The 72,089-nt window shown below is 37.2% G+C and overlaps 3 protein-coding genes across 4 annotated transcripts; all 3 read right to left on the bottom strand.

The window, feature by feature from the left end:
* On the bottom strand, positions 30,615-37,431 carry LOC109216975 (retinoblastoma-related protein 1). Of its 2 annotated transcripts, none has more exons than XM_019381222.1 (18): positions 37,122-37,431; positions 36,520-36,624; positions 36,269-36,411; positions 36,072-36,168; positions 35,868-35,914; positions 35,328-35,526; positions 34,812-34,878; positions 34,522-34,698; positions 34,251-34,444; positions 33,299-34,163; positions 33,012-33,174; positions 32,843-32,915; positions 32,553-32,729; positions 32,350-32,469; positions 32,143-32,266; positions 31,902-32,014; positions 31,226-31,341; positions 30,615-31,128 (listed from the first exon to the last, which is right to left on the bottom strand). In XM_019381222.1, exons 1-18 carry the CDS (start codon positions 37,203-37,205, stop codon positions 30,984-30,986), a joined length of 3,009 nt encoding a protein of 1,002 aa, XP_019236767.1. In that variant the 5' UTR covers positions 37,206-37,431; the 3' UTR covers positions 30,615-30,983. The 2 variants fall into 2 exon arrangements, with proteins under 2 accessions (XP_019236767.1, XP_019236826.1); XM_019381281.1 differs by having other exon boundaries at positions 36,269-36,408; positions 37,122-37,430.
* Positions 60,900-62,174, bottom strand: LOC109233898 (uncharacterized mitochondrial protein AtMg00810-like). Its single transcript, XM_019399752.1, has one exon. It carries the CDS (start codon positions 62,172-62,174, stop codon positions 60,900-60,902), a length of 1,275 nt encoding a protein of 424 aa, XP_019255297.1.
* Positions 63,818-66,679, bottom strand: LOC109233879. The gene is made up of 4 exons (XM_019399734.1): positions 66,594-66,679; positions 65,742-65,855; positions 65,066-65,648; positions 63,818-65,011 (listed from the first exon to the last, which is right to left on the bottom strand). The coding sequence occupies exons 1-4, from the start codon at positions 66,677-66,679 to the stop codon at positions 63,818-63,820; spliced, it is 1,977 nt and encodes a 658-aa protein (XP_019255279.1).

Genomic DNA, 72,089 nt, shown 5'->3' with positions numbered 1-72,089 from the left:
AATCTCCCGGGAATCTAACCTGTAGTCCCAAAGTAAATATGCCGGGGGATCTCCCGGGAATCTAACCCGCAGTCCCAAAGTAAATATGCAGGGGGATCTCCCGGGAATCTAACCCGTAGTCCCAAAAGTAAACAAACAAGGGGGAGCTACCGGAATCCCACATCCGTAGTCCCAAAGTAAATACACAACGCAACCAACAGAATCAACAGTTACAGCACAACAGAAGGATCGGATATCACCGCAATACATATAACATCAACAAATGATAATAATACCAGGTAATATAAGTAAATCAACTCAGGGCTGTAAATCACGAGAAAAATGGTAGAATCGGCTCAAAGGAATAACCATAGAAAAGAGTACTGGCATAAAGGAAACAGTTCAATAACGGGAAAACTAACACGTAACAACGATCCCACAATATACAAGTCAATAATAAGGAAATCAACAGGAGTTAAGTAGTTATGAAAATATAACATAACAATAGGAGAGGCAAAACTCTTCAGTTAAGTCAAATAGGAGTCATATTAATCAAAGTATAAGACTCACGGGCATGCTTGACACCAACGTATAGATACTCGTCACCATGCCTATACGTCGTACTCGACAAATAACACATAACAATTATGACACAACTCCTAATCCCTCAAGCTAAGGTTGGACCAAACACTTACCTCGCTTTGCTATCAATTCAAAATTCCAACAAGCCTTTGCCTCGCAAATCCGTCCGAAGCTTCAAATCTAGTCATAATAATTCAATATACTCAATATAAATCGTACGAATTAATTCCATATGAATTTACATATTTTCCAAATTAAATCCGAAATTTAGCTCAAAATTGTCCGTGGGGCGCACGTCTCGGAATCCGACGAAACACATAAAATCCGATAACCCATTTCGATCCGAGTTCAACCATACAAAAATTATCGAATTCCGATATCAAATGGACCTTCAAATCCTAAATTTTCATTTTTGGAAAGTTGTACAAAAACTTCAATTTCTTTCATCCAAATCTGAAATAAACGATGAAAATAACCATGGATTTATGTAATATAAACACTTTCGGATATAGAACACTTACCCCAAATGTTTCCCTTGAAAAATCTGTTGAAAATCGCTTTTCCCGAGCTCTACAATCGTCACAAATGAATAAAAATGGCTAATGCCCGAATATAAACTGTTTTCCAGGCAAGTCGCATCTATGAAATGCGACTTGCACTTATTTCCAGCCAAAAAAAGGCAGTCCCTCCCTTCACTAAATCTGTCATAACTTTCGGTACAAATATCGGAATGACGAATTGTTTAACTTTCTGGAAACTAGAATGCAAGGGCTACAACTTTCATGTTTTGCACATTTTCAGATTCCTTATGGATTTAGAGGTATAATCTTCCAAGTTAGCCTCCTCGCATCAAACGTAGAGCGTTGGCTCAAGGTGAGAATTGAATTGTTGAACATTATAGAGCATTGGCTCGAGTTGAGAATTGAATTGTTGAACATTGTTGAGCATTGGCTCAAGTTGTGATTGAGTTACCTAATTGCATAATTTACCTCTATTTGCTCCACACAATGTTGTTAGCCTTCATCTCCTTCTTACCTGCTACTTGGCCTTAGTTGCTTTAATTGAAGCGATTTTTCTTCTTATCGTTTTGTTATCTCTAAATTGTGAATTCCTCTATAACCCCGTGTATATATGCTAGGTGTCCAAATTGTTGTGGTTGTCGGTGTAGTTATCACGTGCCTGTTATGTCTTGGTGTTTTGTTAAGGTTATTGTGCTTCTTGGTTTTTCCTGTGATTCTCTTGTTGCCATGCATTGATACTCTTGGTGGTAGAATTTTCTTGTGATTGGGTTGTTGGATTGTTTTGAATATTCTTCGTGTTGTTGTTGTTTGTTTATTTGGGACTACGGATGTGGGATTCCAGTAGATACCCCTTGTCTGTTTATTTGGGACTACGAATGTGAGATTCCGGTAGATCCCCCTTGTCTGTTTATTTGGGACTACGGGTTAGATTCCCGGTAGATCTCCCTGCATATTTATTTGGGACTACGGGTTAGATTCCTAGTAGATCCCCCTGCACAGTTATATGGAACTAAGGAAATGCACCCGGTAGATTCCCCCAGTACTGGGTGTTTTTGGGACTACGGATCGGGATTTCGGTAGATCCCCGCGCATTTATGAGTTGGACTACGGGACTGCACCCGGGAGATCCACTGGATATTTATATTTGGGGACTACAGGACGGTATCCTGGGAGATCCCCGGTTGTTATCTCTGTGCTGAGCTGTACTCCTTCCGTGATTATTTTGTCTCCGTTGTAATTGTTGTTATCAATTCAAGTGTTTTAACGGTTTAGATTCCTTTACGGCTGTGATCCCTTGTGTTGGAATCCATAGTGTTTACAATACCTCGCCTTATTTATATATATATTTCAATGCTTCAATTTCAACAATTGTTACATTTTTAACTCAAATAATTTCTAAAATAACTTCATCTTTTCTTGTTGATTTCCTAATTGGTTTGGAAGTTGTACCCTACTTTATGTTAAGTGAATGAGGCTCCTTGAATATTCTTAATTGTATTGGGTGTGGAACCTATGAACTGAGTAACATAAAAATATTGTTGTGCAATGTGAGACAGAGATATATGGGCACAAGGTGCCTGGGAAAATATTATGGTTTTATTTAATGGCACGTGAGTTGTCCGTGCGATTGTGATATAAATATGGGCACGAGGTGCCGTGAAAATGTGAAAGTGGGTTGAGACCTATATTATTTATGATTTTGAAATGAGGCGTCACAAGGTGACATTTACTCGAAAGGAAATATATTCGAAATATATTTATTGAAAAGCATATTATCTTAGCGATTATTACTTGAAGGATTTAAGGGCGAAAGATTTATATGTGAAGGACTTGATTAATTGATTGCACTTGTATTTATTATTTGCTGAGAAACATTTATGTTGTTCTTGTTGCCTGCTATTCATATCACTGGTTGATCATTGTTGCCACCATTGTTATCTGTTTCCTATTATTTTGTACTATATTGCACAGGTATATTTGGTAGCCTGGTCCTAGCCTCGTCACTACCTCACCGAGGTTAGGCTAGGCACTTACCAGCACATGGGGTCGGTTGTGCTGATACTACACTCTGCACTCTTTTGTGCAGATCTAGGTATTGTTCGCTAGTAGCTGTGCGGATTCTTGCCGAGGAGACTCAAGGTAGCCCTGTTGCTGCGTTCGCAGGCTTCGGAGTCACCTTCTTATTTTATATTCTCACTACTGTACTTATTTCCTTACGGTTGTGTTTAGAAATGGTAGCGAAAAACTCTATAAAGCGTATGACTTGTACTACCGGGTTTTGGGAAGCTGTTCATTGTATAAGAATTCTATTTCAGAAGAATTTTAGATGTTATTATTCATAGTTGTTATTCTGCAATTATTAGGCTTACCTAGTCCTTAAAACTAGGTGCCATCACGAAACCCAACGGAGGAAAAGTTGGGTCGTGACAAGTTGGTTACTTCTCTTATGTCAAAGGGTATTGAAAAATACTTATATCTATACCAAAAAAATTATCGTTTTTATTTAAATAATATAATTTTCTGACAAAAAGAATTTAATTGAACCCCATCATTACATATCGCTCCACCGCTAGCTGGCTTGAGCTTGTTTAGTTTTTACAGTAAATTTGGCGCTTCTATGTTGAATTAGTGCAATTAAAGCAATTTTCGACTTGATTTTTCTTATGAGTGGTAAGGATCACTGCACATATAAAATTGTTATATTTCACAAAATATATTATATTTTATTTTCTTGGTAATGAAAGTTGCAGCTACAATTTACAAATTATTTATTTCATCGAAGTGCTTTATCACAACAGCTACAAATTACTCTATCTGTTTTCCCATGCACAAACACTACTAGAATTCCTGCAAAAAACAACCAAAGTTTAGCGACCAACATTGGTCTGTCAAGGAAAGCGATCAAAGTTGGTCGCTAAACTGGTAAAAATAATAAAATAATGATTTTAAATAAATTAGCGACCAACGTTGGTCGCAACTTGGTCGAAAATTTTGTCAAACTGTTGATCGGACTGGTCAGACTTGCTTGGTCAAAGAATTACTCACATTAGCGACCAACGTTGGTCGCTTCCTGGGACCCACCTATGAAATTTTAATAATTATAATATTATTTTTAAAAAATAATAAAATATAAATAAATAAAATTTAAAATTTGCGACCAAACTTGGTCGCTATATAAAGAGTAAACAGATGGAGACCAACTTTGGTCCCTAATTTGGGACCCAGTTATAAAATGTTAATAATTATAATTTTGTTTAAAAAAATTATAAAATATAAATAAATATAATTCAACTTTAGCGACCAATGTTGGTCGCTAAGTACAATATAGACCAACTTTGGTCGCCAAACTGGGACCCAGTTAATATTTTAAAAATTATATGAAAGATAAATAAATCTGATTTAAATTTAGCGTCCAACTTGGGTCGCTAATTTAAAATTATGTATGTTTAGCGACCAAAGTTGGTCGCTATTTAGGTCACCATTGGTCAAAATTAAAAATTACTTTTGTATTTACTAAATAAATAATATAAATGTTAGCCGTTAACACTTTTGTAATACAAGGGATGAATAGTACTACGAAGCGTGCGTGTGTGTCTATATATATAAGTGTCTATGCACTAAGTATAAGTGTATTACGTAATATTATATCGAATATAGCTTATATATATATAATATATATACTTACGCTATACTATGCACTAAGTATAAGTATATTAGGTAATGTTATATCGAATATAGCTTATATATATATATATATATATATATATATATATATATATATATATATATATATATATATATATAATATACTTACGCTATACTATGCACTAAGTATAAGTGTATTAGGTAATATTATATCGAATATAGCTTTTATATATATATATATATATACATATATATATATATATATATATTTATATTGACTTAAAATTAATTTAATTTTTTTTAGATATAGCGACCAATGTTGGTTGCTATTTTGGTCAAACGGTCAGAAACTAGCAACCAACTTTGGTCGCTATTTTGGTCAAAATAGTCAATACTTATTTTGCTACCAAAAATAGCGACCAAAGTTGGACGCTATTAGTAAATCCAGAATCAAAATCGGGTTTGCCCTCCCAATCTCTTATTTTCTTACCAAATATTTCTCAAACTCTCTCTCAACATATTCTCCTTCCCTTCTCTATTTCCCTTACATAAATCAATCCCCCCACCCCTTGCCACCACTGTGACCGCGCGCCACCACGCCGGAGCCGCTGCTACCACTGTCCGCCGCTACCACTGTCGCCGGAGCCGCCGCTACCACTGTCGCCGGAGCCGATGTCCCCCACTCCTTTCCACCATTGCGTTTTAATCCTCCTTTAATCTACCAAGGTTAGTAATCTACCTTCTTAGCTTTTTAATTTTTAATTTTTGCTATATAATTTTATGTAATTTTTCAGAATTTTTGTCTATTTAGTATTAGGATTTTTGGTTTGAACTACATCAGATTTATGAAATTAAGTTAGAAATTATGATCTTTTAGTTCTTGTATTAATTTATATTGAGTTAAATTGTGAAAAGAAACAATTCATACATTAGCAGTACCTAAATAAGAGTACTTGTAAATACATTGTCCTAAATAAGAATACATTATAAATACTTGAAATAACAAAATTAATTTGTTCTTGCTTTATTTATATAGATGGAACATCGTACTTGGATTTACAATAGAAATTATCCTAATCGGCGGGGATTGCGGGAGGATTTTGTAGAAGGGGTTGATGAATTTATTAGACATGCAATGTCACTTGCGCCATATATAAATGAAGGAGTAATTAGGTGCCCTTGTGTTAGGTGCGACTGTATGAAGTTTGGAAAATCGGAGGAAGTTAAGGTTCACCTTTATAGTAAGGGGTTTATAGCGAATTGCTTTGTGTGGACTAGTCATGGAGAGATCGATGGTAGCCATGGGATATTTCATAACATGGTTGTGGGTGAAAGTAGTAGGTCGGTGGAGAATACAAATCGTGATTCTAGAATTCATGATATGGTTGCGGATGCTTTTGGGATGCACTTTGGGGGTGAGCCCAATGAAAATGTTGAACAAACTCCTAATGATGACGCAAAATATTTTTATGAAGCTTTAGAGGAAGCTAGTCGTCCACTACGTAACAGAAGTCCGCACTCTGAGTTGTCTGTTGCAGTTAGATTACTAAGTATGAAATCTGATTGGAATATTTCTGAAGGAGCCATGGACTTTTTCATTGACCTTATGCGTGAACTAGTTGACCCTGATATCGAATTACCTGGTGATTTCTACAAGGCAAAGAGATTAGTTTCTAAGTTAGGACTTTCGTCAGTGAGAATTGATTGTTGTGAAGATGGTTGCATGTTATATTATAAAGATGATGCAGGTTTGGACAGTTGTAAATTTTGCGAAAAGCCTCGTTTCAAGAGGCTTTCCAATGGGAATATGGTCGCTATCAAGTCGATGCATTATTTACCTCTTATACCTAGGTTAAAGAGGTTATATGCATCGATGAGTTCTGCTCCTCATATGAGATGTCACTTTGAAAATAGAAGACCACCTGGTGTTATGTGTCATCCTTCAGATGGAGAAGCTTGGAAGCACTTTGATAGGACATATCCAGATTTTGCTAGTGAACCAAGGAATGTTTGATTAGGTCTGTGTGCGGATGGCTTCACGCCTTTTTCTGTATCTGCCATACCGTATTCATGTTGGCCTGTCTTTCTTATACCTTATGATCTACCACCCGAGTTGTGCATGACTAGTCCATATATATTCTTAAATTGTATTATCCCCGGTCCACGTAATCCGAAAAGTTTGATTGATGTATATTTGCAACCTTTGATTGATGAGCTAAAACAATTGTGGTACGATGGTGTTGAAACATATGACATATCAACCAAGCAGAATTTCATTTTGCGTGCTAATTTAATGTGGACAATTAACGATTTTCCTGCGTATGGAATGTTGTCTGGGTGGATGACTGCTGGGAAGCTAGCTTGTCCTTACTGCATGGAAAATAGTAAAGCGTTCACTTTGAAATATGGCCGAAAGCAATCATGGTTTGATTGTCATCGTCAATTCTTGCCTCCTGATCATGAGTTTAGAAGGATGAAAAATGCATTCAAAAAGAACAAAATGGAATATGATTTCCCACCTCCGATACTTTCAGGTGAGGAAATTTGGGAGAGGGTCCAAAACTTCAGTAAAGTTTCTGAAGTTCCACCTTATAGATTCCCCGGATACGGTGTTACTCATAATTGGACGAAACAGAGTATATTTTGGGAGTTGCCGTATTGGAAGGATAATCTTCTCCGTCACAACCTTGATGTCATGCATATTGAGAAGAACTATTTTGACAATTTGTTCAACACAGTGATGGATGTTAAAGGTAAGACAAAGGATAATGCGAAGGCTAGAATGGACTTACAAGAATATTGCAGGCGGCCTGAATTATACTTGCAGACAGCAAACAATGGTAAGGTGCTCAAGTCCAAAGCAAGTTACACATTCACTTTGGAGGAAAGACGGCAGATTTGTGATTGGGTAACGAAGTTGAAGATGCCTGAGGGTTATGCGTCGAATTTTGGAAAAAGGTTGATATGGAGTGGGGAAGTTGAGNAATAGCGACCAACGTTGGTCGCTATTCTGGTCAAACGGTCAGAAGCTAGGGACCAACTTTGGTCACTATTTTGGTCAAAATAGTCAATACTTATTTTGCTACCAAAAATAGTGACCAAAGTTGGTTGCTATTAGTAAATCCAGAATCAAAATCGGGTTTGCCCTCCCAATCTCTTATTTTCTTACCAAAAATTTCTCAAACTCTCTTTCAACATATTCTCCTCCCATTCTCTATTTCCCTTATATAAATCAATCCCCCCACCCCTTGCCACCACTGTGACCGCGCACCACCACGCCGGAGCCGCTGCTTCCACTGTCCGCCGCTACCACTGTCGCCGGAGCCGCTGTCCCCTACCCCTTTCCACCACTGCTTTTTAATCCTCCTTTAATCTACCAAGGTTAGTAATCTACCTTCTTAGCTTTTTAATTTTTAATTTTTGCTATATAATTTTATGTAATTTTTCAGAATTTTTGTCTATTTAGTATTAGGGTTTTTGGTTTGAACTACATTAGATTTATGAAATTAAGGTAGAAATTATGATCTATTAGTTCTTGTATTAATTTATATTGAGTTAAATTGTGAAAGAAACAATTCATACATTAGCAATACCTAAATAAGAGTACTTGTAAATACATTGTCCTAAATAAGAATACATTATAAATAATTGAATTAACTAAATTAATTTGTTCTTGATTTATTTATATAGATGGAACATCGTACTTGGATGTACAATAGAAATTATCCTAATCGGCAGGGATTGCGGGAGGATTTTGTAGAAGGGGTTGATGAATTTATTAGACATGCAATGTCACTTCCGCCATACATAAATGAAGGAGTAATTAGGTGCCCTTGTGTTAGGTGCGACTGTATGAAGTTTGGAAAACCGGAGGAAGTTAAGGTTCATCTTTATAGTAAGGGGTTTATAGCGAATTACTTTGTGTGGACTACGTAACGGAAGTCCGCACTCTGAGTTGTTTGTTGCAGTTAGATTACTAAGTATGAAATCTGATTGGAATATTTCTCAAGGAGCCATGGACTCTTTCATTGACCTTATGCATGAACTAGTTGACCCTTATATCGAATTACCTGGTGATTTCTACAAGGCAAAGAGATTAGTTTCTAAGTTAGGACTTTCGTCAATGAGAATTGATTGTTGTGAAGATGGTTGCATGTTATATTGTAAAGATGATGCAGGTTTGGACAGTTGTAAATTTTACGAAAAGCCTCGTTTCAAGAGGCTTTCTAGTGGGAATATGGTTGCTATCAAGTCGATGCATTATTTACCTCTTATACCTAGGTTAAAGAGGTTATATGCGTCGATGAGTTCTGCTCCTCATATGAGATGGCACTTTGAAAATAGAAGACCACCTGGTGTTATGTGTCATCCTTCAGATGGAGAAGCTTGGAAGCACTTTGATAGGACATATCCAGATTTTGCTAGTGAACCAAGGAATGTTCGATTAGGTCTGTGTGCGGATGGCTTCACGCCTTTTTCTATATCTGCCACACCATATTCATGTTGGCCTGTCTTTCTTACACCTTATAATCTACCACCCCAGTTGTGCATGACTAGTCCATATATATTTTTAAATTGTATTATCCCCGGTCCACGTAATCCGAAAAGTTTGATTGATGTATATTTGCAACCTTTGATTGATGAGCTAAAATAATTGTGGTACGATGGTGTTGAAATATATGACATATCAACCAAGCAGAATTTCATTTTGCGTGCTAATTTAATGTGGACAATTAATGATTTTCCTGCGTATGGAATGTTGTCTGGGTGGATGACTGCTGGGAAGCTAGCTTGTCCTTACTGCATGGAAAATAGTAAGGCGTTCACTTTGAAATATGGCCGAAAGCAATCATGGTTTGATTGTCATCGTCAATTCTCGCCTCCTGATCATGAGTTTAGAAGGATGAAAAATGCATTCAAAACGAATAAAATGGAATATGATTTCCCACCTCCGATACTTTCAGGTGAGGAAATTTGGGAGAGGGTCCAGAACTTCAGTAAAGTTACTGAAGCTCCACCTTATAAGTTCCCCGGATACGGTGTTACTCATAATTGGACGAAACAGAGTATGTTTTGGGAGTTGCCTTATTGGAAGGATAATCTTCTCCGTCACAACCTTGATGTCATGCATATTAAGAAGAACTATTTTGACAATTTGTTCAACACAGTGATGGATGTTAAAGGTAAGACAAAGGATAACCGGAAGGCTAGAATGGACTTACAAGAATATTGCAGGCGGCCTGAATTATACTTGTAGACAGCAAACAATGGTAAGGTGTTCAAGCCCAAAGCAAGTTACACATTCACTTTGGAGGAAAGACGGCAAATTTTTGATTGGGTAACGAAATTGAAGATGCCTGAGGGTTATGCGTCGAATTTTGGGGAAAAAGTTTATATGGAGGTAGGGAAGTTGAGCCATTTGAAAAGTCATGACTGTTATGTTTTCATGGAGACCTTAGTGCCTATTGCATTTTGTGTTTTTCTTGAACGAATCTGGAAACCCATCACAGAGATTAGTTTGTTTTTTAAAGACTTGTGTTCTTCCACATTAAGGGAAGAAAACCTACTCCGGATGGATCAGAACATTCGTGTAACTTCTACTAAAATGGAAAAGATATTTCCATGTGGGTTTTTTGATGTGATGGAACACCTTCCAATCCACTTTGTACACGAGGCACGACTTGGAGAGCCTGTTCAATGCAGATGGATGTATCCCTTTGAGAGGTAATATTTTAAGTTTGATGTAATTTTCTGTTTTAATTTAAACAAATGTTCTTGGCTAACCTAAAATTATGTAGGACAATTGGCAAATGCAAACAATTTGTTAAGCAGAGGAATAGAATTGAAGGATCTATATGCGAAGCTTATCTTGCGAAGGAAACTGCTCATTTTTGTTCTTATTATTTTGAGAGTAATGTGCCATGTGCTAGGAATATGCCCAACAGGCACACGGTCGACCTTAGGAATGATCTATTATATCCGCCTATGTTCATATTCTATCAACCAGGCCGATGTTCTAAGGATGGTAGAAAGAGAAGTTTGAGTGATATGGAGTTCAAGTCAGCTACACTTCACGTGTTGCTAAATTGTCCCGAAGTTGTACCATATCTCAAGTAAGTATTGATTTAGTAGTTATCAAAATATAAAAATTAATGTGATTACATCTCAATGCAACTACTAAAAATATTTGATGTGTCACAGTCACTTTGTGGGTCAATTTGGCCATGATGCTGTATATACGAGATTTGATACGTGGTTCAAACAATTTGTAAGTTTCTCGTTAAAATATTCTAACACTATGTAGGTAAACAATGTTTGGAAGTTATGCTAACTTATGAATTTTTGTAACGATATGTAGGTAAATGATCCAAATAATGGTGTAAATCAATTTTTGAAAGATGTATCTTGGGGACCTGGGGTTGAGGTCACAACAATGTCTAAGTACGTTGTGAATGGTTATAAGTTTCATACAGAGGATTGCTCTAAAAATAAAAATAGCAACAACAGTGGGGTGTGGGTTCAAGGTGGTGATGGCAACCAAGATGGAGATATTGATTATTATGGTGTGCTCAAAGAAATAATAGAACTAGAATATACAGGTTGGCCATTTAAGAAATTGATACTCTTTAGATGCAAGTGGTTTGACCCACATCCAACAAGAGGTACAAGAGTACACAATCAATACAACATAATTGAGGTTAAACTTACGGGGAGTATGATCGCTATGATCCTTTCATAATTGCACATAATGTTAGGCAAGTGTATTATGCTCCTTATCCATTGCGGCGGAATAAGTCTGATTGGTGGGTTGTAATAAAAACTAAGCCTGTGGGTAGGGTAGAAGTCGAGAATGTGTTAGATGTTGCATATCAAAACGATATCTCCAGTGTTCACCAAATAGTGGACGAAGTTTTAGAAAATGATTTGGAACATCCTGAACACATATTGGAAGAAGTTGATATAGATGAAGTAAGAATTATAGAAAACGAGGAAGAAGAATCAACTGATGAAGCTCAAACTAGTGAGGAAGAAGAATTCTCGGACGAGGAACTATACGTCGATGAGCTTTAAAAAGTTGGTTTCTTTAATAACTCTCATTTATAGCTAGTTTCTTTATATGTTTCAATCTAACTATGTATTATACTATGCAGATGACAGGAAAGGGTCGAGGTAACAGTGATCCTACTGGTTCTCAGGGTCGAGAAAAGGCTAGGAAACCAAAGAGGAGGGTACAAGATACTACTCAATCCCTTCCTGCCTCTTCACAGATGCCTGTGCCTATGCCTATGTCTGGGCCTCCACCCCAGGGCTATTCTGAGCTGCCAGCGCATCACCAGCCCTACACCTTCGTGCAGACACTAGGTCTTTCGTCATAGGGCCATAGGACTGTACGACCTACATACAGTCCACCTGTCTCACTACCACATAGATCGCATCCATCAGCAGCTCATGGATCGCATCGATCCATGTCACATCCACATGGATCACAGCCATCCGTGTCACAGCCACTCGGGTCACAGCTATCTGTGTCTCATCCACTTGCGGCCCATACAGCTATGTCGCACTCACAGGGCTCGCAGTCCCAGGGCTCGCAGCCATCTTCATCTGGGACTCCATCTATTGCAGGCCTTCGCCTGCGAGATACTAGCTCTGACCCCCCTACACCTTCCACACATGCCTCCGATATACATGCTTCGGACAATGATGCTGATGATGACGAGGAGGTGCATTATGATGAATATGGCAGGATCATCATAGTCCCTGAGGGTGACGGGTAAGAGTTATTTGTTATTTTTACTTTTTTTGTTTTGTACAATTTTACTAAGATATTAATGTGTTTTTTTTAGTTAAATTGCAGGTTCATCTGTAGTAATATTACTACAAGGATCATCACCAAAGCCACTAGAAAGCTTTAGGATGGTCCTTATGCGACTTGGAGTGAATTCCCATTCTCGTTGAAGGAGGCAATCTTCAATCAATTTAAGGCATAAATGTTCTTTTAAGCAGTATAATTATTTATATTTATGATATAAATAATCTAAATATGTATTATAGAATATAACTTAACTTATATATATCGAATTATGTCGAATTTAGCTAATATTAAATCGAATTTAGCTTATATATAACGAATATAGCTTTTATATATATTCGATAAAAGCTTAGTGCGTTAATACATAATTAATCAAAAGTTAAGCGCATTAATACTTAGCTTTTATTAGCTAATGCACTAAAACTTATTGCATAGTATATACACTAATATACTATATTATAAGCAGTTAATGCACTTAACTTTTGAATAGTTATTAGCTAATAAAAGCTAAGTATAATATATCGAATATAGCTTTTATGATATTTTCATCTAAATATGATATTTTCATATAATACTTGACTTTTGAAATATAGAGCAAGTGTGTATGGGAACACCGCTATAGCGCGGAAGTGGCTGCAAATTTCCATCTAAAAGCTCGAAAGCGGTTGTCCCATTGTTTCTCCAAAGCTAGGCGGTTGAACCAGAAGCCTGGCTGGTTGCTTCAGAATTTATGGGATGATTTGCAAAGGCAATGGATTACCGCTGAGTTCTTACAGAAGAGAGAAAAAGGAGAGAAAGCCCGGGCATCTGAGAAGGGAGGATCCTTGCACACTGGAGGTGCGATCAGCCTAGGGACGATAAAATGAAGAATGGTACGTAATTGCTTAATTTATTTTAATTTTCAAAGTATATGTATTCTGTTTATTAACTAAAATTTATGAGTTTTCAGGAAAAAAAGTTGGGGCATCCGATGAACCAAGATGAGCTCTTCAAGGAGACTCATATTGTAAAGAAGAAGAAAGAGACGGACCAAGAAAGGTGAGTCGAGGGCCGAGCCTCGACTGTACATGTAAGTTTTCACTTTTCATTAAAACTTTTGATTTACTTTTATATAAATTTTGAAATAGTAATTCAATGTAATTTTTCTTATAGGGTCGCTTCACAGCTGAAGTGGAGCAACTCATACGCAGTCAGCCACCTAATGAGTCGGGCATGCCAATCCAACTATCATACGAGGATGCTGAGAGAATGTGGACACAGGCTGCTGGCGGTCCAAAATGAGGGAAGGTATACGGGCTTCCTAATAAGAAATTCCATCGCTATAAGTGTTGAATGCAAGGAATAGGGACTTCCTCCCAAGCAGAGCAACTTGATGGGGAGAGCCTCTCCTCTATGCGGGAGAATGTACAAAAGCTCACATCCGAGCTAGAAGCCGCCAAGGAGAGAGAAAGGCTTAGAGATATGCAGTACTCTGGCATGCAAGCTCAGTACAAGGGCATGCAAGAGCAGATCAAATCTCTCCTAGCTTCTGAGTCATCGCCAGAGGCTCGCATTCCCCGTGCTCGTTCCTCCCGTCCTCCCCGTGATCGTTCTTCCCATCCTCCACAAATAGCCCATTTTGGATACCGTCATGGTGAAGAAAGTTCATCAGACGGTGATGATAATGATGTACAGAACAATCTTTGAACTTATTAGTTTATACTAGACAAATACAATCGGTTTTTGAATGGTTTTGTAATAACAGTTAACTTATGAGTTTGGCTAGCTTAAAGTATAAAGTTCTATTGAACTTTATACTTTGTTCGTTATAATGTTGTTATTGTGTTGTTGTTGTTGTTGTTGTTGTTGTTGTTGCTTTTTAGTTGTTGTTGGCATAAAATGCCTATTTAGGAATTTTGGTAAGCTGGCAGGTGGTGTAGCTGCCAAAACAGGCAGTTCCTTCCAGCAATATACCAAAAAAGCGACCAACTTTGGTCGCTATTTGGTCGCTTCTCTATTAAAAAAATAATTTTCTGGGAAATAGCGACCAAGGTTGGTCGCTATATAACCCAGAATTCACAAAAAGCGACCAACTTTGGTCGCTATATTTCCAGAAATTGTTAATTTTCTGGGAAATAGCGACCAAAGTTGGTCACTTAATACTAAAAAAAAAATTAATTCATGAAGTTAGCGACCAACCTTGGTCGATAATTTCAAAAAAAAATTAAAAATATTTATAGTATAGCGACCAACTTTGGTCTCTATTTTCCAGATTTTAAAATATAATATTTTTCTTTGCAGACCAAAGTTGGTCGCTATTTTATGATTAATAATAAATAAAAAAAACGTAATTTACATAAAGAGACCAACTTTGGTCACCAAAATTATATTATTAAAATAATAGAGCGACCAAAGTTGGTCGCTATAGTCAATACCCGGAATATTTGGTCCTTTTACCTTGGAGACCAAAGTTGGTCGCTATTTAGCGACCAACTTTGGTCCCTAAAGTAAAGGGACAAGCAATATAGCGACCAGGCATGTTTGGTCGCTTTTTGGTCGCTTTTAGGCCTATAAGCGACCAACTTTGGTCGCTTTTTGTGGTCGCTTTTTACCGGATTTCTAGTAGGGGTAACTACTGAAAACGATTTGGTATTGTATACACGATCTCTCTATGGTCTAATTCATGTGAATATGTCTTATCTTTGTCATGAATGAGTTTGGGTAGAAAGTTTCTAACAAGCTTGTTCGACCGAGTTCACTTGATTGAGCGCTGGTCGTGCTCCCCGAATTTACTTTATCTAGTATAAACAGAATAGGTGAACACGCACGTGCTCCTTTACATCTCATTCATGACGTCAATCAATTTCGTTTTTACGTAATCAAGGGATAATCATAAAACACACGGCAAAATGCTAAGTCGAACAAATAACGCTTTGATCATGAACAAGTCATTTCTAGTGCAAGGCTAATTGCTTCAATAAGATCAACTGCAGATTCACCAACATCACTTTATCAAGTTCTTGGCTTTCAGGTTTTCCTTCTGGGCAGTTAGGAAAAGAAACGGCACAAAACAAGCAAAAGCGAATCCAGGATTTTAATTTTATGGATTCCTAAAAACAATCTCAATCTAATGACTAGGTTAATAGCCAAATATTTATAGATACTTAATAAAGTTTTTAATACATATACAAGATCTGAACAAAAGCTACTCCGTTCCCGGGAAACCTCATCTTAGCCTTTAAATCCGCCACCAAGAACATGCATTGTTATCATCACCAGAATTTAATGAACTTAACTATAAGGAAGTTTGTCGATATCACGTACGTAAAACCGATTTTGCTGTTGAAACGTCAGTTGGAGTTATCAACAATAATAAGAAGAAGATGTTAATCAAGGAGAAAGTCAGTTTGAAAAAAAAAAAGGATTTTTTCGAGGTGAATTTGGGTTGTGGAATTTTATAAAATATATAGAAAAATTGAGTTTAGTCAACTCTAACATCTTGAATTGGATTATAACAATTTGTACCTTTCTAAAAGCATTCAAACGTTATTAAATGACCCTAATCTTTTTCTTCTCTTTATATTACTGTAGTTATGTGAAGATTTTTTCTTTGGTTGAAAAGAGAAATATTTATATAGCTAATATGCATCATTAAAAGTAGATGTTGTTAATAGCCTTTGTGTTCATCATTTATTTCTTTTAATACTTTTTGGATAAATTATCTGAGCAAGTTTTGGAGAAAAAAAATCTTGATTTCCTAAAGGAAAACTTATTTTGGACCAAATTGATTTGGCTAAAAGGACACTTATATCGGACCGATGAAAGTATATAAGTTTTCTGGCGCACCGTGTATTAATCCAGGCGCTAGACTTATGATACTTGTACTCAATTGAAATTTCAACGTACGTATCGAGGTAAGTACCAAACGGAATTCTACAACGAGAAATGAGTAGCATCATATCCTATGGGGGAAAAATGAAGTTAAGAATAACAAAAAAGAAAGAAATCCATTATAGATTATAAAACTCAGTGTATTTCCTTCTTTATCACTTTACTTAAACAAGAAGACAAACATCTTATTCCTTAAGACCAGCCAGTATAGCGATCCATATAATATGATGGGTGAGTAGCATTAAACTGCTCCAAATAAAAACCATCTGGCCTTACCTCCCATTTACAGTAATTTAGAACATTTATATTTGCTCCATCGTACTTGACACAATAATATGCGTTGTCAAACACATTAAAAGCCTTATTTTGTGAACCCCACCAAAAGTGACAAAAGAATAAAGTTCTATCAAACCATGTCTCGCAAAATGACCAATTAAAGTCTTCATCTATGGCAACATTATTGTATCCAAGGTCATCATCCTTTGAGGCACAATGAATTTGCAATTGTGGAGAACCAGAAGGAAGTTTGTTTATAACATGTATCTCATACTTTGTAGAAAAGATACATTTTTTTGCTATTGAAAGGTCAAGGGGTATAATCAATAATAACAAGAAGATATTGATCAAGGAAAGAGTCATTCTGAGAAGATAAGTATTGAAAATGTAAGGGGGATTGTGGAGTTTTATACGGCAAAAAAAGAATTGAGATTAGGATTGCAACAATTTGTACTTTTTGGAATTATTAGATTACTATTATAAGCACTTGATTTTTTTTTATATATTTAAGATAATAAATAATTACTCTCATTATCTTGTCCCAAAGTTTACACTACATATTTAAACTTTGCGGGTGGAGTTCTCTCTCTTTTTTATTTTTGCTTTAATAGGAATATGTTCTAATTTTCAAATCAAGGTTTCTGATGGATAACAGGATTTTAAACCCGCAAAATTTAAGTGTGTAACTAAAACATCATGATAAGTTAAAGAAGTCGCTTATTAGGAGTATGTATTATTGATTCTCCACATATCCCTACACTTATGGGAAGATAATTAAACTTTGAATATACTCCAAATTTGGTCAAAATATTGCAAGACTTGTTACATGTTATATTATATATGCCTCTTTAAATAAGAATAAAATTTATGCATTGAATCACGTTCTCTTTCTATTATTCTACTTGTGGTAAGATAATTAAACCTTGTAAAGCAGTTAGTAGGGAATGATTCTGCTGTTGATTACAATAGGAATTTATAGAGGGAAAAAAAGAATCAATAAGATCAAGGAAAAGATGGATATAAAATCATTTAGTGATTGAAAGGCAATATATTCCTATAATAGAAGCACTAACAAAGGAAACTAAATCAGATAATAATTTCAAAAGCCAGCTGGAGGAAGTTCAATACTAGTATATTACACGACCATGCACTACTAGAAAAAAAGGGACAAGTTATACATTTGGAAAATCGGCAAAAGAAAGAAAAAAAATTAAATCCGCATGGCAAATGTCACGATACAATTCTCGCTATAGGTCGTGATGGCGCCCAACGTCGCCGTTAGGCAAGCCAACGGTGAACCATCTAAATAATTATTCATTTTATTACTTTGAAATCAGAAGTTTTATTAAATAAAGAATTTAATGCATTTTAAAATCATGAATACATACAATATTAGTAAGATATAAAAATAAAAGGTGACAATATCAAGCTGAATCATAAACAACCACTAAAGTATTCTAAAACCCGATAACACAAGTGCATGAGCATTTACTAACGAGTACAATAATTATACAACATCTGTCTAGAATGTAAATTAGACAGGACAAAGTAAATAGATATTTTGAAGACTCTATGGGTTGCGATACGTAGCATGGAATGCAGCTCACCATAAAGTCCCCAACAGTTGCGCCTACGCGCTAAGATGACCACCAAATGATCCTGTCAGATCCTGCACATTTAGTGCAGAAGTGTAGTATGAGCACGTGAAACAACGCGTACCCGTAAGTATCTAGCCTAACCCCGTAAAAATAGTGACGAGTGGTCGACATCGACACTTACTAGTGGTCCAGTTAAACAATACAATAAATTATAGACAGATATGAAATACAACAGCAATAACTGGGTAAGAAATTGTAACTAACATAATCTTCTGACATAATGACAGAATGAATTCCTTGAATATCAGGTGTTATCTCAAACAAATAAGGAATATCGTATAAATACCAAGTCTCAACTCAAGAGAAAATCTCATGAGTATTCGGACTCCTAGCGAAATTATACACGCGTTATGCCGAGGTCGTACGACCCGATCCACAAAGTCGTGTACATACATTGCCGAGGTCGTACGGCTCGATCCGTGGATGCATCTCATATTGCTATTTCATAGCACTGCCGAGGCGTTCGACTCGATCCCCGGGAAGAGAAGAAACTTATTGAATTACGGACCACATTTTTGCAACATAGGACAGGAACGTAAAGTAAGCATGACCGTTACCAATAGTCTAATGCGCCGCAAAACAACTCAAAGTAATGAGGTTCAACTTAACATGATCTCCAATCAATTCCACTTCAAGTTCTGGGTAATCAAACTAACAAGTTGAGTTCAAGTAATACAATTATTGCATGGTAAAGTCCTAAGTCTACCCGTACATAAGCCTGATCTACCTACGTACGGACTCTCGTCACACCCCGTGCGCACGTAGCATCCAGAACTAGTAGCAAATAACAATTATGATACCTACGGGGTAGTTTTCCCTTCACATGGTTAGACAGGAGACTTACCTTGCTCCGAAGTTCCATAATCGGCTCAATCGCCTCTCTAACACCTCAATTGATTCCCATCGATCCGAAACTAGTTAAATAACATGCAAACCAATCAAAAAGTGCTCCAATACTCTTAATTAATCAATTTATAACAATTTCAACTTCTCTAGAAAAGTCAACAAAGTCAACCCCCAGGCCCACGTGCCCGGATTGCGAATATTTTTGAAGATAAACTTTATCCATAATACCACGAACTCAAATATATTATTTACTCCTAATTTCATGTCCAATTTTGTGGTCAAAGTACAAAAATACGATTTCTAGATTTTTCTTCAAAAATACCACAAATTTTCACAAATTTCCATATTAAATCCTTATAGAATTCGTGTAATCAACTTACAATATGTTGGAATTACTTACCTTGGAATAGATGATGAAAATCTCCACTTGAAGAGCTCCAAAAATCGCTCAAACCATGTGAGAATTGGAAGAAATGAGCCAAAACCCGAAATAAATTGAAGTCTGCCCAGGCCCTCCCTCTTCGCGATCGCGGGAATGACTTCGCGATCGTGAAGACCAAAACAACTTGCCCCAAAAATCCTTCTACGCGAACGTGAGCTCCACCATGCGATCGCACTTCACAATTATCCAATCCTTCGCGATCACGTTCCAGCCTTCGCGAATGCGATGGTATAAACTCCCAGCCTCAACACTTCCTCATACACGATCGCGACACACCTCTTGCGATTGCGTAGAAAAACTCACCCATAACAGCCCAACCCCAACAACCCTACGCGTTCGCGACTTCTCCCACGCGAATGCGAAGAACCTCCTACTCAAACTTCGCGATCGTGAGACCATTTCCGCGATTGTGTAGAACAAAAGTGTAACGACCCGATCGATCATTTTGTGTAACTATACCCCGTTACTCCTATTTATTCTAAACACATGTGTGTTTATGATTTTATAACTTGCGGGGTTGATTAGTTTCGTTCCAGGAAGCTTTCGAGTTGATTTGGACCATTTGATTCTTGACTTAGAAGTTTAAATTAGAAAAGTTGACCGAACTTTGAATTTTTTGAAAATGACCCCGGAACTGTGTTTTGATGGCTCCGATATCTTTGTATCGTGACTTCGAACTTGGGCGTATGCCTGGAATTGATTTTGGAAGTCCGTAGGTTCAACTGTGTTGATTTGCTGAAATTTGACAATTTGAAGTTGTTTGACCATAGGTTGACTATTAGATATCGAGCTCGGAATTTAATTTTGGGACTTGGAGTAGGTCTGTTATACTATTTAGAAATTGTGTGAAAATTTTGATATCATATGGAGTTGATTTGATAGGATTCGGACGTTTAATTGTAATTCTAGAGGTTCTTGAACTTTACTTTAAAATTCATGCGTTTTAGAGTTCAATTCGTAGTTTTGGATGTTATTTTTGTGTTTTGATCGTGCGAGCGAGTTTGTATGATATTTTTAGACTTGTTTGGATGTTTGGTTTGGAGCCCCGAGAGCTCGGATGAATGCAGGACATGTATCGGAATTGCTTTGAACTGAACATGTGTTGCTGGTGCTCAGTTATCGCAATTGCGAGCACCACCCTCGCAATTGCGAAGGTGTTAGTGGGGGCATAGATGTCGCAATTGCAACTTCCCCTTCGCATTTGCGAAGTCAGCGGGATTTTAGCTTGGTTCTCATTTGCGAACAAATGTTCGCTTTTGCAAAGCCTTTTCTCGCAATTTCGAGGATGCATGAGGCCGTTAGGGTTTGCAAATTTGCAAACCTTGTGCCGCAAATGTGACATCTGCAGCTGATACAAAGGGCTGGGAGATGGGATTTTTAAAAAATATTCTCTCATTTTCTAAACCTAGACTCGGTAGGAGCTGATCTGGAGAAGGGATTTTTACCTACAAACTATGGGTGAGTGATTCTAATCTATTTCTAATTATATTCCATCAATATATCTTAGATTTAAACATCAAAATCATGTGAATCAAAGTGAAATTTGTGGAACTATGTCAAGTTTTTAAAAAATAAGAAATTGAGTTTTGAGAGTCGATTTGGGCTCGGATTTTGAAACTAATCACATATATGAATTCATGGGGTCATGGGTAGACAGAATCTAACATTGAACCCAGTCTTTGACCGAGCAGGCCCCGGTTGACTTTTGTCGACTTTTTGGGAAAAGTTTAAAGATCATGGCTTTTTCTATTGTAATTGATTTCCCTTACATTGTTTGATGATATTAAGTCGATTTTGGTTAGATTTGAGCCGTATGGAGGCGAATTTTAGGGGGAAATCTATTTTCGAGTGTTGAATTGGACTAGTTGAGGTAAGTATCTTGTCTAACTTTGTTTGGGGGAAAGTACCCCTTAGAATTGGTATTGATTGATTCATTTGTGCTATGTGAAAGCCGTGTATGCAAGGTGATGAGTGGGTACATGGGTTGTACGTGGTATTTGACCGGATTAGGATACTTAGACTATTTTTATGCTTTAATTAAGATGACATATCATGTGCTAAATTCTCATACTGAATCTATCCTTATTTGTGTTAGTCTATCCGTACATGTCTTAATTGACTTGTTTAATACTTATTCTACATCCTACTTGATGAATTGCTCTCATACTTTAGTTGAACTTGTTGCCCTTTTATTTGATACATGTCATCTCTTTCATTTTTTATTATCATTACTTGAAGTCATTGTACGTGTTTTCTCTTTCATTGTTAATTATCATTATTCGAAGTCATTGTTATAAGCTATCTCTTTCGTTGCTATTATTCTCATTTGAAGTCATGTTATTTCTTCCATTGTGACTTATTTGTATTTAGTTTATAGTTACACATTATCCTTCTCATCGTTGAGTTATCGGTGTTGAAGTTGCGGATGCCGCATCACATTGAGGCGAAGTTGATAATTTTTGAGATATCTTTCTTGTTCAGAATTTTACATTCATTGTTATTGTTGATATTCTTGTATACGTTGTGGTGGAGTCGTGGGCTATTATCGTGGAAACATTGATATTGTTGATTGTTGGCAAGTTTTTATATATGGGCACTTGTGGTGCGAGTTGTTATTGTGATGTGATATTGACGCGCATGCGTAGATATAAGGCTTGGGGTTAATGTGCATGCGGTGGTATAAGGTGGGACTTATGTGCGTGTTGCTTGTAGGGAAACTACGTGAAGCCACACGGCATCATAAGGTGGGCTAAAGTGCATGTAGCTATTTCGGAAAAACTATTTTCATAACCTATTCACACGTAAGGCTCATGCCACGGTATAAATAAAGATTGTGATTGAGATTGAGAATTGTGAATACGAGTCGGTACCTCGGTTGTGATTCTTGATATATATACACGAGGTGGTACATCAGTGGTGATTCTTATTGTATACGAGGCGGTACGTCATTATGATTCTCGTTGTTTTGTTGTTCCTTATTTTCTTTTGTTAGTTATTGTTTGTATATGATCATTGTGGTTATGTTTAAGTGATTTCTTTTTGGTTATTGCCGAGTTTACAATTTCGGCACTAGTTCATGCTATTAACTATTTTGTATCAGTTATTTCTCTGCTTTCTATTATTTATCCTTATTATGTTTCTATAATATTTATTTATATCCTAGTAGGTGTCTTGACCTGGCCTCGTCACTACTCTTCTGAGGTTAGGCTTGATACTTACTTGGTATCGTTATGGTGTACTCATACTATGCTTCTACACATCTTTTTGTGCTGATCTAGTTACATCTGCTCGTACTGATCATTAGTGATCATCTATTAGCTGCTTTTCGGAGACTTCAAGATATGCCGGCTCGACGTCCGCAAGCCTCGGAGTTACCTTCCTTTACTTTTACTACTGTTGTATTTTCCTTTCAGAAAGTGATGTAGTAGACACTCTAGTATGACTCTGTAGAGATTATGATGTAGTTCCACCGGCCTCGGGAGAGTGTGCTGCTGTTGATTCTGTTTTTAGGAGTGTACATCAGTTATTCAGACTTGTTTTTAGTATTTTGTTGATTATTCTTGTCAAGTTATATTGAATATTAGGCTTACCTAGTCGTAGAGACTAGGTACCATCACGACATCCTACAGAGGGAAATTGGGGTTGTGACAAGTTGGTGTCAAAGCTCTAGGTTCATAGGTGCTACGAGTCATAAGCAGGTTTAGTAGAGTCTTGCGGTTCAGTACGGAGACGTATGTACTTATTTTCGAGAAGCTACAGAACTGTTAGGAAAACTTCACTTATTTGATTCCTTATCGTGCGAATTGGTTGACTTCAAAAACTGAATCTTTGACTTTCTATTCTCTCATAGATGGTGAAAACACGCATTGGATCTGACGATCAGACACTCGTGCCCCCTGCTAGAGCCGCGAAAGACCGGGGCTGGGGCAGAGGTTGAGGAGGAGCACGTGGTGCTACCAGAGCACCTGCCCAAGCTGCGACAGAGGATCCACCAGTAGCTCCAGTTGGGGGGTCTGGCACCCGAGGCACCTGTTTCTACCCCTGCAATTCAGGAGACCCTCGCACAGTTCTTGAGCATATTTAGTACTCTAGCTCAGACGGGGTTGATTCCACTTGCACCAGCCACATCTCAGGCTGGGGGAGGAGCTTAGTTTCCCACAGCCCGTATGCCAGAGCAGCAGGTCCAGGTTGATCAGGTCCTAGAGGTTATACCAGTACACCATGTTGTTCTGGTTCAGCCTACGGTTAAGGCAGCAGCATCTGAAGAGGAGCAGCTTAGACTTGAGAGGTTCAAGAAGTATCACCCTCCTACTTTTAGTGGTTTAGCTTCAGCGGATGCACATGGGTTTCTATAAGAGTGCCATCGTATTCTCCATACCATGGGTATTGTGGAGACGAGTGGGGTTGCTTTTACTACATTTCAGTTATCAGGAGCAACATATCAGTGATGGCGAGTGTACGAGTAGTAGCCCAGTCGATGCAGCTTCACTTATATGGAATCGGTTTTCAGAGTTGTTCCTGAGAGAGTTTGTTCCTCAGACCCTTAGGGATGCATGGCATGCAAAGTTTAAGCAGTTGCGATAAGGTACTATGACAGTGTCGGAGTATGATGTCTAATTTAGTGACTTGTGCAAACATGCACCTACCTTGGTTTTTACAGTTAGAGAGCGAGTTTGTCGATTCATCGAGGGGATCAACTATGGTGTTAGATTTTACATGGCCCAAGAGTTAGAGACAGATACACCATATCAGCAGGTGGTAGAGATTTTACGGTGGTTAGAGGGTATATGGGGCCGTGAGAGGGAGGACAGGGAGGCCAAGAGACCTCGAGGTACTAGAGGATTTAGTGGTGGTCACATTGTAGCTACAACCCGGCATGGTAGAGGCTATGTGAGCCACCCTGTTCATTCAACATTTCCAGGTTCTAGTAGTACTCCGGTTGTTCCGAGATCTCAGGTTGCATACTTTGCTCAGCCACTTTCTAGTGCACCTCCGACATGGGGTGCCTTTAGCGGTCAGCCCAGCCGACTAGGCTCGAGCCAGTCCCAGGTAACACGCCCACTGAGAGCTTGCTTTGAGTGTGGTGATACAGGCCATATGGTTAGAGACTTTCTTAGACTCAGGAGGGGTGCACCTCTACAGACTACTCAAGCTCCACGGATTCAGTCGGGTCCACAGACTTCTCAGGCCATGATTGTTGCCCCAGTTACCGCTCCACCCACACAGCCAGCTAGGGGTGGGGGACGGGCGGGTAGAGGTTGCCCTAGTGGGGGAGGCCAGACCAGATTCTATGCTTTTTAGGGTAGGACGAAGGCAATTGCTTCAGACTCGTTCATTACAGGTATGGTTTTGATTTGGATATGTCTCGTGATTCTTTGAGTTCTCCTATTTATGTGTCCACGTTTGTGGGAGATTCTATTATTGTGGACCGTGTGTATCAATCGTGTTCAGTTGTTATTGGTGGTTTTGAGACCAGAGTTGATCTATTGTTACTTAGTTTGGTAGACTTTGATGTTATCTTGGGCATGGACTGGTTGTTGCCCTATCATGCCATTCTAGATTTTCACACCAAGATAGTGACATTGGCTATGCCAAGTTTGCCACGGTTAGAGTATAGGGGTGCATTGGATTATGTTCCTAGCAGGGTTGTGTCATTTCTAAAGGCTCAGCGGATTGTTAAGAAGGGGTGTGATGTTTATCTAGCCTTTGTGAGGGATGTCAGTGCTAATACTCCTACCGTTGAGTCTGTTTCGGTAGTGAGAGACTTTCGAGATGTATTTCCAGCAAATCTTTCGGGCATGTTGCCCGATAGGGATATCAATTTTGGTATTGAATTGTTACCGGGCACTCAGCCCATTTCTATTCCACCATATCGTATGGTCCCAGTAGAGTTGAAGGAGTTTAAGGAGCAGTTGCAAGAGTTGCTTGATATGGGTTTCATTCAGCCTAGTGTGACGTCGTGGGGTACTCCGGTCTTGTTTGTAAAGAAGAAGGGTGGTTCTATGCGCATGTATATTGATTATCGACAGTTGAACAAGGTTATAGTGAAGAACAGGTATCTATTGCCACGCATTGATGACTTTTTTAATCAGTTACAAGGTGCCAGAGTGTTCTCAAAGATTGATTTGCAGTCAGGTTATCATCAGCTGAAGATTCGGAATTCGGATATTTCGAAGACTGCCTTCAAGACTTGGTAAGGTTACTACGAGTTCCTTGAAATGTCATTAGGGCTGACCAATGCCACAACAGCATTTATGCATCTGATAAACAGTGTATTCCAGCCTTATCTTGATTCGTTCATCATTGTATTTATTGACGACATCTGGGTGTACTCCCGCAGTCGGGAAGATCATGAGCGGCATTTGAGGATCGTGCTCTAGACCTTGAGAGAGAAGAAGTTGTATGCAAAATTCTCAAAGTGGGAATTCTGGCTTGATTCGGTGGCATTTTTGGGTTATGTGGTGTCGAGTGAGGGGATCAAGGTAGATCCGAAGAAGATTGAAGCACTGTAGAATTGGCTTAGACCATGTCCAGCTATTGAGGTTCGGAGTTTCCTTGGTTTGGCCGGGTATTATTGTCGTTTCATGGAGGGTTTCTCATCTATCGATGCACCAATGACCAGATTGACCTAGAAAGGTGTTCCTTTTAGACAGTCCAAGGAGTGTGAGGCGAGCTTTCAAAAGTTCAAGACTACTTTGACTACAGCCCCAGTGTTAGTGTTGCCTACGGACTCGGGGTCTTATATATTGTGATATGTCATGTGTTAGCCTTGGCACGGTGTTGATGCAAGACGGTAGGGTGATTGACTACTCATATCGGTAGTTGAAGACTCATGAGAAGAATTATCTGGTCCACGACTTGGAGTTGGAAGCCATTGTTAATACATTGAAGATCTTGGGGCATTATTTGTACGGTGTCCCTTGTGAGGTCTTTACTGACCACCGGAGTCTACAGCATCTGTTAAACAGAAAGATCTTAACTTGCGGCAGTAGAGGTGGTTAGAGCTCCTCGGGGACTATGATATCACCATTCTATATCATCCTAGGAAGGCCAATGTGGTGGTTGATGTCTTGAGTCGAAAGGCGAAGAGTTTGGGTGGTTTAGTATATCTACCGGTAGCAGAGAGCTATTAGCATTGGATGTTCAGGCCTTAGCCAACCAGTTTGTTATATTGGATGTTTCGAAGCCCAGTCAAGTTCTTTCTTGCATGGTTTCTTCGTCTTCTATATAAGCGTATCAGAAGCGTCAGTATGATGACCCCTATTTGCTTGTCCTCAAGGATAGGGTTCAGCACGGTGATGCTAAGAAGGTTTCTATTTTTTATGACAGCGTGTTGTGGATGCAGGGATGGTTATGTGTGCTCAATGTGTATGGTTTGCATGAGTTGATTCTTCAGAAGGCCCAATGTTCGCGGTACTCCATTCATCCAGGTGCCGCTAAGATGTATCACTATTTGAGGCAGCACTATTGGTAGAGAAGAATAAGGAAATACATAGTGGAGTATGTAGCTCGGTGCCTAAATTGTCAGTAGGTGAAGTATGAGCATCAGCGGCCGGACGGTTTGCTTCAATGACTTGAGATTCCCGAGTGGAAATAGGAGCGTGTCACCATGGACTTCGGTGTTCGGCTCCCACAAACTTAGAAGTTATTTGACGTGGTATGGGTGATTGTGGACAGGTTGACCAATTCAGCTCATTTCATCCCCGTAGTGACTACCTATTCTTCAAAGCAGTTGGCTCAAGTTTATATCCGCGAGATTGTCCGACATTACAGCGTACCGGTATCCATTATCTCTGACCTTTGTACGCAGTTCACATTGCATTTTCGGAGAGCTGTGCAGTGTGAGTTAGGCACATGGGTTGAGTTGAGTACACCATTTCACTCCCAGACAGACGGACAGTCCGAGCGCACCATGCAAATATTGGAGGATATGCTTTGTGCCTGCATTATGGATTTCGAGGATTCTTAGGATCAGTTCTTTGTTGAGTTGAGGGTGCTTTGTGGAGTTTGCCTACAACAACAGCTACCAATCGAGTATTTAAATGGCTCCTTATGAGGCCCTATACGGGAGACATTGTCGTTCCCCAGTTGGGTGGTTTGATCCGGGGGAGGCTAAGTTATTAGGCACAGATTTGGTTCATGATGCCTTGGAGAAGGTCAAGATGATCCAGGATCGGCTTTGTACAGACCAATCTGGACAGAAGATGCAGATCGGAAGGTTCAAGACGTTGCATTCATGGTTAGAGAGTGAGTCTTGCTCCGGGTTTCACCCATGAAGGGTGTGATGAGGTTCGGAAAGAAGGGCAAGTTGAGCCCTAGGTATATCAGACCTTTTGAGATCCTTGAGAGGATTGGTGAGGTGGCCTACAAGCTTGCTTTGCCACCTAGTTTATCTGTGGTTCATCCGGTGTTCCATGTTTTTGTGCTCCGGAAGTATTACGATGATCCGTCTCATGTTCTAGACTTCAGCGCGATCAAAATTGACGAGGCTTTGACTTATATTAAGGAGTTGGTGGCTATCTTGGACCGACAGGTCCGGAAGTCGAGATCAAAGAATATTGCTTCAGTGAAGGTTCAATGAAGGGGTCATCTGGTCGAGGAGGCGACCTGGGAGATCGAGAACGACATGCGGAGTTGTTATCCTCATCTATTCACCACTTTAGGTATGTCCTTATGCACATTCAAGGGCGAATATTTGCTTTAAGAGGGGGAGAATGTAATGACTCGATCGATCATTTTGTGTAATTATGCCACATTACCCTTTTTATGCTTTACTCATGTTTTTATGGTTTTATGACTTGTGGGGTTTGTTCGCTTCATTCCTGGAAGCTTTCGGGTTGATTTGGACCCTTTGATTCTTGACTTAGATGTTTAAATTAGAAATATTGATCAAACTTTTGACTTTTGTGAAATCGACTTGGAACTGTGTTTTGATGGCTTTGATAGCTTCCTATCGTGACTTCGGACTTTGGTGTATGCCGGAATTGATTTTGGAAGTCCGTGAGTTGAAGCGTTGATTTGCCGAAATTTGGCAATTTGATGCTCAAAAAGTTTTATCGTAAGTTGACTTTTAGATATCGAGCTCAGAATTTGATTTTAGGACTTTGAATAGGTCTGTTATATTATTTATAACTTGTCTGCGAAATTTGATACCATTTGGAGTTGATTTGATAGGATTCGTACGTTTAGTTGTAATTCTAGAGCTTCTTGAACTTTACTTTGAAATTCATGCGTTTTAGAGTTCGGTTCGTAGTTTTAGATGTTATTTTTGTGTTTTGATCGTGCGAGCGAGTTCATATGATGTTTTTAGACTTGTGTAGATGTTTGGTTTGGAGACCCGAGGGCTCGAATGAGTTCCGAACATGTATCAGAATGATTTTGAACTGAAAATATGTTGCTGGTGTTGCTGGTGCTCAGTTATCGCAATTGCGAGCATCAGCCTTGCGATTGCGAAGGTGTCAGTAGAGGCTCAGATGTCACAATTGCAAGTTCCCCTTCGCATTTGCGAAGTCAAAGGGATTTTAGCTTGGTTCGCATTTGCGAAAAAATATTCGCTTTTGCGATGATAGCCAGTTCGGAATTGCAAAGCCTTTTCTCGCAATTGCGAGGATGCATGAGGCTGTCAGGGTTCGCACATGCGAGCCCTGGTCCGCAATTGCGATGGTTTGCATTACGAATCCTGTGTCGCAAATGCGACATCTGCAGCTGGTACAAAGGGCTTGGAGACGGGATTTTTGAAATATTCTCTTTTTTTTAACCCTAGACTCGGTAGGAGGCGATTTAGAGATGGGATTTTTACCTACAAACTTTGGGTAAGTATTTTATAACCTATTTCTAATCATATTCCATCAATATATCTTAGATTTTTACATCAAAATCTTGTGAATCAAAGTGAAAATTTATGAAACTTTGTCAAATTTTTAAAAAATAAGAAATTGAGTTTTAAAAGTCGATTTGGACTTGGATTTTGAAACTAATCACATATATGAACTCGTAGGTTCATTGGTAGACGGAATCTACCATTGGACCTAGTTTTGACCGGACGAGCCCCAGGTTGACTTTTGTTGAATTTTTGGGAAAAGTCTAAAGATCATGGCTTTTTCTATTGTAATTGATTTCCCTTGCATTGTTTGATAATATTAAGTCGATTTTGGTTAGATTTGAGCCGTGTGGAGGCGACTTTTAAGGGATAAGCTATTTTCGAGTGTTGAATTGGCCTAGTTGAGGTAAGTATCTTGTCTACTTTGTGGGGGAGAAACTACCCCTTAGGATTGATATTGATTGATTCATTTGTACTATGTGAAAGCCGTGTACGCAAGGTGATGAGTGGGTACACGGGTTGTACGTAGTATTTGACCGGTTTAGGCTACTTAAACTATTTTCATGCTTTAATTAAGATGCCATATCATGTTCTAAATTCTCATAGTCAATCTATCCTCATGGTCCCGGGCTTATCCAATTAAGGACCATTTAGGCCCAGAAGCCCACATGATCCGCGCTTGACATGTGGATTGTTGATCTCAATTGTTAAGGAGTCATTTAGTTCACGAATAAAGTTATCGTGAAATTAAATTCCTTGTATAATAATACTGGCATTAACAAGGACCTCTGACTAAGTACCAAGATTATTACATAAATAGCCGACCTAATTCACTATTTACTTTTTCTAGTATAATCACAATAGGTGAGCATGCACGTGCTCCTTTACATCTCAGCCATAACGTCAAAACAATTTCGTCTTTACGTAATCAAGGGATAATCATAAAACGCACGGTAAAATGCAAGTCGAACAAATAACGCTTTGATTATGAAGTCATTTCTTGTGCAAGGCTAATTGCTTCAACAAGATCAACTGCAGATTCACCAACATCACTTTACCAAGTTCTTGGCTTTCAGCTTATCCTTCCAGCAGTGATATGGAATATAACAAGTAAAGGCGGATCCAAAATTTAAAGCTTATGGGTTATTCCAACGATCTCAAGTTAACAACTAGATTCACAGTCAAATATTCATAGATCGTTAATGAATTTTTTAATACATGTACAAGAATCTGGGCAAAAGCTACTGGGTTCCTGGGAACCCCCATCTTAGCTTCTAGATCTGCCACTTAGAACAAGCATTGTCAATTAGACTTTGGAGAAAAACACCAGTGAGTTGACGTAAAACTAATACTCTTATTAGGGGAAATAGCCATCTATATATATTCCCAGAATCAGAAATCAACAGATAAAAAACTACCAGGTTGGTGGCGGCGATTTTACAATAACTTACCGCTCTACCTTAGAGTAGCTTAATACTAAAAAAGAAATGTCATAAACCAAAAGTGTTATTTACATGCAAGTTCTTCAGCATTAGGACTCAGGCTGCTCAGTTTTCACATGTGCAACCGGTGATCTGCAGTCTCCATTTTGAAGGTAAAGGCTGTTGGCAACAATAGAGTCACTAACCAAGCCCGCATCAACATCAAAATTGAGAGCGCCTCTAAGCTTCCGATTGCTGTAGATTAATGAAGGTTTTTCAGGTTTGAGTTAAATTTGTAATTGACATGAAAGATTTAGATGATGGAATTTGCAGATAGGTAAAAACCACATACCCATTCAAACGGTTATTGATTACATCCAGATCTTTCGAAGGGCTCTGATAAGCATGAGTGCTTTCTCCCACACAAGCATAATAGCTTTTAGAGCTATGGGAAATTAAGGCATCCATCTGAAAGCAGAAACAAGAGATAAATGCGAGAAATAAGAGCTCATGAAAACTTGGAAGAAAAGAAGAAGTGGTATTTATTCAAAGCTCCTACCACTATATTATAAAATCAAACAAGCTCAGATTTTAAAGGGAAATATTAAAATCCCAACTAACTGTTACTCCGCTGGGTTAGTGAACACTACAACTAGCAATAGACAAGTAGCTTTCTACCATCACAGGGACAAGCAATAACTAGAGAAGTTAGCAGGACTTGGCACAAAGCTATCCTCTCCGTCCCGAATAAGCATCTTCCATTAAAACAATTTTTTATAATTTCAAGTTCAAGATTCGTACTGAAGCAGGAGTCCTTTCTGTATTGCCTAATATAATACTTGACCGTTGTTCCTAATTAAGAACATGCCAGCAATAGTTAGTTAGGTATAATTCAGAACCTAAATTTTAGTATATAAGTTCGTCCTCTTCAACTATACAGGTATATTTCATCTATTTCTCAACTCCAAAACACTTCAGGTAAGTCGAATTTAAAGCATTGGAAAAATCATTGAGAATTAAATCACTACCTTAGATGCTCGAAGCGGAGAGACGTAAACATTATGTACTGCAGAAACTTTCTTCGGAGACATGTCGGGGAGCTTCGGAAATGGAGATGGTTTGGGGGATGCCGGACCTTGACCTGAATGGAAATGAAGAAACAAAAAAGAGCCACAGGTTTAACATTGGTACATGAGCGAGGAATCAGACATAGCAACCAAACCAAGAGAAAATGTATCACTTAACAAAGGCATAATGAAGAGAACTTACCATCATTGTGGTAGTTCTTTTCTGCATTTCCAGCAGGTGCAAGCTCAACGAGTAATGGCTTCACAGAAGGAATAAACATTTCATTGTAGAATGTGATGATATCGACATGATCTGCACCTGTTCTCTGTTTTAAAACCAATTAATTTTATCAGTGATTCCACAAACAATAAGAGACTAATGTCAACAATCTAAAGACTGATCACATACCACATTGTGGCGTGCTAATGTCCAGTCAACAAAAACACTTCGAAAGACTTGTGGTTTGCACTGAGGTTGCTTTCGGTAGTTGCATATAATTTCTTTGAAGGTCAAGTTAAGTTGTGAAATCTGCATGTAGTCAAGAAACAAGATATGAAAAATAGAGTAACAGACTAACAGCTCCAATATCCCCCTCTTTTCTGAAAAACTACCTTGGCAACTCCGTAGAAAGAGCAAAGGATGATCTGATCAATATGTCGGTTGAAGAAAAGACTTGTCCTCTGACTGAGAATCTTCTGAAAAAGGCAATATACAGTCTCCCTTATTTGTTGAGAAAGTTGTAGCCGTTCAATCATGCCATTGATTCTGACAGCAGCCAACTTTACAATCTAGGTGGAACATGACGTAAAAAAAAATTAGGTTAAGTAAGCACCCTAAATAAAAGGAAATCAAATCTCCTGATCGAGAAAAAAAGTATATAGCATATAAAAAGAATGTCTACCTTGCCAAAGAACACATTTATTGCTGTCTCAGCACACGTTTCCCCTCCACCACCAGGGTTTGGTCTAGTTGGGCTGTAAAATTCAAAAGATCAACCCTTTAAATCGAATACAAATCCCTGAATTGAAGAGTAAATAAAACTAAAGAATCCAACTATAAATCAAAATTACCTTGCGAATGCAGACTGCAAAGCTGGAGGAGGAAACTTCGATTTTATATTGTTGAGAGCCAGAAAACGATCCTTCACAGGTGATGTGAAGGAATTTCGCTCAACCAAAACACTGCGATATTCGGAACACACTTTCTTTGGCGACCGGATATCACCGATTTGACCTAATAAGATTAATTTGAGAGAAAATTAGGTTACTTTTCATCCAAAGAGCCTAAAAAGGCATAATTCAGAATTAAAAAGTCATTTCATTCAATGACGCTTCAAGATTAGGGGCAAATATGATACCGTTAGGGGCCAAGTTGTTCTTGTGTAGAGAAGGCAGTGGCGGTAAGCTCCCTGAAGAAAGGTTAATGTGCATTGCAATTGCATCCAAGGATGGCATTGGTTCAGCCAACAAGCCCATGCGATTGATTTCTGCGGCAAGTGATGGTTTTGCGACAGCCAAAGAGTTGTACATTGAAGATCCCTTTTCCCAAACCATGCTCTCCAAGAGTCGTTCTTCAAGTGAATTCAAATGCCGTCTCAGTTCTCGAGGAAGACTTTCTTCATGCCTGATGAAGCTCTCTATGACCTTACTGAGATCGAAAGCTGTGATTCCTGTTCTCTCTAAGACAGCAGGAAACAGCATAGTAACTGTTTTGTGAGTGGCAAGAACCAGTTCAGCTGAACAGGCGAGCATACATCTATGAAACCTCTCATTCGTTAGCAACGAAGTTAAATTGTTCCCATTTAAAATCTGGGATTCTGCAGTGCACATAGTCTGCAGAACCCTATAATACAGCTTCAAAGCCTCGGATCTACGTTGCTCTGCCCATATGTTGTCCATTAAGCTCGTACTTTGCAGGCTCCCACCAGCTGCACAATGTTCCGCAGGACCACTACTTGGAAATATAGCCTCGAGAATAATCTGAGCTCTTCGGATCACGTCAGCTGTTACATCTCTGTCACAGGAGGACAAGAATCTCTCCAGTTCTGCTGAAGGTTTTGGCTGTAGCAGAGCTATGACAGTACGCAACCACCTGGCAGTTGTCATCGCTGTGCTTACAGGTGTAGCTGCTGTCATCTTTGAGTTAGCACAACTTGGAGAACGGTAAGGAGAGAGTGTACTTGTAACCGTTTTTGCTGGGGAAGCCATTGCATCAAATTTTCTCTACACAAACAGAAGACAAACAAAAATGGTTTCAAAGAGTGCTTACGGCATTATGGCCTCAATAAATCAGGAAGATATCCAACAAACCTTGATTCCATTCATGTTGACTGCACCTCCAGACAAGCTTCCTGACCCTAGCAAGCTATCCTCCTCATTGACAAAAATCCTCTCGTCCAATTCACCCTTGTTCTGTATTGCATCACTGTAATCCTTCTCCAATATACTTACACTGGAAGATAAACATGATTCTTCCATTAAATCTTCAAAATAGGTTAAACCATCTGCAATAAAAATTCTAACTTTCAGTAAAAGCACTAACTCGGATAAAAGGCGAGACATCAGTGATTTTGAGACAAACCTGTGTCAAGGTTGTCCAGGTTCTCCGTCCTAAATTCTGAAGCCAAACAAGGTTTCTTCTTCAGCTTTTCTGTTATTAGATTGTTAACTTTGTCCATGGTCTCCCTTAAGTCATCTATTGAAGTCTGATAAATGTTGCTTAATGATGCAAGCAAGTCCACTTTGTCTCCTTTCTTAACTGTAACAAAAACAGCATTAGCACAAGGTCACAACAGGATCACGGAACAGAAGTTGAAGAGGTATTGGACCAAAACCCTACTATTTTAATGCTTAATATACATAGATAATTACCAAACCGTGAGGAGTCGTTGATGTTGAAATTTCTGAAGCGGACAGGTACATGTATTATTAAGATTGCCTGCACAAGGTTTTATGAAGCCAGTCAGACACATCAAATATCTCTTAAGAACATGGTTCTATCCAATCCATAAAATTGCAAGGAGAATGATTAACTTTTATGCCAGTGATGTCGAAGACAAAAAGAGTAGAAATGTGCCAAGGTCAGCTGGTTTAAATGCAAAGTTGTAGCTAAAGCAACCTATTGGCCTCATATAATTTATCAATTTCCAAAGAGAAAATGTTGTCTCCATTGAGGTCCACCTTAGCACGTTGGCGTCTGTATTAAACAACACCTAAGTAATGCGAAGCACCTAACCTAACATGCACCTATTTTAAGGGCTTCAACACACCATTAGCAACATTGCACACAAGTTATACTGTCTATAATACATGCCCAGTACAACATGAACATATAAACAAAAGAAATCAGACAATCCAAACATTCAACTAAATTGTTGAGAAACTTACCAGCACTGAAACTAAACCATTTGTGCATGTCACAAGGTCCTTGAAGCGGCTGAATACATGGATGCGAAGTGAAAGAAATAGCAACCAGCCAAAACGATAATATTGCGGCAAGTGGATAGCAGAATTAGAAGTAGCAGAGGGCTTATCTTCGTTGTTACCACTAGCCAGAAACAGTTCTTGGTACGCTCGCTTGTAGTACCTAAAAACATAAGGAAATGGGAGGTCAGGTTGGGTTCAGATAGCTGGCTCATTCATACTCTTATCTTAGTCATCTGGGCACATTCTGTATTATAGAGAAGACGCTAAGATAGGAAAATACTATCATGCCCCTCAAGCAATACAAGCTAAGCACCAGGAGAAACCAGACAGGATACTTGACATACTGCATCAAATATGACGTTCAAAAGATTTCTTATATCAAACTAGATTAAGATTACGAAGTTCTGCAGCAGAATTGCTTAATCTACCAACATTTACGATACTGTAAAATACCAAAAAGCTTCATAAGTAGAGGAAACTAGTGCTTGAAAGAGTACCCACTTGCTTAAAAGGCTCAAATGCACGAAGTTGGTCTGCAATTCCTTTGCCTAGTACAACAATTTAAACAAATAAAAAGCCATCAATAGATGCTTAAAACAACAAACAAAAACATAACATATTACTAACTGCAGATAGATTTCAATTGAGCCAACAGAAACTTAAATAGCTTCAGAACACAAGACTAATCCTCTACAACATCATTACCTCAAGTCTCTTCTCCCAATCTGAACCGTACAGATTGCTTAATGTTGGACCAACTTTTAGAATAAATTGCGGAAGTTCTTTGAAGAAGTCTACAACACTACAACAAACGAAACATAATTAATAAGAATCTCGATGAATCAAGACTTCTACACGATAACAAATAGGATATTGAAAATTAGAAGAAAAAAAATACCCACTTGAGTTTCGCCCCTCGTAAAATCTGGCACAAAGAAAATGCATTTCCTTCATTCCCATTATTCGAATTTCCCGCTTCCTTCTCACTTAATCTCTTTACCGAGTACAGAACAAACACAAACCAATACCGTTCAACTCCCTCCTGCTGATCAAGAACTCAAAATCAATTCATAGTATGCACTTTCATATAAAATTCGGGTAATCAAACAAATTTACGATATGCAAAACAAAGAGAGCATATCACAGGAATTACCGTTATAACTCCGATTGTAGAATTATTTGACAGTAAAAGATGTTTACTGTCATTAAACAGCTTTGTTGCTTCAGTCACAAAGCTTTCACCCATGGACAATCCATTCTGTAAAATCAAACAATAAATGTTAAAAATAAACAAAAATATTAAATAAGAAACCCCGCTTAAAGAATTAATTTGATCACACCATATCACAAAAAGTTTTTTTTCCTCATAATTACAGAATACAAGAAAAGGACAAATTGCAAAAATAAATAACCAAAAGAAGGTCTTTTTTCAAATAAAAATATGGATAATGGAATATAATTGTAAAACAAAAAGTAGAAAGTAATTGGGTGTATGATGTTTCACTGAAACTTTATAAGAATTACAAAACGAAATAAATGAACAACCTTGTAACAACAAATAATTAAATAAAAAAAGAACAAATTTAGTTCTTTTAACTGAAGCAAGAACAAAATTTGAAAGTAAACAAAAGAATCAATTTTTAACTGAAGCACTTGGAAACTAATGTCAAATTCCAAAATCAAAATCAAAGAAATTGGAATTAAAACAAACAAAATAAACAAGAGAAGCAAAACCAACCAAACAAACAAACAAACCTTGCAGAAATCTGTGAATCGAACTTCAAGAGAATCAATACCACCATTCTCTTCAGAATTAGAACAATTATTCAGCTCCACCATCTTTATCAATAATTGCAAAAACAACCCCAAAATCTGAAAATTTTGCACTAAAGGGAACAATTATGTATCAGATCTGAAGAATTAGATGTGAATTAGTGAATTTCACACAAGCCAAAAAGAAGCCTAATTTTCTCCTTGTTCTTATTTTCACTTTCTCTTTCTATCTCTAAAGCTTTCTTTGGTTTTTTGCTTTTTTTTATTTGTTCTGTTCTGCAGCTATAAACCCTAACTTTAGCGCGGGAAAACGTACATAGGTGATGTTAAATGTTAATGTCCATACATAGCCGACTAGGTGTGAGAAATAGCGAATCAGAAAGTGACACGTGTTTGTCTGTTAGGCTTTTTACCGCCATTTCCGTAGACTCCCGCGAAAATCTACCGTTTGGTGAATCAAGCATGAGACAGATTTGCCCGTTACGATTTATTGTATTTACCCGAAACGGCTTTCCTATAGCTTTGGTGTTTTTATTTCAAAAGAAAGAAAAAAAATTGATATGATTTGTTACTTTCCTGTGAAAAGATTCAGCTAATAAATTAGAATGTCCAAATGTGTTTTGTTGCTTCTTTTGTAAAGCTTATAAGGAGCTTGGTACATGTGTTTTTTTATTGAAATTTTTCATAATATTATTTTTTGACAAAAAGATAAAAGGAATTATTCCCTCCAGCACAATTAAAGTGATAGTTTTTGGATTTCAAGAGTAAAACAAGTACTATTCTTTACCCGTAATTTTTTTATATACCATTTAGATATACTTTTCTTAATTTCCATTCCCAATCAAAATGAAAATATGATACATAAAATGAAACGTAAGTAGTAGTGTTTATATTGTTATAATGGGCCTAGGACTGATTTGGACAAATACTCTAGGCCCATAAATGACATTTGACCCAATTCAGCAAGGCCCACAAACAGGCACTTAGTTGCAAGTATAGCACTTTGCTTTCTCTCTTTTTGCTTAGGAGGAAAATGCGGACACTATGTTTATGATCATATCCAGACTGTAGCCCAATCCAAACACTACCGTGGTTGTGGGAAATATTGTTTCATTGAAACAATGGGTAAGAACGATGAGGTCTCAACTTCAAATTCCAGCGGAGGTAAAATATTAGATGATTTCTTCTCATCTGTTCAAGTCTTGGTGGATAGAGTTACCTGATACCTGTTGCTGGTGGGAGGTGATAGATATTTTATGAAATTAGTCGAAGTACGTACAAGCTGACCCGGACACCACAATTATCAAATACATAAAGGCAAACAACAAAAGTTGTAGTGCATTATGGGAGGAAATAGTGAAATGACTCGACTAGCTTGGTAATTTGAATGTCATGTTGTATAGTAGACAATCTCTTAGCTTAGTGTATCATCAGACATCGCTTCGCCAAAAAATTCTAAATGCTGTTAAAAGAGAATAATAGTGGATATAGAAGATACTACATACATGAAAATAATGCGAACTGTCAATTTAAGGCACAAAGTAAAGCATTAATAGCCCGTTTGGCCAAGCTGCAAAGATCAGCTTATTTTGAGAAGTGCTTTTTTTCAAAAGTGCTTTTCTCAAAAGTACTTTTGGTGAGAAGCAGTTTGTATTTGGCTAATTAGTTTGAAAAGCACTTCTGAGCAGTAATTAGTATTTGGCCAAGCTTTAAAAAACTGCTTCTAAGTGTATTTTTCTCAAAAGTGCTTCTCAAAAAAGTGCTTTTGGAGAGAAGCTACTTTTTTCTGCTTCTCCAAAACTGTTTCTGCTTCTCCTCAAAAGCACTTTTTTTCCTTCCAAAAGCTTGGCCAAACACCTCAATATTTGGCCAAAAGTGCTTTTGGCCAAAAAAAAAAGCACTTTTGGCCAAAAAGAAGTTTGGCCAAACAGGCTATAAAATTGTAAAAATAGCACGGTATAGCAAGTTTTCGGACTGGTCAATCAAAAATAGCTAGCGTTTTCCAAGTTAATGAAAAATAACCACTATTTTGCTGCAATAGAGATCGGTCCAGCATAATATACTGGAGTTCGGTGCACTTGTGTATGAACTCCAGCATATTATGCTGGACCGGTATACTTTGCTGGCTCCAGTATAATATACTGGAGACTGGAGCACCGGTGCTCCAAACTCCAGTATATTATACTGGACCAATATACTTGCTGGAACTCCAGTATATTATGCTGGAGTTCTAGTGTACTTATGCTGGAACTCCATCATATTATGCTGGAGTTCCAACATACTTATTCTGGAACTCCAGTATAATATGCTGGAGTTCAAGTATACTTATGCTGGAACTCCAGCATAATATACTGGAGTATTTTTCGGGTTTTGAACAGTGTTTTCGCTCAGATTTATCTTTATATAACAAGTGGCTAAATTTCGATTACTTTTGAAATTGGGCTATTTTTAAACGACCAGTTGTAAATCTGGCTATTTTTAAGATTTACCCTCGATTTCCCCATTGTCAGGTTCGGAACACATTAATTTTGGTTAAGTTATTTAACCTTACTTGCAGTTGTGTTCTTCTACCAACAAATTGCAAAGAAATTGAAACGATTTTTCTTTTTTGGAGATAATAGCAGCTATTCGGAGTATGAAGAGGAAGAGAATCGGAAATTTTAATGGGATGGGGGAAGAGAATGGGATGTATCAAAGTAGAGAGAGAAAGAAAATATTGTAACTGATTAGCGTATTTAGTGGCTTAGGGCTAGGAGGTAACCAAAATTAAATTTTTTGCTATAAACCTTAAAAGGTATCTATAGAATATAATTTTTTTAAATGGTATTTATTTAAAATAAATAAGGTGTTAACCTTTGTTATAGGAGGTAAAAATTCCTTTTTTAAATTCTTTATATAACTATTCATACTTCGTGTTGAGTTTAATGGGTGCTCGATCACCCAATTTTTATATGTAAATCCGCCCTGGCTCAAGGGTGGTCAACTAACCACCCTTTGTTGAAAAATTACGATGTATATATAGGTAAAATATTAGGTTTTAATGGTATATAACATATATCGAACACTCTTTATCGGAAATTTCTTTTACTTATTTCAAGTTTGAACACCCTAAAAAAATATCTAGCTTCGCCACTTCATGCATCTATATTTACTCAATTTCTATTTTACTCATTATCAACAAAAGATTTTTGTGCTAGAACCAAATTACTTTAAAGATGAAGACTGTCCTCTTTTACCCAAGAATTATCATGTCAAATCATCGAGAATAAAAGCTAGGTGCGGAAGCGTACCTGAATCCATGAGAGACGGTAAAACCCTTCGTCTTGCTAGTTATTGGTCTTCCAAACCAATATGTGGGTAGCTCTCAATTTTCCAACGACGGGATATCAGAAAAGAAAACCATACTTCTAATTTGGGGACCATAACCCATTTATAGTTGCACATGTATATGTAATTCTAATTTAGCCCATCATTAGATAAGAAGCTACATCCAGATATCTACACATAAGACCCCATACTTTAAGAGGTGTCTTATAGACCCATTTAACTTTAAACCTTAGCAGATCACTTATAATTTGGGTCAACCTTTTAACGATAGCAACCAATATACATTATTCTTAATACAAAATATATGTGCAAGTCCATAAACTCTTACAATCTCCCACTTGGATGACACACACACACACACACACACACACACACACACACACACACACACATATATATATATATATATATATATATATATATATATACACATACATATAACTTTATAATTGTATGTCACCTTATGAGCTCAAACATATTTGCTATCATAAACCAAAGTACCTCGAAACAATCTCGTCTACCAATCATGCCAATATTGGACCAAAGCGGCTTTTGTTACATTTATCGTAACTAAACCTTCCTTGATCATGAATACCAACATAACCAAATGACATAGATTAAGTATGGATGCATAGCATGAAAATTGCATGCAATGTGATCCAAGAATGCCTATTTTCAACTGGTCCAACTGAAAAATAAGTTAGAGTGAAAAATAAAGGGAAAATGCATAAGTACCTCCCTGACCTATACCCGAAATTCCAACTACACACTTTATCTTTGCGGGAATCCTATTACTCCCCTAAACTTTTTTTAAATCCAATAAATACCACCCTAAAACTAGACAACCAAACTCTTGGCAAGTGGTGAACTACACGCGCTGCCACATGTATATTTAGTACTTTTTTTATTCTTTCTTCTTCTTTTTTTATCCTTTTTTCTTATTTTTTATTATTCTCATTTTTTTGTTATTTCATTCTCTTTCTTTTTGTTTTGGTCACCGGCGGCATAAAATGTTGGTCGTCGGAATTTCAAGGACACCATTATTTCTGGCGAATTTTTTTTTCCGGCAACAGATTTTTATCCTGATCTAAGTGTGTTTTGTTATATATATATATATATATATATATATATATATATATATATATATCTTGAAAGTGTAATTTATGTGTGGGAGGAAGAGAAAAAGAAAAAGAAAGAAAAATGAATATAAGCTGAGAAGAATTTTTTCCGGCATGGAAAAATTTTCCGATGATGAATTCCCCCCCCCCCCACACCCAAATCTGAGTGTATTTTGCTATGCTTATGAATAGATCTTTTTGAGAGTTTAATTTGTTTGTGAAAATGATAGAAAGAGGAAAAGAAAAACGGTTAGACAAAGTCGACGGTGAATGAATATCCGCCGAAATTAGAGAAGAAACGAAAAAATAAATAAAAGAAAAAGACAAAGAAAAAGGACAAGGAAAAGGGGAAAAAAGTAAGAAAAAAAGGTAAAAAAAGCAAAAAAAAAAACTGAAAATCGTTTTTTCTTGCTTCTCACTCTCCTTGGGAGAGTGAAATGCACACACTCTGCCATGTCAGTTTTAAGGGTGCAAATAATTCTACGTTAAAATAGTTTAGGGGGTAATAAAAAACCCGCAGCAAAGGTAGATTGTGTAGTTGAGAATTCGGGTATAGGTCATGGGGCTACTTATGCATTTTCCCAAAAATAAACGAATACTTTATTTTTGCAGAAAAAATCTCAAATATCCTTAAACTGAAATCATAACCCGAAACCTTAAACTGAAACCAAATTGTGTCTGTAAAGAACATATAAATAGTTACAAACTCCCAATGAAACTGAATATTTTTAAATGACATGACACTTATATGAGCAGTGCGCCCATGAAAGACCTTGAGTGGTAGTCCCTTAGCAAGTGGATCCACAACTATGGAGTTTGTACTAATATATTTTATAGACACATAATCACTCCGAACTCTTTTTTTAACAACCAGGAGCTTTATGTCAACGTACTTTGACTTTATCTATAAATTCGCAGCCAGTGACAAAATTCAGCAGTCATATTCAATAATCGGATGCTACATAATGTGTTATAAATTAACTAACATGCGAAAAGAGCTATGAGTGTTCGTTTAACACTCTTCCTTATATAGCTCATCAACCAAGTATGTCATATTATATCAGCATCTAGTGAAGTCGATATCTGAATATTTGATTATCATTAACTTTTTCGACTTCCTTTATGTGAACATAAAATATTTGTTTTCTGTAATTACCTTTTGAGCTTTTAAGCTGCTTTCAAAAGATAAGTTTATGAAATTAAATATCTGTCCAACATCTCTAAATTAAATGAGATATTCAGACTCACACAAAGTTGATCATACATCAGACGATAAAAAATATACTTACTGCCGCTAAACTTATGATATACAAAATGATTAACAAGATTTATCTCGAAACCAAATGAGACAATAACTTGATGAAATTAGTAATACTTTTAATGAGACACTTTATTAAGTCCATAGATGATTTTCTTTATTGAAATTTATTCTTGAGGTTGTAGAGTTTGTTCTTGGGAATACTTCTTGAAGGATGGGTTGAATGATAGTCTTTGATCCGAATTTATTTCTTGAATAATGTCAGATATAGAAAGTTGTTCCTGAGCATTGACAATAAGAATTAGAAAAATATCAATATGTTCCTCTTCAAAGACAAAGTCCTTAACTCTCTCTCTCTACCCGCAAACTCAACATCCTCAAAGAGCCACACATTATTGGAAAAAGTAGCCTTAGGAAATGATTGTTCGGGTATATCGTGGAAATTTTTTGAAAGACAAAAATCAAATAATTTTCTGTGGTGGAACAAAATGTCTCTTATCTCTCCTCGAATAGATTCTTTTTTTTTCCAAAGGAATGTTGTTATGTTGTTTTGAAGGGTGCACTAATCCCTTGAATCCGGTACCAACGGGTATCACCCCCCCCCCCCCAAACAACGTTCTCTTTCAGGCCTTTCAACCAATTTATACGACCCCGGAGAGCCGCTTTTGCTAAAACTCGAGCAGTTTCTTGAAAACTCGCTTCAGATATGAAACTGAGTATTGAGAGATGCTCTTGTTATTCCCAATACAGAGGTTAAACGAGCATCCCACACCCAAAAGGTGCCCCACATAGGTTTTTCCCGAAACCCCCCAGTAACTAAGGTAAACAACGTAGAAAAGGCACCTATTTCTGTACCGGTTCCGGAAGAGCGAAAAAAAGGGGGATATTTTGTTAATAGGAACAAAAAGTGTTTATAGCCGTAACGATATAAACAAGAATACTCATCCGAGTCGCAGGAACATGTACATACGGAATACGAGAATTTCCACTTTGTTGAAGATCTAGTGGTGCTACCCGAAGTGAAACCATTACTATTATTATAACTATAATATAGAAATCCGTTTTGTTTTCAATCGAAATTAAGCTAGGAGTCTCATTAACCAACCACTAGTTTGAATTGACCAAGCAAAAATATCATTCTTTTAGATCCGAACTAAGCCTTCGTAATTCGGAATTTTTTTCCGAATTTAGGGTATATTCATTTTTTATTTGAGGTAAATTCGAAATTGTTCGAATTGTGTAATCATCAATTACTGACGTTGGTAAGCGACCCAAAGCGATTTGATTATAATTCAATTTGTGACGATCATAAGTAGAAAGTTCATATTCTTCGGTCATTGTTAAACAATTTGTTGGACAATACTCAACGCAATTACCACATAATATACAGATTCCAAAATAAATTAAAATTTAGCAGGAAAATGGGATGAAGCCCGCCAGAAAGCTTTTGACAAGGCCTCATTTGATTCCACTTAATGGAGGTCTGAATCTTAATCATTCAGATCTCAGACATTTAAGTGCGTTTGTTTTTAAAGTCTGAATCTTAACCATATAGATCTTAATAATTAAGTGTATTTTTTTTACTTCACAACCACTTAATGGGTCTGCATAGGTCTGTATGATTAAGATCTATAACAAAGACTTAATTTCATTAAGATGCTATTATCCACATTCATTATTAATTGCCGCCATTGCCTACAATCATCAAATACCACCACCCCCACCATCATTCTCAACCATAACCACACATTCACCCGCCTCAACTACCACAACCAACCACCCCTTCACCATCAATAATCATAGCGACACTTCCCACCATTATAAACTACCACCATCCACCATCGCCTTCCTCAACACAACCACAACCACAACCACCATCACCACCCACGATTATTAACTATCGCCATCCACCACCACCACCCCCTATCATGATTGCTATCGCTACCAATCACCATTAGCTACTACCTAAAACCACTACCATTAGATTAATTATTATTTTATTTATGTTTTATGTTTATTAATTTTTTAAATAAAGATAAACTTTATATATTCAGATGTTAAAAAAGCAAACATTCTTAATCATTTAGTATTCAGATCTTAATACACATCTTAATATTCAAAGGTGTATTCAGAATCAGATGTCTTAATCTTAATATTACATTTTCATATTCAGATATGTATTCAGATTCAGACGTCTTAATCTTAAAAAAAACAAATGAGGTAGTAGTGAGATAAAAATTTCTGAAAAATTAAGGGATAGAAAATATTATTGGACAAAAGTCTCTTAATTCTCCTTTAGAGATATGACCTAATCTTTCGTGCCATAAAGAAGCTGACTACTAGATTGATAATTTACCCTTATTACCAATTATGTTAACATGCAAGATTCACTGAACGAAGCAATCATATCAAGTAAGTATATAGTATTGTAACGTGATAAAGAACGAGGACCAACCAATTTTGGATTATGAAGAGACTAATTTTTTTATTTTCAAATAAATAAAAATAACCAAACTTGTCTAATACATAAACAGAAATCAAATTCCATCTAAAATCGGTGCAACATAAGTCTCGTTCAAATTCAAATAAAACTAGTTCTTAACGATAATCTAAAAGTTCCAATTGCTTCGACTTCCACCGACTTGCCTTCATCATCGTAGATGTATCTTTCACCATTACTAGGCTTTCGATAGTTCAGGTAACCCTGCATAGACGCAGTGATATGAGTAGTTATACCAAAATTTATCCCCCATTCGTGTCTTGATACCGAAGTCAAATTAACCTTAGAACAAACTAAATTAAGAGGTGTACCTTTCTTTGCACGCCATGCGTGATAGTTGGTACAATCCTTCTTCTTATGACCTGCAGCTTTTCAAAAGAAACAACCATCTGTAATTGGTTCCCGATGTTGTTTCTTTTGTATTGCTATATCCGCAACTTCCTTATTCTTTTTCTTCTTGTCCTTCCTTTTGTCCTTAGGCACATCGGCTAGGTGAGCACTTTTTATCTTTCCCTGCTCCAGTCTATCCTCTTCCTGAACACAGTATGAGATGAGCTCATTTACAGACCAAGTCTCTTTCTAACAATTATAGCTCACCTTAAACTGGCTAACCGTGGTGGAAGGGATATCAAAACCAAATGCACTAGCAAGTCCTCACAGAGGTCCAACTTAAGTGCTTTCAGCTTAGAAGCAAGATGAGACATTTGAATGATGTACTCCCTGATGTTACCTTTGCCTTGATACCTCATTGGAATCAGACTTTTCAAGACTGTACCAATCTCAGCCTTTTCACTCTCGACAAATACCTTTTCAATTTCAGCCATAAATTCCTTAGCCGTCTTAACCTTATCGGGCATAGTGCCTCTGAATGTTTCTGGAATGGCTTTCTTCGTGATCATCATACACATGCGATTTGATCTCTCCCACCTTTCCATCTCCATCCTTTCCATCTCCCTCTTTTCATTAGAGGTACTCTTATTTGTAAGAGGTGGTGGAGACTCAACCCTTAATGCAAGGTCGAGATCCATGATTCTGAGAACTATGTTGAGATTTTCTTGTCATGACTTGAAGTTAGTGCCATTCAACATAGGAATTGAATTGATGTTGACAGTAATATTTGCAGGAGTAATTTCAACTGAATAAGAGAACAACAAACAACGAAATAAGCTCACATAATACTTAAAACCAAAATGAAAATAAATTTGAATAAAGGTAAACCCCATCTCAAGATACCGGACACTCCATTAATATTTCATCTTTGGACAAGATATTAACTTGTAAGTGATATCTAGGTATAGTAATCAAACATTGACAATAAAGAACATGTCGAATAGTAAATCTTCCTTAATGCCGATTTATTATTCACACGTAAAACCAAATAATCACCACGTGTTTATTACCACAAAAATGTACATGCAATTCTGTTAAACCTTCCTTTGGGCCGATCAATATTCACATAGGTTACGCTTGCACAACCTTTTATATTCAAAATAAATATATCTCCACAAAAGAGGTCACTTTGGCAACATCAAGCTTCGACTTTATTTATCTCAAAATATATACAAACTTTTTTAATATTCAAATTTAAATTTTCCAAAAAACATTGATATATAAGTCTTAAGTTATGGTGGGCCCCAAAATGAATTAACCACAAACAATAACTGTCGGTACTTAAAAACGATGAATCTAAAAATTAATACACCAAACTGAATTAAAAAATTACTCAAACTTTTCTAGCAGTAAGTATGCCGCAAAAACGGCTCTAAATTCCCAAACCAAAAATAACTAAATAGTAGCTCTAAATTAAATTTCATAATCTGTAAGCTTAGCTTTTGACCTTAAAACGTGAGTCAGCCAGTATAAAATTTATCAAAGAATAAAATTATAATAATTTCATAAACTCAAAATACCTTTTCTGGCAACACATGTATAAGAGAGATTGAACTAACCAGTTTCCTTATGCCGTAAAAATAATGGCGCTTCAAGAGTTGTATGACACAACACTAACTTGTATTTCCTTTTCTTTCCTTTTTAAAATTGCCCAGAATAAAAGGAAAGAACATCAAGAATTGATATGTACATGTGCCGCAGAACAATATAGTATTAAACATTAATTTTTTTTCCTCTTACGAAAAAAATTCAAAATATCAAATACATGAATAAAGGAGGTTATATCTCCATTTCGTATACCATATTCACGCCACCACCTTTTTATTTAACCAAGTAATAAGGAAGAAGAAGGATTCGCCTCAAACAAAATCTGCCACAGCGTTTAGCAAGATCCAAACGTGCAAAAGAGCAACAATCCGTAAATTTTCCTTTCTCTTTAATACTAGAATCAGTAGTAGCATTCAAAACTTTCAACCCTTAGCCTTAATTCAATATTCATCATAGTAAACCTTAAAATGGCACACAGCAATCCTTTTAACAGAAAACTATTGTCGCAACAACAGCGACTTCACTGGCCACTTTTATTTATATATTTATAATAAAATATACTTGAAAATTAATCTCAACAATTTATCATGATATAGGCTCCTGACAGGGCCGGCTCCAACCTTATGTGGAGTAAGGCTTGTGTCTTGAGGCATCTTCAACCTTTACCCCATTTTTGGTCCCCAAAATAGGGATTTCCTCATTCTGGGGACAACTTACTCCAACCATTCCCCCATTTTTTCCCCCAAACTTTTTTATATTCTTCTCTCTCTTCTATATTATATTATTATCTTTCATTTCAATTTTATTTTTTAATTTTCATTAAACAAATTCCATCTTTTATTTTCATTAATTTGTAATTTTCATTAAAACAATTTCATAAAATTTTAAATAATATAATTTGTAAGCAATTATTATAGATTAACTAATAATTAAAACAAAAGTGAAATCATTGTGATACAAGATTAACTAAGTATTTTATATTCGCACCTTTCAATTTTAGCAACATCTAATATTTGGTATACGCACATTTCAATTTTAGCAACATCTAATATTTTATATTTGCACCATTCATTTTTTGAGATGATTATATATTTTTTGTACAATTATAACTTATAATAAAATTAACTTACACTTTTACATAAAAATAATAAATGCACGAAAATTAATTTATCAAAATTATACGCCAAAGCTAAGATGTATAATTAATATTATAAAGATATTACATAAATATAATTAGGTATATATAAAGAGATAAATTAAAAGATTAAATAATAAAATATACATGAATAGTAATGGGGGAGATGAATAGTGTACCCCCATATTTGAGGGAATACTATTCATCCCCCATTTTGGGGGCAAAAATAGAGGAGAGTTGGAGCTTTATTACCCCAAAAATTGCCCCCATTATGGGGAAATGGGGTAAGGTTGGAGATGGCCTTAGGCCCCTAAATTTGGGGGGCCCCATTTTTTTTTTTAAATAATACGTTTATAGGTATTTAAAAAATAATATTTAGTATTTTTAATACAAAACTAGAGTTTTTATTATAGAGGAAATAAATTTTTTTAGATATATAAATAAAATAATAATTTGACTTACTTAAAAATGAGTAGTTGAATAATTTTCATAACTTTTAGTTTTTATTTTTTTATTTTTTACTCCTTCATTAAAAAATTTGCCCTCTCTTCCTTAATTTGTCCAAGTCAATCTTTTTTTTTTTCCAACCTCTTTATATTTCAGAAAATCCTATATATTTTTTGTGTTTCTCTTTGATATTCTTACTCACTTCTTTCTCCAAGATTTCATTACTCACCTTCTTTCTCCAAGGTTTCACTAGTACAAGTGTTCAACAATACTTGTAAGCTTCTAATAGTTCTATACTTTTATTGCTTTGTAAAATCTTATCTAAGAGCAACAATATCTCAAGAAAGATTAAATTAGTTGGCTATATTATCAATCAAGCAAGAATTATCAGAGAAAATCCATTATAAAAAAAAATTATTAACAACTTTATATCTCAAAAAGTTAGAAGAATAGACTTCAAATAAAAACATATCTTATAACTTTCTTTTGAAAATTTAGGCCTCGTATTAAACTTTGGCTTTAGGCCCCGTATGTGCTTGAGCCCTCCTGGCTCCTGATACCAATTGTTAGAACCAAATTACTTTAAAGATGAAGAGTATCATCTTTTACTCAAGAACTATCATGTCAAATCATCGAGAATAATGTCACGACCCAAAATCCATTAAAGGTCGTGATGGCGTCGGACACCGCTGTCAGGCAAGCCAACAATAAATACTTAATTTAGTTTCCATTTTAATATTTTTGAAATCATAATTTCCTTCAATTAAATAGTAAAAGATGAAATTTATAGAGTAAATAATAATTTTTTTTTACAATTTCAATACTGAACAATCCATAATCATCCCCAAAACCCGGTGTCACAATTGCATGAGCATCAACTAGGAAGTAAAATGAAATATAGCATATGTCCGGAATACAATTTGGACAGGACAAATATAAATACACTGAAGGAGACTCTGCTGACTGCGGGTCGTAATATGAAATGCAGCTCACATAAGTCCCCGCATTAAACACGCCTCTGCTCTCACAAAGCCACTGGACATATTTGTACCTGCACAAAAATGTGCAGCAAGTATAGTATGAGTACGTAAATCAACGCGTACCCAGTAAGTATCCAGTCTAACCTCGAAGAAGTAGTGACGAGGGATCGACTCCGACACTTACTATGGGCTAATAATAAAATATCGATATTATATTTAAGCATGGAATGCATAACAAAGCTGAAAATTTAATAACCGAAAATAATTAATAATTCTTTTACTAATGGAAATTATCAAATTTATTTTTCATCATTTAACAATTTATATCTTAAGCCAATAGAGCAATTTCAATTATTATTAGTTCCACAGAGTTATCAAGCGCAAGTCATGCCGATGTCGTATGGCTCGATCCAGCATATAAATATAAACTGTGTACTGGCGAGGGTCGAACGACACGAACCAACATGTAAATATAAAATATGCACTGCCGAGGGTCGAACGGCACGAACCATAGTTGCATCTATTTAACCTGCCGAGGCGAACGACCCGCTCCCATAAGAGTAGTGAAAATCTATCCCGCTCGCGGAATATATTTGCGACGCGGTTGAACATAGATTTCTCAAATTATTATAATATTCCTCAATTCTTTTCAAAAATACGAAGTTCAAACGAAAACTTTTAAAATCTCAAATTCCTCAATTTCAACTCTTTTCAAGACAATTAATAAGCAACTAAATCTCGCTTCTTCTCAAGGCAAATAATAAACATAAATCAAATAACAATATCAACAAGGCATGGTGTAAACCTAAAACTACCCAAACATAGGCATAGCTAGTAGCTACGTATGGATCTCATCACCTCGTGCGTACGTAGCCCCTACATATAGAAGCACATATTAATTTAGTTCACCTATGCGGTTAATTCCCTCTTACAAGGTTAGAAAAGAGACTTACCTCGCTCCGAAATTCCATAACTGGCTCCAAGCCTTTCCAACAACTCAAATCGATGCCCAATATTCCGAAACTAGTCAATAAATATGCAAATCCATAAATATATACTCTAATACTCATTATAATCCAATTTACAATAATTTCCAACTTCGTTCGAAAAGTCGATAAGATCACCCTCGAGCACACGTACCCGGATTCCGAAAATTTTTGAAGATAAACTTTACCCATAGCCCCACGAACTCAAATATATATTTTATTTCCAATTTCATGCCCAAATTTGTGGTCAAAATCCAAAAATACATATTTTTAGGTTTTTCTTCAAAAATCCTAAATTTATACAAATTTTCATGTTTAAATCCTTATACAAACCATGTATTTAACTTATAATAAGTGGGAATCACTTACCTTGTGTTGCTTGATGAAAATCCTCCCTTTGAAGCTCTCCAAAATCGCCCCAACCAAGAGAAAAATGGAAGAAAATGGGCCAAAGTCCCCATTCTTAAAGAATCCTTCTGCCCAGCGACTTCTCGCACCTGCGGTCACTTGACTGCTTCTGCGGTTCCGCAGGTGCGGCAAATATTCCGCTTATGCGGAGATGCCCCCAGCTGCCCGCTTCCGCTTTTGCACCTTTCCTTCCGCATCTGCGCCTTCGCAGGTGCGGACATTCCCTCGCACCTGCGCTCCTGCTCAGCTCACCCAACATCGCTTCTTCGACCCTCCTGGCCGCTTTTGCGGCTCCGCACCTGCGACCAAAACCTCGCAAGTGCGGTTACACCAGATGACAGCAGCCCCAACATTCTTCCGAGCCCAAACTCAATCTGTTTACCATCCGGAATCCACTCGGGGCCCTCGGGACCTCAACCAATTACACCAACACGTACCAAAACACATTACAAACTTAGTCGAGCCTTCAAATCACATGAAACATCATCGAAATCACGAATCGCAATCCAATTCAAACTTAATGAACTTTAGAACTTCAAACTTCTACATTCGATGCCGAAACCTATCAAATCACATCCGATTGACCTCAAATTTTGTACATAAGTCACATTCGACATTACAGACCTACTCCAACTTCCGAAATCAGAATCCGACCCCGATATCAAAAAGTCCTCTCCCCGTCAAACTTCTCAAAACCTTCAAATTTCTAGCTTTCGCCAAATGACCCTGAAACGACCTACGGACCTCCAAATCCACTTTCGGACACACTCCCAATACCAGAATCACCATACGGAGCTATTCCTAGACTCGGAATCCCAAACCGATAACATTGAAATGCACTTTAATCCAAATTTATGAAATTCTTCCAAAATACCAACTTTCCACAGTAGGCGCTGAAACGCTTCCAGGTCATCCAAAACCCGATCCGGACATACGCCCAAGTACAAAATCATCATACGAACCTGTTGGAACCTTCAAATGCCGATTCCGAGGTCGTTTACTCAAAAATCAAGACTTGGTCAATTCTTCCAACTTAAAGCTTTCGAAATGAGACTTTTCTTTCCAAATCAACTCCGAACTTCCCGAAATTTGATTCCGACCATGCGTACAAGTCATAATACCTGAAGTGAAGTTGCTCATGGCCTCAAACCGCGAATGACGCGCTAGAGCTCAAAACGACTGGTCGGGTCGTTACAAATAAAAGCTAGAAGCGTACTTGAATCCATGAGAGACGATGGAATCCTTCGTCTTGCAAGTTATTGGTCTTCCAAACCAAGACGTGGGTGGCTCTCAAATTTTTCAACGACTGGGATATCAGAAAAGAAACCCTACATCTGATTTGGGGACCATAATCCATTTATAGTTGCACATATTTATGTAATTCTAATCTAGCCCATCATTAAATTAGAAGTTACATCCGGGTATCTACACATAAGACCCCATACTTTATGAGGTGTCTTATAGACCCATTTAACTTTAAACCTTAGCAGATCACTTTTTATTTGGAAACTAGCAACTAATATACAATTATTATAAATACGAAATACATGTGCAAGTCCATAAACTCTTACATTTTGTAGTACTAGTCTTTTGTTACGCGCGTCGCGTGTGTACTTAATCTCCATGAATATAAAGCTTTAAAACATCACATAACTATTATATTAAAAATTATATTTGAGTTATATATAAATTAAAAGTTAAAGTGTAAGTTCTTGAAAATAATAAATGTTGATCCTATTTTAACTAACTTAATAAAGAAAGAAATTATATCCCACAGAGGTTCTCTATCATCTCAGTAGATATATTCAACTTAAAAGCATTGACAGATAAAAACTTTTAATAATTTTTAGATACATCTCCTATTTGTATATCGTTTATTTTTTTGGGAGGTTTAATTTCTTGAACAACAAATCCTCTTCTTCTTTTTTGTGATAAATAATTTTTGGCTTTGTCCAAATTTTTGTGCCGAATGAGATAGTAGAAGGAGAACTAGTATGCACAAAGTTGTGGACATAAATTAAGAGAGGAACAATAAAAAGATAAAAACGTACCAATAATATATAGTTTGAAATTGTTGCATGTTGATTTCTGTCTCAAATTTGATTAGAACATATCTTATTTGGAACCATAAAACTTTAATGATTTTAAAGTCCTAAGTAGTAGCATTTAATTCTTATATAGTTTAAATAAGGAAATATTCTAATGATTAAAATTATAATTAATTCTAAAATTCTAAATATTAGGGAAATAAATAAGTGACTATTTCGTCTAGTGTGAACTCTATTTTAAAAGGGTAAAAAAGATTTCGATAAGGGCCTTCGTGCTTTTAATATAGTATAGATATAGATATAGATAGATAAGTATTATATATAAGATTCTGGAATAAAATATAAACCATGGATTGAACGGTCTTTTTGTCCGTCATGGCACTACAACATTACGCATCTATAGCTATGAAAAATACTTTAGCTAAATATGAAAATTTTCGTGGCAAAACACTTTAGCTACAATATTTTTATCCGTAGCATTCGTAGCAAAATGTAGCGTAGCTAAAAGTCAGCTACAAACTTTATATGATCCGTGGCTAAGGACTAATACTTATTGCCACGGAAATTTTTTACGTTGTAGCGATGATGGTAAAAGGTTTTTGCTACAAAAAATATACTTATAGCAAGTGATTTTATTCTTTTGCCACGATGAACAAATTTGTAGTTATCTTCATATTGTAGCCACGAAATGTTGTGTTATAGTAAAAGATTTAATTTATTTGCTATGCAAACTCAAATTTTGTGGCTATTTCTAGAGCTTAGTCTCGTGACAATAATACTCATGTTTAGCTACAATTTGAAAACTTCGTAGCTATGAATTGAAGTATTTGCCATAAACCTTTTTATATTGTAGCTAATATTCCATATTTTTAGCCATGAAGTATATAGAACTATAGCAAATGATTTTCATCATTTGCTACGGAAAGTGAAAATGAATAACCGTGTTCTTGATACGTGGCTATTGTAGAAGTATATGTTTAGCTACAAATTGAAAAACCCATAGCTAATATTCCATTCTCTTTTGCCATGAAGCATAAAATCGTAGCAATACATTTTCTTCATTTTTGCTATGGAAATAAAAATATATAGCTACGTTTTTATTATGTGGCAATATATATGTTTAGCTACAAATTTAAAAATTTATTGCTACTAATTAAAAAGTTGCCACAAGCATTATTAGCCACAATAATTCATATAAAGCCTATTTAGAAATACAATCAAATTTTGACAGTGAAACACATAGGCAACTGTAGCATAAGATCTTCAATTACGTAATAAACACAATATATTAATAAACAAAATTTAACAAAGGTTCAACAATATCATTCCAAATATTAAAACATTGTTTGAAACATATCAATAAGTTTTGACAAGAGGAAAAACATTATTCATGTGCCCGTCGACCTTGATGCTTTTATAACTCCTCCACAGGCTGCAATAACAATAAAAAAAAAAAAAGATAATCTGAATGCTCCTGACATTCTCTCTGGTGATGATATTTTAAATCAGTTCGCTAGCTTGGAAGACATTAAATTTGGTAAGACCCAGAAGAAACAAAGGCACGGAAAGGGTAAAGCCACTCATAACTGGAGGGGCAGAATAGCCTAGTAGACATTTGTACTTGTCCCACTTGGTCATGCCGGTCCCAGTACTCTATAGTTTGTCAATTAAACACTTATACTTGTTCAAATTCTATATATTAAACCCTTTTCTGAAGAGGTCAATGGTGCGTGCAACACAATCGTCTCCACGTTGGACTCCGCGTCATTATTTGGTGCCACATAAGAAATAATATGTTAAAAATTAAATAAAAAACCCCCAAACCCTATTTCCCTCATTTTACACAGATTGTTTCTCTTTCATCGTCTATTTCTCCTTCTACGCTTCATCTTCGTTTCTCCTTCTACTCTCCATCTCTCCTTCATCTTCATGCGTTTTTACTAAGCTTCGTAAGATTTTGAATGTAATTTTTTATAATAAGATGAAGAGAGTGAGATAGATGATTGTTAGCAGCCAAGGCCCGTTAGTACCTTTGCAATCACTACTCTATCAGGAGCTAATGACTGGCAGACTGATTGGGTTCCATTCTGGATTGTGGTCACCAAGTTATATCAGAATATTATGGTATTTTTGGGGAAGATGGAGGAATCTTGAATGCTTTTTCAGATAAAAAATTAGGAGTTTTTGTTTGTTTCTTACGGAGTCCCTTAAAGGTGTAATTTTATCGGGGGAGATTCCAAACAAGGACGAAAGAGTTGGAAAAAATTAAGGGAAAGAAAAGGTAATTTTGCTAATGCCGAAAGAGAGCTCCAGGTAGGTTCAACAATGGAGAATCGAGAAGAAGACCAATAAATAAGGGGAAATATTATTGTTAGGGCTTTCTAAAAGGTCTCACACCCCTAAAAGGCGCGTGAGTCACGCACTGAAGCCAAGTCAGCCATATAGTCTTAGTCAACGGTCATAAGGGTTTAATATATAGAGTTTGAACAAGTATAAGTGTTCAATTGTTAAGCAATAGAGTACAGGGACCGACATGACCAAGTGAGACAAGTATAAGTGTCTTCTAGGCTATTCTGCCTAACTGGAGGAAGAAAAGCATCTTTTTCAGACTTCCTTATTGGAAAAATAATTTAATATGTCATAATTTAGATGTCATGCAAATTGAAAAAAATGTGTGTGACAATATTATTGGGACGTTATTAGATATGGAAGGAAAAACAAAAGATAATCTGAATGCTCGTCGTGATTTGAAGGAAATGGGTATAAGAAGAGATTTGCATCCAACTCAAAGAGATGGAACATGGTATTATCCAGCAGCATGCTATACTTTATCACCAGAGGAGAAGTCTAAAGTATGCAAGTTTTTGAAAAATATTAAGGTTCCAGATGGTTATTCTTCGAATCTATCACGGTGCGTAAAGTTAAAGGATCGTAAAATTTATGGACTGAAGAGTCATGATTCTCATATTCTTTTGGAACAGCTGCTTCCTTTTGCAATACGCGGTGTTGAGCCGAGCAATGTCTATGCTGCTATTACTGAGCTAAGTATTTTCTTTAGAGAGTTATGTTCGAAAACAGTAACAGTTGATGTGTTAGATCAGCTTGCAACTCAAATTCCAATAACATTGAGCAAATTAGAAAAAATATTCCTACCAACATTTTTTGATATTATGGTGCACTTGGTCATTCATCTTCCAAGAGAGGCTAAGATTGCTGGGCCTGTACAATACAGGTGGATGTACCCAATAGAGTGGTATGTTTTTGTATTTCATAATTTCAATTTATTGTGGTTTATTAATTTATCATGCTAAGCGTTTTAACTGCCTATTACTATTATTATCATCATGTAGGTTCTTGCGAAAATTGAAATGTTATGTTCGTAATAGATGTCGACCTGAAGGATCTATTGCAGAAGGATATATTGTTGAAGAAAGTCTGATATTTTGTTCAAGGTATTTACATGGAAGTGGGAAAGAGAATAATCCAGTGGACAAAAATTGTGAAGGTGATCAGGTTGAGCCATTCAGTAGATTATCAATTTTTGAACAAAAGGGTTGCCCTTTATTAGGAGATACATCCAGAAATCTTGAAGAGCTTGAGCGAAAACAAGCTCATCTTTATGTTTTGAGAAATTGTGAAGAAGTTCAACCATTTTTGCGGTACGTTTTTTTATGCCATTGTACATTTCTGCTTGATTTTGTTAGCCTTTTCTCAATTATTATGGTTATTTTAAACAGTGAGTACGAGAGTGAGTACGAGCAGAATAATAGGAACATGAACTTCGATGATTGGTTTTTCCATCGAGTAAGTTTTCATTACATTGTTAATTTTTATTTGTAATACTTCTTTAGCATCATTATTTTATTTATTTATTATTATACAGATTGTGCAAATGCGCAAGAAAGGAAATTCACAAGTAAGTTGCAAGTTGTATTCTTTGGCTAGAGGTCCTTTTGATGGAGTCCAAAGATTTAAAGGGTATGAGATAAATGGTTTTAGATTTCATACTAAACAACTCGAAGGAAATAGGGTGAAGCAAAATAGTGGTGTTTTAGTACGAGGAATAATGAATGGCCAAAATATAAATTATTATGGTACTCTGACCGAAATAGTAGAACTTCAATATCTTGAAGGTAAACGGATTGTTTTATTTAAATGTGATTGGTTGGATGTTGATCACATTGGAAAAGGAGTGAAGATAGATAAACATGGCTTTGTTAGTGTCAATACTAAACGAAAGCTAGCAACAAATGAACCATTTGTTCTTGCATCTCAAGCAGAACAAGTTTTTTATGTCAAGGATAGTCTTCATCCCAATTGGTCCATTGTATTGAATGATCATTCTACTTATTTTACTGGTGGTGCTCTCAGTGAAGAAACTTTTCAACAAAATGCTCAAGAGTTCGCGTGTACATTTGAGGAAGATGAAGACTTTATGAACTGGAAAAGAAATGATCTTGACGTTATCAGCACTAATGTTACCTTAGATGATGATATTATTGAAGACATCGAATCAGAACCTGAAACTGAGGATGAAGATTTATTACTGTAAAATATTTAGAAGTCTTATATGCATATTTGTTTATCCTCAAGTAATGTTAAACTTTTACTTATTTATTTGAGACGGTGTTTAGTTCTTTATTATTTTAAAGAATTTATGTATTACTTTATTATATTGATGAATTACTCTAATTGAATATGAGTTAATATTCAATAGTGTTGACTTGATAATTTTAGTTGGATTGAGTTGAATGATCTTTTCTACAAGGTGTTACGTTGATGGATGCTTAGGGGAAACTATGGCGAATTTTTTATTAAATTAATAAATAAATATTGTTAAACATAGCATAGTTGTTTATAGAAATAGATTCTCGATGCATGACACTTGATTTAGGAATAGCTATGTGATTATAAGAATTTTAATAAATTTCACACTTGAATTTATAAACTCTAACAAATTCAACCAAAGTCCCTTGCATTCATTCCAACTAATGAATTAGTGACTAAACCTCTGTCTTCCTACTCTTTATAATTTTGTTTCATAATTGTCACAAGGCGTGTAAAATGTTTGTCCTCTTTTTATAAATACAAATGTATCTATATCTCTTGATAAGGAAAAACCCAATTAAGAAATTATCTATTATGAAGTTTTATAATTTTAGATGCTCTTTGCGTGTCAAATTTTTTAATAAGCTTCTAAAATAGATTTTTCGTTGAGTTGTCTCGTGTAGGCTTTTCCTGAGCACATATGTCCCAACAGTTGCTATAAGTTTTGGAAATTGTAGCAAGACTATTTTTTTTAGCTATGGAATTATGTGCAAACAAATGTATCGTGGCTAGAAGATTACAATTGCTACAGTGACTTCATATGCATAGCAAAACTTAGAATTAGCTACAATATTTATTGTAGCTATATAAATTCGTGGATATTTTATTTTTGCCATGATATTCATCGTAGCTATTGAGCTAATTATTGCCACAACTTTTATAACTTGAAGCAAATATATTCGATATTTTATTTGACATAATTTATTGTGGCTAAATAATATTGTTGCTACAATAAATTAAATGCGTGGCAAAAACTAACAATTAGCTACAAATTTATAATGTAGCAGTAAATGTGTAGCTATTTTCGCAGTTATTGTCACGATACTAACCAACTATAGCAAAAAGTAGGAATTAGCTTTGCCAATTTACTTTTTGTAGCTAAGAAATTTTACCAAATTGTGAACAGCCACGAAATTTCAATTTTTATGGCTATTGCTAGATAATAGCCACGCTTTTTTTATTCGTAGCAAAGAATTCGTAGATGTAGATGCATAATGTTGTAGTGTGTGACTTTCCCTTTTATTGCTGTTTTGGGAATACAGACTTTACCTTTGTCATAATAAGATAATTATGGGTAATTAATGACCTTAAATGTTACGTTATGCAATCATATACATTAAATACATATTCTCTAACGTTTCTAGTATTTAATACTCATTAAATGCTGTATCTGAGCTCTTTTTTGCTGTCAGATTCATTCCTTTGACTCTTCTCGATCTTTGACCTTTGAATGTCTTGAATAGGTACGAGCGTTGACTATTTGTATGACTGCTCGTGCCTTCTTCATTTAACTTGCTCGTATCTGTTGTTGGTCGTGTCTGTTAACCAACCNGTTCTCGTAGTTGAGTTTTTCCTGAGCACATATGTACCCAACGAGTTTGCTAGCTAAGTTTTGGAAATTGTAGCAAGACTAGTTTTTTTTAGCTATGAAATTATGTGCAAACAAATGTATCGTGGCTAGAAGATTACAATTGCTACAATGACTTCATATGCATAGCAAAACTTAGAATTAGCTACAATATTTATTGTAGCTATATAAATTCGTGGCTATTTTATTTTTGCCATGATATTCATCGTAGCTATTGAGCTAATTATTGCCACGACTTTTATAACTTGAAGCAAATATATTCGATATTTTATTTGACATAATTTATTGTGGCTAAATATTTATTGTTGCTATAATAAATTAAATGCGTGGCAAAAACTAACAATTAGCTACAAATTTATAATGTAGCAGTAAATGTGTAGCTATTTTCGCAGTTATTGTCACGATACTAACCAACTATAGCAAAAAGTAGGAATTAGCTTTGCCAATTTACTTTTTGTAGCTAAGAAATTTCACCAAATTGTGAACAGCCACGAAATTTCAATTTTTATGGCTATTGCTAGATAATAGCCACGCTTTTTTTATTCGTAGCAAAGAATTCGTAGCTGTAGATGCATAATGTTGTAGTGTGGGAGGAAGTGAGAAACTAAAAGTTGAGTTTTTAGGGGTAGCAACTGGTGACAATGCTGGTGATAATAGGCAAGTTATAATGAGAGGAAAAGAAAATACAATGGGCACATGGTTGGATTGGATTACTTGAAATCACAAAGGAACAATATAGGCATCATCAGAGCAAGAATGAGTTGCAGTCAGAATGGTAAAACATGTTAAACATATTAAACTATGCAAGTAAATCACGCGTTTGTGCAAAGAAAGAAGCTAATCAATCATAATTGAGACGGAGGAGATGCAAAAAAAGAGACTTTCGAGCCTGTAAGCAGCCAACACAAAATGACTTATCACTTATCAGTATTGTGCGCGCTAGCTTGTAGTTTAGGGTTATAGTAGGAGCGGCCCTTTCTCAAGTTTCTTTTTATAACATAAGGTAAGCTCTTTGTTAGTTCTTTAAAATTTGTCTAGCCATTTTCATCTTGCTCCATCACTTAGGAAAGAAACTTGAAGTGTGCTCAAGACTAATATAAATATATAATGATGATTACAATTGACAGTTTATAGCTTTTTTGCCAGTTCTTAAATGGAATTTTAGTTTTTCTCGTTGTAACGGGTAACTGGTACTGCACAAAGATGCATGAATTTTCATGGTTGATGACAACTTCTTTTTCTTCTGCTTTCGCATCTTTGAATCAGAGGCGGATTCACGAATTTAATCAAGTTTGGAGAAGAAACATCTAGACGCTTACAGTAGATTAGGGAATACGAGAGCAAAGAGGAAAATATCTTTATTGCTGAAAGAATGAAAGTATATCTGTACAAAAAATAATAGAAAATACTCTATTTATATTATTTACAAATGGACCGGGTCGGATCAATGTAATAAATATGGGCCGGTGACTTTGGGTCTTTGGGCTTTTGCTCTTCATTCTCTTTATGGACTTCAACACCCCCCCTCAAGCTGGAAGGGGAATCCATTCCAAGCTTGGAGATAAATGCCTTTTGATGAACACCCAACAGAGATTTAGTAAAAATGTCAGCAACTTGTAGGGAGGTAGAGATAGAGTGTAAAGCGATAACCCCTGACTTCAAAGCATCCCTCACAAAATAACAGTCCACTTCAATATGTTTCGTCCGTTTATGAAAAACAGGATTCTTCGCAATATGGATCGCAGACTGGCTGTCACAATAAATATCAACAGGAGCAAGATTAGCAACACCAAGCTCAGTCAACAATCTGAGAACCCAAGTCACCTTAGCAACAAGCAGCCGCAAGGCCCTATACTCAGCCTCAACAGAGGATAGGGCAATGGTGGGCTGCTTCTTAGATTTCCAGGCAATAGGAGAACCACCAAGGAAGAGTATCAAACCACTAACAGACCTTCGAGAATCAGCACAGCTGGCCCAGTCAGAATCACAAAACCCATGAAGAGTAAGATCAGAAGAACTGGACAACAACAAGCCTAGAGTGGGTGTCCCAGTTAAGTACCTAAGCACATGATAGGCTGCATCCAAATGGGGTATCATTGGGGCAGACATAAATTGGCTCAAATATTGGACGGTAAAAGAAATGTCTGGCCTAGTATGTTGGAGAAAATTCAATTTCCCCACCAATCTTCTATATCCAGAAGGATCAGACAGTAGATCTCCAACATCAGTTGAGAGCTTGGAGTGAGGATCAAGGGGAGAGACCACAGGAGAAACAGCTGAACAGTGAAATTCAGAAAGAAGATCCACAAGGAACTTATGCTGGTTAATCAAAAACCCATTAGATTGTTTCAGAACTTCCAAACCAAGGAAATAGTGTATCTCATCAAGATCCTTGATCTTAAACTGATTATCTAGAAAACTCTTCAAAGTAGTAATCTCTAACAAATCATCACCTGTAATAAGGATATCATCTACATAGACTGCCATGACAGTTAAATAGTTAGCATGCAGTTTTATAAACAATGAGTAATCATTCATACTTGGTTGAAAACCTTTAGATTGAAGGGCAGATGACAACTTGGCATACCATTGCCTGGAAGCTTGTCTAAGACCATATAGGGACTTATTAAGCTTGCAGGCAAGAACAAGTCCAGAAGAAGTGGATTGAACACACAAACCAGGTGGAATTTTCATGTATACCTCTTCGTCAAGATCTCCATGCAAAAAATGCATTGTTCACATCTAACTGAAACACTGTCCAATTTCTCTTACTAGCTATAGTCAGCAAACATCTAATTGTGGTCAATTTAACTACAGGGGAGAAAGTCTCAGTAAAGTCAACCCCTTCCTGTTGGCTATCACCTCTAATGACTAACCTGGCTTTATATCTTTCAATAGACCCATCTGCCTTTTGTTTAATTTTGTAGACCCATTTACAAGGAATTGCTTTCTTTCCAGAAGGAAGTGGCACAATAGTCCAAGTGTTATTAGCATCCAAGGCCTGAAACTCCTTTAACATAGCTTCCTGCCATGCAAGATGTGAAACAGCTTGATGAAAAAATTGAGGTTCCACCAAGCTTGAGTCAGGAGTAGGAGAGCAATTCTTAGAACTAGTAACTAAGGTGCAAACATAATCATTTAGGTGTACAGGGGTTTTAGATGGTCTTTCAGATCTTCTGAGAGGAGGATCAGAATTAAAAGGAGGAAGTGTAGAACTAGAGGAGGGAGCAGATGGCAAAGGAGGAGAGGAATGAGGAATTGTTAAGGTGGAATGAAATTCATGTGCATCATCAGTATAAGGAGATACAAGAGGAAATAGATGAGTAGTAGATGAATCTGAATAAGGAAATAGGTTCTCATGAAACACCTCATCCCTAGAATGAAAAATGGATGAGTTAGACAAATTTAACAACTTATAGGCTTTCTTTCCTGGAGCATATCCAATAAAAATAGAAGGAATTGTCCGATACTTGAATTTATCTCAATATGGCTTAGGCACAACAGCAAAGCACAAGCATCCAAAAGCTCTTAAGTGTTTAAAAGAAGGGAAGGAACCATGCAGCAATTCAAAAGGGGATTTATGATGAAGTAGAGGGGAAGGGAATCTATTTATGAGATAAGTAGCAGTTATAATACATTCTCCCCAGTATTTAAGTGGAAGTTTAGATTGAAAAAGGAGTGCTCTAGCAGTTTCAAGAAGATGCTTATGTTTTTTTTCCATTACACCATTTTGTTTAGGAGTATGTGGGCAAGAAGTCTGATGAAGAATTCCTTGGGCAGAGAAGAATGAAATAGCCTCAGAACTGCCCCTAATTCAAATGCATTATCTGATCTCACTACCTTAACATGAGAACTGAATTGAGTTTGAATCATAAAGATAAATGATTTTAGAATGGTAAAGGCATTGGCTTTAGAAGATAGGAGATGAGTCCATGTTGCCCTAGTAAAGTCATCTACAATAGTTAAGAAATATTTGAATCTATTATATGTTTGAGTGTGATAGGGCCCCCATAGATCCACATGGATTAACTGAAAAGAAGCAGTAGTTTGAATAGAACTTTCAGGGAAAGGGAGTCTTTCTTGCCTGGCCATAGGGCATATTGGACACAGAAAAGACTGTTTGTGGGGTAACTTGTTGGAAAGAAAGGGTATGCGTTTCATTTTGGCAAAAGGGGCATGTCCTAATCTCAGGTGCCATATGCGTTTCATTTTGGTTCTGATATTCTGAGATAGACAGAATATCAGAACCAGTTATATTATTCCCAGAACCAGTTATATTATTCCCAGAAACAGCACACACAGGAACAGAAGGATGAAAACTGCTCTTATTCATTTCATTAATCAGTAATGGTATTTACAAGAAAAGAAGGGGAAGAATTGGAATTACTAAGGGCAGCTTGTTGAAGAATGTATAGCCCCTTCTGAAGCTTACCAAGAACCAGTGGCTTCTTCAGAAAAGGGCCCTGCAATAGAGCACAAGCATAATGAGTAAAGAAAGCATTGCACTGAAGTTGTACCAACAATTGATGCAAAGAAATGAGATTGTAGTGAAAAGAGGGAACAAGTAAAACATCAGGAAGAAACATTGTGTTGGTAAGGAAAAGAGTACTAGTACAGGTCACTTTAACCTTATAGCCATTAGGAAGTGTAACAAGATAGGGTAATGGAAGAGTTTTAATATCAGTGAGTAGTGTTGCATGAGGAGTCATATGATTAGTTGCACCTGAGTCTATAATCCAAAAACTGTCCTCTACCCTAGACAGATTGCAAGTGTGAAAACCACAATTATCAAAAGCAGTATTAGTTATCAAACCTGCAAAGTTGGCTGAAGCAGATGTGCTCTCCTGAGCAGTGGATGAAAACTTGGATTGTTGAAGTAGAGTTATCAACTGATCATACTGTTCCTTTGTCAAAATATTCCCTCCAATGTCGAGTGGAATTGCTTTAGATCCTTCAGAATCAGAATTATCAGGTTGTCCCATATTGGATGGTTCTGACACATGAACATAAGCTACAGACCTCTTGAATTTGGCTCCAAAACCAGAAGGATACCCATGTAGTTTGTAGCATTTATCAATGAGATGTCCTGGCTTCTTACAATATCTACACATCAAATTAGAGTTGCCCCTATTTGCCGAGTCAAAATTTACCCTTGAATTAAAAGGCTTCTGAATGGTAGCTTCTGAATTGTAAGCAGAACTGAAGGGCTTCTGAACTCCAGTAGCAAAAGAAGCAGAATCTGAAATAAAGGCTGGATTGGAGGACAGACTCTCAACTTGACTCTCATCTTCTATCAACATTGCATATACACTGTCAATATCAGGCAAGGGCTTCATAAGCAAGATATTTCTCCTAACTCCAGTGTAAGACTCATTTAGCCCCATTAAGAACTGATGAACCTTTTGCTCTTCTTCTATCTTCTGAAATGCTTCCTTACATCCACAAGTGCAATCTGGATATGAGATAGAGTACGCTAATTCATCCCAAAGTTTCTTAATACGGTTAAAATAATATGCAATGCTGGAGGATCCCTGGGAGATGGATGCAAGATCCTTTCTACTTTAAAACAGCTTAGTACTATTTGCCTTGCCATAGCGCTGCTCAATCTCTTGCCACAGTTTTTGTGCGGATTCAGTATACATCACGCTCTCTCTAATTTCTGTATCCAAGCTATTTAGTATCCAAGCAGTGACCATATCGTTACAACGAATCCATGGTTCGAACAAAACAGAATTTGCTCTAGGCTTAGGGATAGTTCCATTTATAATTCCCAACTTGTTCTTACATGACAAACCAATCAGCATGCTTCTTCTCCATCCTCCATACCCCGTCCCATTAAAACATTTTGTAACCAAAACTGTACCAGGGGAATCAGAGGGATACAGGTATAAAGGATGTGACGACTCAACAATACTAGATGAAGCAGTAGTGGTAACATTTGAAGCATCAACATTAGGGGCCATAGCAAAGTTACTTCGAGAAATTAGGGTTCCGAAATTCACCAAACTAGAACTCAGTGAAAACACAGTTATAATTGGAAGAAAATTACCAAATTTTCTGTGAAATTGAAAGGCAATAACCTTCAATTGGAAGATAAAAGGAAAATCTCCACCTCCGAGCTTCACCGGAAAGACATATTGAATCACCACAACATCGTCGTGGGAAAAACTGAAAACTTCAGAGAACAAATAGGGCTAACATCAATCCGCCGGAAATCATGCGAGCTACGTCATCCTTGGCTCTGATACCATGAAAACTAACGGATTCTTCACAATGCATAAGTTTGGAGAAGAAACATCTAGACGCTTACAGTAGATTAGGGAATACGAGAGCAAAGAGGAAGATATCTTTATAGCTGAAAGAATGAAAGTGTATCTGTACAAAAAATAATAGGAAATACTCTATTTGTATTATTTACAAATGGACCGGGTCGGATCAATGTAATAAATATGGGCCGGTGACTTTGGGTCTTTGGGCTTTTGCTCTTCATTCTCTTTATGGACTTCAACAATGCTGAATTTAATTCTATAGGGTCAAATTTTAGATTCCAATAACAAAAACCATCACCTTGTTTGAAGTATGAGTTCATATATAATTCAATAGTTTCATTAATTGTAATTGATTTTACAAAAGTAAGTTCAGATCTAGGCTAAAAGTTATGGTTCAAATGAACCTGTATCTACACCACTAGATCCGCGCCTCGCTACTGTGTAAATGATTTGAAAGTGTAAGACTTGAGAAATTATGCACGAGCGATGAGACGTCAATCAATCAATTACAGCTCAAACTCGACGTACTTAATTGGGGTCAGTAGTAATTTTGCGCTAACATTCCTCTTTAATGTGTGTTATCCTTGTGTGTATCACTACTCTACCCAAATTTAGGTCTCCTTTTTGCTTATCGTGCTATATACTTTGTTGAAAGTAATAGAGAAATATAGTTGTCCCTCATCCGATGTTTAACGAGTTTATAATATCTTGGACCACGTCACTCATTGCCTTAAATTTTTTGATTGAATGCTCAATTTCTTTCACAGAAACAACATATATAGGAAAAGTTTAGTTGAACTCTTATGCAAATTAAAAACACAAAAGAAAAGTAAAAAAGAGATACAGGCTTACAACCAGAGAAACTTCAACAAGAATAGACAAGAACAATGCATGCTTACTGTCATGGGCGGCTTTCCAGCCATGCCGCATGGCCCCTTGGGCGCGTCCCGTGGCGTCCTAGCAAACCTCCCAATGCCTAGCGCCACGGACGGCCCTGTGGTCTTGGCCGCACCAAGTGACAAGCGCGTAGGTGCCTCTGTCGCCCCACCGATATCCCTCGCGAGCGCCATGCCGCAGGCAGAAGCCAACAGCGCCGCGTGCGCAGACAACGCCGCGCGCGCAGACCGTGATGCCAAAGACACTGCTGCTGACAACGGACCTGCTGCTGCCTTATAGAAAACTAAGTCATTTTCATTGTAAATATAGAGTAGTTTTATTTCATGTACTTCCATTATGTTTCTCTAGCTTAGTCAAGTCTAGTCTTGTAACTTTGGATTATTTTTTTTAAGTACTATTAGGGGGNACTCGCGCTTCACTAGCAACTTTTTGGACCCAACTCTTCAAGTGCCTTGGGTCAAAATTGAGTCACAGCTCAAGTTTTCATCCGCAATCTGATGGCCAGACGGAGCGGTTCAATGGTATGTTGAAGGAATACCTCCGCCACTTTGTAACCGGATCGCAGAAGAATTGGGTGAAGCTTCTGGATGCTGCTCAACTGTGTTTCAATTCCCAAAAGAGCTCTAGTACCAACAAAAGCGCTTTTGAAATTGTTACCGGACAACAACCGCTACTCCCACACACTGTGAATGCACCAAACATGGCTAAATCTCCTCGAGCTGCCAGCTTCTCAAAAGAGTGGAGGCGGAATTTGGAGATAGTGCGGAGCTACCTTGTCAAAGCCCAAAAGCGGATGAAGAGGCATGCTGATCAGAATCGTCGCTTTGTTGAATATCAAGTAGGAGACAAAGTGATGGTCAAAATTCCAAAGCGGTACTTATTTGCAGGGGTCCATGACCCTCGCCTATTGCAAAAATACATTGGACCCTTGTCCATTGAAAAGCGTATTGGGAAGGTTGCATACCGGGTGGATACCCCAGCTTGGTGGAAAATTCATCCTGTCTTCCATGTCAGTCTCCTGAAACCTTTTCGGGAAAACACGGAGGATCCTTGAAGGAGCCAGCTCACAATACCCAGTATTCGAGGTCCCAATTCAACTGGGAAAAGGCGTGTTGAAGCTATCCTTGATGACAGAGTGATTCATGCCTCAAGGAAAGATCACCAAGAGTTTTTGGTGAATTGGCAGGGCTGTGATGCAGAAGAGAATACTTGGGAGAGGGGAACAAACCTCAAAGCCTACAAGAGCCTCATTGAAGATTATTTTGCAAGTAAGGCGCCGAGGACGTCGCCAGCTCAGGTGGGGGAGAATGTCATGGGCGGCTTTCCAGCCATGCCCCATGACCCCTTGGGCGCGCCCCGTGGCGTCCTAGCAAACCTCCCAATGCCTAGCGCCACGGACGGCCCCGTCTTGGCCGCGCCAAGTGACAAGCGCGCAGGTGCCTCTGTCGCCCCACCGATATCTCTCGCGAGCGCCAAGCCGCAGGCAGAAGCCAACAGCGCCGCGCGCGCAGACAGCGCCGCGCGCGCAGACCGTGATGCCAAAGACACTGCTGCTGACAACGGACCTGTTGCTGCCTTATAGAAAACTAAGTCATTTTCATTGTAAATATAGAGTATTTTTATTTCATGTACTTCCATTATGTTTCTCTAGCTTAGTCAAGTCTAGTCTTGTAACTTTGGATTATTTTTTTTAAGTACTATTAGGGGGGATCAAGCAATCAAAACTTTCTAGCAAGCAAGCAATTCTCTGTACTGGTGTCTCTCCCCCTCGACACCGCGTTGCTTTTCTGTAATAGCTTTCATTAATGCAATCAAGCTTTCTTTCATTCTGAATTCTCATTTCTGTTCTCTCAATTGCTCTTGACATTGGTTTTCCCGTACGGCACTGACAATCGTCTAGCGTACGAGGGGACCTCAGTTGGCGGACAACAACTGCACTGACATCAGTTGCCTAGCCTTACGTCGCCCTTCCAAGGAATCTCAGGAAGGCGCCGCGTAATATTACACACGTGAACACACAATTTCGAAGCAATCTCGATTTTATGATGTTGATAGAATCATATCTTTTGGGTTAAAAAAAAATAATAATCTTGGTTTAAAAGGTGATAAATATGCGTTTAAGCTAATACAACTCTCTTTTGTGCAACTCATCTATTGTCATCACAAATCTGAAAATGGTTAGAGAGACGTCTCAAAAAACTTTCTTAACTTTTATTTTAAAATATAATTTAAATATGCACATACGACAGTCTAGCCTTCAATTTCTTATTATATCCACACAAAAGGAACGAAACATTTTTTATTCTACTTCATGTGATACGCAAAGTATAATTGCAGCACGGCAAAAGGAAGCGTTGCAGTGGGATTGTTTACCCTAAAATTCGAGTAACAATTAAACTTATATTGTGGTTTTAAGGATATGTGATTTTCTCCAATACCAATTGATAAGCAAGAAAATAAACGGGTAAATCAGAGAATGAAGTTAATCAAATGTCACGACCCCAGTTCGCCCTCCGTGAACATGTCGTGACGGCACCTAGTCCTTACGACTAGGTAAGCCTAACAATGCGGAAGATAAACCATAATTGCGGAAGAAAGTAAATAAAACTGAACTGGTAAAATAAAACGGTGTTTAAGGTACCGCTCGGCACATACCACAACAATTCTCGAAGCTAACAACATTCCCAAAACCCGGAAACTCACAAATCACAAGCTAAGGGATACATAAGAGGCTCTAACTCAAGAATATCTATACAAAGGAGAAATGCTGAAAGAGCTATACTTATTACAGAAAGCTGGAAAGGGACTCCTCGGTCTGCGGAGTAGCAGATATACCTCGAAGTCTCTACTGATACGCCTCCTTCCAAGGCTGACAGAACTGAGTGGGAGTACCTATATCTGCACAACAAAAATGTGCAGAAGAGTAGCATGAGCACACCACGGCGGTGCCCAGTAAGTATCAAGACTAACCTCGGTGGAGTAGTGACGAGGAACAGTCAAGGCACCTACCGGTCAATAAATAGTATAATCATAGGAATAATGGAACCGATATATAAATATGTAAAGACTGCATGAATGACCAAAAAATGCTACAACTCACAATAAGGGAAAAGGGCAACAAGTAACAACGAGAATATAATAAATGATGATACGAAAATGACGGCAGAACCACAATACAAATCCTAAGGGGAAAAATAAGTCAATAACTCATATCCTACAATGATGTTCACATAAGGTCTTGTTCAACTCTTTCCACAATTTTACCAAGCCTCGGACAAACCACAACTCACGAAGACCCGACATCTGAAACCTAACACTTGGCATCCTGTGCCCCATCAATCTCATGGTCATGCTGACAACTAACTGGCTAGCTAGGGCCACTCTCACATATATAATGGATAAACGAGGGCGTATCTCCACCCTTAGCAAAATCGGAAGGAATTCACCTCTGATGGGGTGCCCAACTACGTGAATGCTTGTGCAAGTGCTTTTAACAAGAATTCTACCAACTAGAAAACATGAAAAGGAGAACGGACCGCACGTACGAATGATTCCTCACAACTTCCAAGCGGTAACACTCATACATGTGAGCAACCCACAATCACAATATAAAACAAATAGGAATGCCTCCACAGGCCGTCACAATTCTTTACAATCAACCCCTGACATAGCCCACCTTATTTCGCCACGCGTGCAAATAATAATATAATAGGCACCGCCTTATTTCGCCACACGTGCATCACAATATTCCCACCTTATTCCGCCACATGCGCAACCCACATATAAGCATATGACATATCCCGCCTTATTACGCCGCATGTGCAAAACATCAATAGCAACAATAGCACGGCAAAGACCTCTTGCAACCCTTCAACAACAACCGCACGGCAGAGACTTCGTGCATCACAGTACCAACAGCCGCACGGCAGAAACCTCATGCATCACAGTATCAACAACCGCACGGCAGAAACCTCGTGCATCACAGTATCAACAACCGCACGACAGAAACCTCGTGCATCACAGTCTCAAATACCACACAACAAATGACAATATATACGGGAACAAAGCATGAGAATCACAACTAACTCATAAGGAATAACCGTAACACAGAAATACTAAGCGCAATAAGAACAACTCAACAAGGAGAAATAATACGAAACAACAATTCCAAAACACTCAGTTCAACAACAAGGAAGTTAACATGAATCAAATAATTATAATTAAGGAAATATCAACTAAACATAGGATATCTAACTTCTTTCCAATTAAGACCAGTTAATTACACGAGAGATAGAAATAATGCTTTCCAGATAAAGACAAGCAGTTAGGAATGATAATATGACTATAGAAGGGTAAATGTCTACAGTTAAACAAGTAAAGTCAATTAGGCAACACGAATAACCAAAAAGGGCAGATAAATTCCAAGTAAGTCATGTAGAGGTGAAACTAATAACAGGGAACTCAATCGTATCAAGAACAACTTCATATTCGGTGATTACAAGGATCTAAGAACCTAAAAGGGGCAATTTTCCACAAATAAATCCTATCACGCACTCGTCACCTCGCGTACAGGGAATACAATCAACAAAGAAAACTCAAATCCTAAGGGGAAGTCCCCCACACAAGGTTAGGCAAGATACTTACCTCGAACCGGCTAAAATCAACTAGCAACCATGTTCTTGCCACGAGTACTCGACTCCAAATGACCCAAATCTATTCAATTAAATCACACGTTGTAAATAACATCTCAAGCAACTGATCTTACTATTTAATTCAAAGCTAAAACGCGAAATTACGCAAAATGACCAAAATGCCCTCAGGCCAACATCTCGGAATCAGATAACTTTTACATTTTCAGAACCCTCGTACTCTCACGAGTCTAACCATATAAAAATCTCCCAAATCGGAGGTCAAACACCCCCTCAAAACTCAATAATTCGGTCTATGAAGTTGTACCCATTTTTCATTAAAAATCTGAAATTAAAGGATGAAATTAAGAGGAGATTCATGGAAATTGGTCTAAATCGAGTGAGAAGCACTTACCCAAGTCGCCCAGGTGAAAATCCCTTCAAAAATCGCCAAGAGCCGAGCTCTAGAAGTCAAAATGTGATAAAATGGTGAAACCTTCGAATTTGGGATTTAATTCTGTCTGCCCAGCGATTTGTTCATCGCGATTGCGGAACAACGACCGCGATCGCATAGAGGAAATTCGAGAAGGCCCAGAAATGTACATCGCGAACGCGATGATGAGAACGCGAACGCGGAGAAGAGAAAAATAGTGCTTCGCAATCGCGGAAGCATGAACGCGAACGCGTTGAAGGAAAATATCGAGGTCCAGAAGTTGCTCTACGCGAACGCGTGAAAGCGTCCGCGAACGCGAAGAGCGGACATAGCAGGGGTACGCGAACGCGAGGTCGTCTATGCGAACGCGAAGAGGAAATAA

Source organism: Nicotiana attenuata, chromosome 1 (assembly GCF_001879085.1).
Source record: "Nicotiana attenuata strain UT chromosome 1, NIATTr2, whole genome shotgun sequence".
NCBI classification, from domain to species: Eukaryota; Viridiplantae; Streptophyta; class Magnoliopsida; order Solanales; family Solanaceae; genus Nicotiana; species Nicotiana attenuata.
This window is presented reverse-complemented; position numbering and strand designations above follow the sequence as displayed.

Excerpts from the sequence above, each read along its gene's own strand:
- LOC109216975 (XM_019381222.1), bottom strand. The coding sequence starts at position 37,205 with ATGGTGGAGCTGAATAATTGTTCTAATTCTGAAGAGAATGGTGGTATT. Across the intron at positions 34,445-34,521 it reads CCTGGACAACCTTGACACAG|ATGGTTTAACCTATTTTGAA; the intron begins GTTTGTCTCAAA and ends TTTTTATTGCAG. Across the intron at positions 32,267-32,349 it reads CATTAGCACGCCACAATGTG|AGAACAGGTGCAGATCATGT; the intron begins GTATGTGATCAG and ends GTTTTAAAACAG.
- LOC109233898 (XM_019399752.1), bottom strand. The coding sequence starts at position 62,174 with ATGAAAATTCCACCTGGTTTGTGTGTTCAATCCACTTCTTCTGGACTT.
- LOC109233879 (XM_019399734.1), bottom strand. The coding sequence starts at position 66,679 with ATGCGGCATGGCTGGAAAGCCGCCCATGACAGTAAGCATGCATTGTTC. Across the intron at positions 65,856-66,593 it reads GTTTCTCTGGTTGTAAGCCT|ATACACTTTCATTCTTTCAG; the intron begins GTATCTCTTTTT and ends TTTTTTGTACAG. Across the intron at positions 65,649-65,741 it reads TTATGCATTGTGAAGAATCC|TTTTTCCCACGACGATGTTG; the intron begins GTTAGTTTTCAT and ends TGAAGTTTTCAG.